The sequence below is a fragment of the Lytechinus variegatus genome, chromosome 1 (assembly GCF_018143015.1).
Source record: "Lytechinus variegatus isolate NC3 chromosome 1, Lvar_3.0, whole genome shotgun sequence".
In the NCBI taxonomy this organism is placed as follows: domain Eukaryota; kingdom Metazoa; phylum Echinodermata; class Echinoidea; order Temnopleuroida; family Toxopneustidae; genus Lytechinus; species Lytechinus variegatus.
In genome coordinates this window covers 77,075,774-77,127,914 of record NC_054740.1, presented here as the reverse complement: position 1 = coordinate 77,127,914, position 52,141 = coordinate 77,075,774, and the positions used below count along the sequence as shown (strand labels likewise).

At 35.5% G+C, this 52,141-nt stretch overlaps 1 protein-coding gene across 1 annotated transcript; it reads left to right on the top strand.

Moving 5' to 3' along the window:
- Positions 1-20,513: 20,513 nt before the first annotated feature.
- On the top strand, positions 20,514-49,048 carry LOC121423676 (PR domain zinc finger protein 14-like). The gene is made up of 9 exons (XM_041619105.1): positions 20,514-21,060; positions 35,509-36,050; positions 42,573-42,704; positions 43,214-43,377; positions 45,011-45,172; positions 45,844-45,961; positions 46,861-47,090; positions 47,798-48,089; positions 48,419-49,048. Exons 1-9 carry the CDS (start codon positions 21,038-21,040, stop codon positions 48,790-48,792), a joined length of 2,037 nt encoding a protein of 678 aa, XP_041475039.1. The 5' UTR covers positions 20,514-21,037; the 3' UTR covers positions 48,793-49,048.
- The last annotated feature ends 3,093 nt before the right edge of the window (positions 49,049-52,141 follow it).

The following is a 52,141-nucleotide window of genomic DNA, read 5'->3' as shown; positions in this document are numbered from 1 at the left end:
TTATGGTTTGTTTGTTTTTTAAGATACATTACCATAGGAATTACCATGGCTCAACTTGCCCCATGCTGTTTGGCTCAACTTACCCCAGTCCAAACTTAGTGCGATAATTTTGTATCCACACATTTATTATGCATCCATCATATAAAAGACTATGACAAGAATGAAGATCCATACCTGGACTAATAATGTTATTATCATGTCTTTATTATATTTAAAGACGTGTGTGTTTATAAAGCACTTATCTATTTCACACTCCTTTTCACTATTTTTGGCTGAAATTCATATTTTTCCCTCTAAAAAGCTACTTTTTGTTTCAAAGTTGGAAACAATGTGGTGGGGTTAGGGGTTATGCTATGGGTCATCAATACATGAAACCACCACAATGTCTGATTCATTCATTATTGGCCTGTGGCTGGTGGCTCAACTTGCCCCTATGCTCAACTTACCCCGCCTTCCCCTACTGATAATTGCGTTCTTCCATTAGAGGATGTATGGGCCGCATAAACGATTTTTGAGTGGGGTGGGAGAACGGGTGACAGCGACAGTACGCATAAGATTGTAATTTTTATGTTTTTGCACTGAAACAATAAGGGAGGAGGGTACATGGTCCCAGCACATTGGTCCCGCTGCCCCTGTAATAAAGTATTGCCTACATTATGGACACGGGATGCACAAAAGTTAGAATGAGCAAAAATAAATGGTTTTAGTGAATTTTTTCGAATCATTTATTTATTTATCAATCAATCAATCAATCAATCAATCTATCTATCTATCTATCTATCTATATTCATTCATTCATTCATTCATTTATTCATTTATTCATTTATTCATTTATTCATTTATTCATTTATTCATTCATTCATTCATCCATTCATCCATTCATCCATTCATTCATTCATTCAGTTATTCATTTATTTATTTATTTATGAGCAAAAATAAATGGTTTTAGTGATTTTTTTTCGAATTATTTATTTATTTATGAGCAAAAATAAATGGTTTTAGTGAATTTTTTCGAATCATTTATTTATTTATCTATTTATTTATTTATTCATTTATTTATTTATTTATTTATTTATTTATTTATTTATTTATTTATTTATTTATTCATTCATTCATTCATTCATTCATTCATTCATTCATTCATTCATTCATTCATTCATTCATTCATTCATTCATTCATTCATTCATTCATTCATTCATTCATTCATTCATTCATTCATTCATTCATTTATTTATTTATTTATTTATTTATTTATTTATTCTTTATTTATTCTTTATTTATTTATTTATTCAATAAATTTATTTATTTATTTATATATTCATCTATTTATTTATTTATTAAGTTATTTATTTATTTATTCATTTATTCATCTATTTATTTTTATTTCAGTATTATTATCATTTCTTTTTTTTTTGGGGGGGCACAGGGAAAAATGTTGATGTGTGATATTACATATCTTGGTCACATAGTCGAGTCGTCCTTGGTATGTACTTGTGTAGTATATACACTCAAAGATATTTTTAAAAAGGGAGAGAGAGAGTGTGTGTGTGAGAGAGGGGGAGAGAGGTGGGGGAGGGGCACTTATAGAAAAAATAGTTTAAGTGTTGTCATCTCTCATGGGGACCATTTTTCCTTATATTTGTTTTCGAAAAGCATAAATAGATAAATAAGTGAAAAATGAATAATCATATAAATGAATGAATGAATAATGAATAAATAAATGAATAAAAAGATAACTAAATAATCGGCCGGGGGGGGGGGGGTAGTTCGGGTCTTCGTAACACAGGTGTCCAGTTAGTTTTGAAGTAAAATATAAAATGTTAGATATAATTATGCATTGGTGCGTATTGAAAAAATAGAAAAATGAACAAATCGAACTTAATGAAAAACATTCCACGACACTTTTACTGAAAGCATCCGCCTTCTTGAGGGATCTGTTCGAACATAGACATAATGAATGATCATTTTACCAGAGTTTCAGTGGCGTAACTACGGGGGGGGGGGCATGGGGGATACGTGCCCCCCAATCGGCTGGCCAAAAAAAAGACGGGGGAAAAGAAAGAGAGGCCTAGTGGAGGAAGAAGAAACTAGCGTATATTCTATTATATTAAGTTATATATAATGTATTATTTTACATTATATATATCATATTACATTAATATTTTTTTTTATAACTTATGAAACATATTTTGCTGAAGGCCTAAGTATTGTGTTCATCATTCCTGGTGCTCGCAATTATTGTTTAATGAAATACATAACCCTGTTCTACTAAAACATCTCGTTTTCAAGTCAATATACACCATATACATTTAATTCCTCGCACTTCGAGTTATTGTTTATGTAGTGACTTGCTTCTTTTTCATGACTACTTAAAGAGATTGCCCACTTTTAAAGTCTGAATAAAAATTATTTCCGGGTAGTTCTTGTGTTTGCATTAGTGGATTGGTGAGATATGTCTGCCCTTCATAAATTCCTGAAGAGAAAACAGTTCTTTTACTGGTCTGAATACTCTATCAGAAATTTTCAGCTCGCGCTTCGCGCTCGCACCATTTAGTAACTGAAATACATATGGTCTTATTGAATTTTTACAAACAAGTCTGAGAATGCCCCTCTTCAGGTCTCATATTAAAAAATTTCGGCTCGCGCTTCGCGCTCGCAGTATTTTATTAGTGAGATAGGGGAAGGCGGGGTAAGTTGAGCATAGGGGCAAGTTGAGCCACCAGCCCCAGGCCAATAATGAATGAGTCAGACATTGTGGTGGTGTCATGTATTGATGACCCACAGCATAACCCCTAACCCCACCACATTGTTTTCAACTTTGAAACAAAAAGTAGTTTTTTAGAGGGAAAAATATGAATTTCAGACAAAAAAGTAAAAAAGAGTGTGAAATAGATAAGTGCTTTATAAACACACACGTCTTTGAATATAATAAAGACATGATAACAACATTATTAGTCCAGGTATGGATCTTCATTCTTGTCATAGTCTTTTATATGATGGATGCATAATAAATGTGTGGATACAAAATTATCGCACTAAGTTCGGACTGGGGTAAGTTGAGCCAAACAGCATGGGGCAAGTTGAGCCATGGTCACTCCTATGGTAATGTATCTTAAAAAAACGAACAAACCATAAAAATTGATTGAAATGCTGGCTGAAAGGAGCAAATTTACATGACTGCTCTTTTCCTTTTAAAGGATGTTAGTATTTATAGTGAATTAGCAAGTGAAAAGACTTTAAACAAAAAATTGACATGCTGGTTCTCCCCTCATACATTTTGTACATAGTTTTTGTGGCTCAACTTACCCCAAAAGGTGGCTCAAACTTACCCATATATGGGGCAAGTTGAGCCATTTGACATCGTTTTTTTCAAAGGTCACGATGACTTTCAGTGTGGGGATAGAAAGTTATATATAGGTGGAAAATATTTCAGAAGAATTAAATTTCAAGGCAAGGTACTTATTTCGACAAGTTTATTAATCATATCAATTCTAACATGCAAAACGCAAAAACTGTCACAACTTACCCCGCCTTCCCCTACATATCATGTTCATGATAAGAGTACAAAAAGTGCTTCTTGTGTTTAAGTGTAACTCTTACAAAATCGGCAAGCGCTTGACGCACGTATTAGATGACTGGTGAGATATGTATGCTCTTCATTAATTCCTAAAAACTATAGTCCTTTTGCCCCTGTTTGGGGTTAATACATAAAAAAAATTTCAGCTTGCGCTTCGCGCTCGCATTGTTAGTTAATGAGACAGGTACATATCACGATTACAAAAAATTGCTTATCTCCCTTTTTTTTTAGGTCTGATCGAATGTCAAAAATTTTCAGCTCGCGCTTCGCGCTCGCATTATCTAATCAGTGAGATACATATCTGTTTAATGACACAGTCCTTAAAATGCTACTATTAGGTCAGTATACTTGGCAATTGAGCGCGCCCAGTAAGTGACTCAAAATTTTTGCTGGTGCCCCCTAATGCCGTGACCCACGGTACGCCACTGCAGAGTTTCATTTATAATTTATATACAGAAAGGGTGTAATTACAGGTTTAGAAGAATCCCACGAGAGAGCGACTGTGGATGTCAGTTGGATTTTTAAAAATATATATATGATAAGATTTGATATATTACGATGGAAAATAAATCTATTCATCTGGACTTACTTTGATTGGAACAGAGAACAGTTTCACATCCGATCCGGGACGCTTCTTCAGCTCTTATGAATTTGATATAGTGGCCCAAGAAACCCAACCACTGTTGCTAAAACCAATCTTGCCCATACTACTACTTCTACTACTATAAAAAGCGCGAAATACATAGACAAACAATAGTACTAGCTAAAAGTCAGAGACATAAATCACTACTACATCTCTTTAGTGTGATGTTGATGTCCCCAGTCAGGGTATTTCAAGCTCTGTTCAAGTCATCCGTCCAAAGATTATAACCATGTAGGTTTTTGCTATTTTAAAATCATTTTTAAAACGAAGATTTTAAGACTAGAGCATTTTATGTCAAATTCTTTTTCATAATATGAATTTGTATGAACCAATGAAAGGAAAAGCTTTAATTTTTATCATTATCAATATTTTTAATTATTATTTTTCCTTACTTCCAAAACCTATGGGTAAACTTTTACTGGTCTGTGTCCCAATGTGAAGGGTAGCAATTCGGGTATAGCGCCATCTTTGACAGGTTCGAGTCGTAGCTAATTCAGCTATATTGTGAATGTAAATGGAGTTTTATCCAATATTCACTAACTTAGATTGAAAGACATTTGTTTATCTTTATAGTGGATTCATTCCCACTGTGATATCGAGGCAACGAGAACATTGAAATATTACGAAATTGTTTCACCAAACACCAGAAGTGAATTATGATCCTTATGATCACGTTTGAAGTATTGGGCAAGCAGATGCTTCAGAAATACTAGTAGTAGGTTTTCTATGCTATTCATGATAAAAGGTTTTTCTCTGAGAGAGGAATTCCTTATTCAACAAATTTGAGTTTTAAGTGATGATTAAAAATCATGTTTCAAGCACTCGTCAGGCTACTGTGAGGTATACAAAGTTGAACATAACTATTGAACATATGTTATTTTGTTTTATAATATTATAAAGAGACAGAAGAACAATGTAAAAAATACCAAGTGGAATTGAATAACCCAAAATGTAAGCAATTGTTAACTAACCCAGACTATTATATTCGTGAATTATTTAATTCATGCAAATAACAGTTTTGCTTAGCTTGCCTTTTCCACCATGACGAGCAGTTATGTTGAGACATACATTTTTTTTTAAATCGAAGCCATAAATAAATTGTGAAAACCTGTAAGACCTTTTTACTAATAGGTTGATGGGTGACTAATCAATGCAAATAAGATTTACCTAATCGTTGCCAAATGGTTTGACGCTACATGTGCCTTTCTTAGCAGAACTTGCCAGAAGCTCTACTTTCGAAAGTGACCGACGTGTATATCAGGAGGGATTGAAGGGCGCCATCATTATGCAAATACTACTACTATTCAGATAGATAGCGCAACGGTGGAGGAATTTTTTTAACGAATTTAAGGCGGTCGAAATTAAAAACTATCATGAGAATGTGAATCATTTGAGATTTAACTTAAAACTTTTAAGAGATATCAAAAAAGAGGGCAATTCATTGATTACATCACCAGAAATCGAGTTGGTCAAAGACAATATAATAACATAAAATAATGAAGCGGAATGATATTCCAGAATGAGCATATATACCAGTACCAAGGGACCAATTGTTGGATGTGACAAGGCTCAATTCCCTCGCCTTTTAAATCATTATTGGCTCATCTATGTATAAATACATTAGAAGGGGTTGACATGGATAGCAGATGTACTATACCCCATTACCTAAAGCTCATATCAGATAGGCCTACTAGTAGTGCAGCAGATAAGTATAGTATCGATTGAAGTTCACTTTGGTCATGTCGATTAACGGGTGGTATTTATTTGCTTCAGAATATATATTATCTTGTATTTTTTAGCATTTCATTCACTCTTTTATGAAACATGAAAGCTTTCACAACTGTCACATGTAACATAAAATTTATACAATTTGTATACCCACTAAGACCTATCCGATTCGAGTTATCTACCGTGAGTTCAAACTCCATGAAATTTTCATAATCCAAAGCATAATCCTTCATGCAGATGTGGTGTTTTTCTTTATTTTATCTCTCAGATCGGCTCAACCACGTATAGAAAGATCCGTGATTTCATCCACAATCACCATGACTATAGTACAAGCAAGACTCTGTCGTCCGGGTGTTTGCTATGTGGTAGGGTTTTCGAACGTTTTATCCGACAAGTCCTGTTTTATCTGGCAGTTACGATAATAACCATGCTTCTCAGACAATCAAAGTCAAAGAAAGTTGTCAGATCTGACAGTTTGTCGGACGAAAATGTTGATGAGACCTCAACAAGAGTGGAAAAAATTAAATCAAGTCAAATAAAAAACGACCTCATCAATGGATGTGAATTGATGACAAGAGGCAACATGGAAAGCACAGATCACTTTCACACACATACATTAAGATCCAGTGATCATATTCCAGAATCCATAGAGAGTGTCGAAACTCAAATAGATACCAACAAAATTGACTATTATGTACGCAGCCTTTAAAGTGCCATCGACTTGGCGAGATACTTTATCTTACCAAGTCGACATATAAAAAGTTATATGTCGACATGGCGAGATACGGTATCTTGCTAAGTCGACTTATAACTTTTCATAAGTCGACTTGGCAAGATAGAATATCTCGCCATGTCGTCATATAACTTTTTATAAGTCGACTTGGCAAGATAGAATATCTCGCCATGTCGTCATATAACTTTTTATAAGTCAACTTGGCAAGATACCGTATCTTGCCATGTCGACATAATTAGCTTTTTATAAGTCGACTTGGTGAGTTAACTTATCTCGCCATGTCGACAAAATAAGGTTATAATGTCGACATGGCAAGATAAAGTATCTCGCCAAGTCGCTAAGTCGATGGCTCTTTAAAGGCTCCGTAATTATGCACATAGAGAAGATTTTGATGTGATTGGAGCTGAGTGCGGAAGTTTGTGCGTGAAAGTTGATGTAGGTGGAAGTGAGTGCATTTGTGAGTGTGGGTTGGGTGCGTGTGTATGGTAGATAATCGAGGGTTTATGTGTGTCAGTCAGCCGGTGTGAGGGTTTGTGAGTATGTATAAGGATGTGTGTGTGTGTGTGTGAGGGGGTGGGAAACTGGTGTGTGCTTATATGTCAAAAGTTTATTGTGCGTATGTGTGTGTGTTTGTTGGAAGGTTTTTGTGCGTATGTGCAAGTTTGTTGTTTGTGTGAGAGGGTTTGTGGGTGGTTGTGAGGGTGTCTGCGTGTGTTCTATGAAGGTTTGTTGTTTGTGGGTGTTGTGAGGGTGTCTGCGTGTGTTCTACGAAGGTTTGTTGTTTGTGTGAGAGGGTTTGTGGGTGTTTGTGAGGGTGTCTGCGTGTGTTCTATGAAGGTTTGTTGTTTGTGGGTGTTGTGAGGGTGTCTGCGTGTGTTCTATGAAGGTTTGTTGTTTGTGTGAGAGGGTTTGTGGGTGTTTGTGAGGGTGTCTGCGTGTGTTCTACGAATGTTTGTTTTCTGTGTGAGATGGTTTGTAGGCGTTTGTGAGGGTGTCTGCGTGTGTTCTACGAAGGTTTGTTGTTTGTGTGAGAGGGTTTGTGGGTGTTTGTGAGGGTGTCTTCGTACAAGGTTTGTTGTTTGTGTGAGATGGTTTGTGGGTGTTTGTGAGGGTGTCTGCGTGTGTTCTATGAAGGTTTGTTGTTTGCGGGTGTTGTGAGGGTGTCTGCGTGTGTTCTACGAAGGTTTGTTGTTTGTGTGAGAGGGTTTGTGGGTGTTTGTGAGGGTGTCTGCGTGTGTTCTACGAAGGTTTGTTGTTTGTGGGTGTTTTTGAGGGTGTCTGCGTGTGTTCTATGAAGGTTTGTTGTTTGTGTGAGAGGGTTTGTGGGTGTTTGTGAGGGTGTCTGCGTGTGTTCTACGAAGGTTTGTTGTTTGTGTGAGAGGGTTTGTGGGTGTTTGTGACGGTATGCCGTATGCGCGTATTATGTTTCAAGAAATTTTGTGCTGACCGTTATTCATGATTTTGATGCAAATACTGAATAGAAACAATCAGAAAATACCTGTACATGGTGTAGACATTGTGTTATCATGATAATTAGAATCGTTTTTTACTTTCCGTTAATCCTTCCTTGAGAATATTGGAGATAGCATCACAGAGAAAGGGAAGATTGTCACCATAAGATGAAAAATTTGTGTTCAAGACACGATAGAATACAATGTAAATTGTAGTGAAATCTCTTAACTCTTTTCATTATTATGACCAGGGAGGTTGGCAGTTTCACCTCCCTGTTGTGAGCGAATCTTTATTTTCAATTAGCATTAATTAGATGTTAACTCGAAGCAGAGGTTGTATTGAAACTCCGTCATCGATGAATGAGCCTTTAAATGTTATAATTAGAAATAAGATTGCTATTTAATTATGGTAGGATGAAGATGCCCTCAATCATGGAAAGTGTTTATAGATGTTAGATGCGTGTCATATGTGATTTACATAGCGGTGGCTCCATCCAATGTATAGACACTCCTTAATTTCACCTAACCATTAACTGTCCTTTCAGACTCGGACACGCAGATTTCCGACTCGGTCGGCGTTTGTGCGACATAAAAGGACTCAGGGCCTCATTTAAGGTAACAAAACAGAGCGTTAATTACGTGCGAATCTTCTTCATAAGTGAAATAAAAGAATATCACAATGGTCTTCTTAGTAGCGAGAGGGACCATGCTGGTGATAATACCCTCGACTATAGTGACCGCCCATAGCACGACTAAGCAAACATCACAAACGCGTGAAAATTTCATTACCGTTTGTGTCATGTGTCCATGGCCCGACGTCGAATGGCTGTTTTTTTTCTGGTGTTCGTGCGTGCCCACCTGAAGAGCGAAACCTCGGCTCTTTGATCTAGTCTTTTGTTAGAAATTGATTTACATGGCCAGGAAAAAGTTGAAAAATTTGCGAAAAATATCCAGCAGAGGAAAAGAGAAAGTGGGTAGCCTAATTAAAATGCTAATAGGCTAGTTGTTGTGAAGGTTTGGTCACTTTGGTGGTATTCACAGGCCTCTAATCATTGCTTTAGAAGCAGACCAAAGAATAGTTACCTGGGCGGTTGCATTGCTATTGATAGGTATCGCAAGGATATGATTTTTTTTAAAGGGGACACAAAGGAAAAGATGCTTAAATGAAAATTGCAAAGGGGATTTGTAATGGTGTCAATGTTTAGAGAGCGGTAAACCTTTACGAGAAGTGAACCATATTCATTGAAAATAAAATCGCTGATCGTGGTAAAACGAAGATTTCTGGTATAAAAACATCTCTAGCTACGATATTGGAATGATTCCACATTGATTTTATTGGGCCCCCAAAGAAATGGCCTCCAGATGGGGATGGGGGCAACAAGCTTCCTCTCCGAAAAAATCTCATGAAAGGCTAAAATATGGAATTATTTAATGGAGATCATATACACTGGATTTTTAATATAATTTTTCCCCATTCGATCTCTTTCTCCCCCTCCCCTCTCTCTCTTTCTATCTCTCTCCACATACACTCACACACCCATAACCTTGCACAACCCCTCACGCATGCACCATCCCCCACACACCCACCCACACACATTCCCCATTTGATCTCTTTCTCCCCCTCCCCTTCTCTCTCTTTCTATCTCTCTCTCTCTCTCTCTCTCACACACACACACCCATACCCTTGCACAATCTCTCACACATACACCATCCCCCCACACACACACCCACCCACACACACACTCTCTCTCTCTTCCGTCCAATTCACATCACGTCTCAAACTAAGCATGAAACCCACCTCTTAACACGCAATCATCATCGTGTACTCTAATAACCATCACATGCATACAAAACCAAAACAAAAAAGGTGCTGGAAAAGCTTTTAAGTGGATTGGTTTGTGGTTGACACGGGATAATATCAATATAACGAGAGAAAAAAAAAGGGTATGGCGGTTTGCGAACATCACGGATCGAGATTACGCGCGCTTTTGTTTTTATTGCAGTATATTTTCAAGCACATGCTCATTACATTCAAATCATATTGTAATTATGCGTCTTATCAGAGCAAGTGATCTGTCATGAGATTGAGCCGGGGGTAAGGCGAGGGATGATACACCGGTAGATGAACACATCCATTCGATGCCTTGATAAATATTTGAAATGGTGGATTGATCAATATATATCTGGTGTAGTGGCATATCATCATGTTTACTGACACAAGATATTGTAGATTGGTAGATGTATCATGTACTTTGACATTCAAATTGGTGAATAAAGCAGAGTATATTTTAATGAGTTGGATGATATCAAACAAATAGTTAAATAGAAACGTACAAAAAAAACGTTGCCTACATTTTGTTTTGCAAAATAGGATTTTAGCAAAATATCATGGCATGGATGTTGCTACAATAACTTTTGTGTAAAAATGAATTTAATTCGACACATCAGGTGTGATTTAGCACACAGTGAGGTAAAAATAACACTTATCAAAATAATGTCACAAAGGTTATATTGGGGGGATTTGTGATCCATAATTGTGATAAAGTATGTACCCCTTTATACCCCTCTTGACAATTTTAAAACGTTTTTTTTTATTGACAGGTCAGTAAGCTAAATTTTCACAAATTGCAAAATCCATTAAATTCATCAGAAATTATTTTCAGACATTTCTCAGAAAAAGATGTACCTTCACATGTTGTACCACATCGAGATACAACAGTGTGACAAAGTACAGCATGTGTACAAAGTGTGACTTAAGGATTAATTAAGTATATCCCTAGAATTATAAACCCATAAAATTATCAACAACCCTGTCTATGTTGATCAAAACCATTTGGTTAAAAAAAATATGTGGTATTTTTTAAAAACATATTTTTTTTTGTAAAATGCGAACCTGATTCTTGTAATAACTGTCTGATATATTCTCCTCTTATTCCATTCACATAATTTGGACAATATCATAGAACACATGCTTACGGTGTGATCATTTTGATGAAGAATGAAAAGTCGCTACAACAGCTTTTTTTTTTTACACTTGTAATCAAACTTTGTAATAAAAATTCAACACGTTGCAGAATCATCCATGTTTTGAAACCTAGACAAGAAGGGGGATGACCTATTGTAGAGCAACACGAGCCATAATTCCATTTCTGATGCTTTTCTTTCTTTTCTCTTCCCTTCCCCATTTTCCACCTTTTCTTCCTCCACTTTTTTTTTCAATACAGAGGCCCTTGTAGCACCGCCCCTGCATCCAGAGTACATCACCCCCCCTGCCCGTGCACGCCGTCCACTAGTCTCTTTAGTGTTTATACCTGTTATCATTTTTGCCGTCAGCCAATGGTTTGTGGCGCCTTCCAGTAAAACTGCGTGCCAGAACGACAGGCAAAGAGCGGCAAAGATCTACTCGATGAGAGTACGCCGGTGATTTCAATACAATTAGGATGATTGAAAAGGTTCAAATGGCGCATAAATGAGGCTTAAAATTGGCTTGCGGTACCAAAAATAACATCATCCCCACACATTTGTAGATTAATATTTTCCTTACTTTTTTGCATCATTTGTTTTACAACATAATTTCCGTATACACAAAATAAAGCAGAAAAAAGAAGAAATGAAAAAGTATGAGAGAGTGGAAAGAGTAAGGTGGAGGGGTAGGGTATGACTAAACAGAATTAAAGAAAGAAAGAAAAAAAGAAGAAAAGAAAGAAAGAAAAGAAGAAGGATAAATAACTGATTATCATGGTTAAGAATGATAAGAATCGAGTTTCAAAAATAATATATCATGACAGAAAGTAGGGAATTAACTAAAACGAAAAAAATAAAATAAAAGGCTAATACGAATTGTCACATATCTTAAAATGTATGGAGGTCTCAAAATAATGAACGATGTCCATGCTGATTAGGTGCTTTGACAATGGAGCTACTAACCATTCTCGGACAGGCAAATGCTCTATTTATACTTTTAATAACAAATGTTAAATTCGAAAATTCAACTTCTGAAGTTAGACGGTGTTCATGAATGCGTTTCAACGAAACACAATTTAAACACTATGATGATAAATAAAAGTTCCTGTGCATACGATGTTAGAAAATTTATCCTTAAAATAAAAGAAGTTCCAGCAGCAGAGTCTCGAGAACACCTGTAATCTTACCAGATTGCGTAATCTTACATCAAAATTGGTATTTGGTGTATGGAATCTTACAAATTTTCTTGAATAAAACATCCTTTTCTCCTTTTTAAACAGACCTGTTCTGTTAAATTGCAGAAAAAAATGTTTTATGAATTTGCAGAATGATTCTTTTAATGCTTTTTGTAATTTTTTCTTCTGTAAAATCACTTGTTTTTAATACAGTGTAGGCTGTGTATAAAAGCCTAAATTCATAAACGCTTAAAAAGCCCAAAACAGTTAAAAAAACTGATTTCCATTGGGCTTGTAGAACATAATATACATTTGACATAATAAACATAAAAAAACTAGTGTTTAACAAACAATATAAATAAAAAAATATATATGTTAACATGAATAGATACATCAATAATCATATAGGAGAGGAGGCGGAGAAGAAGAGGAAGACAAAAAAAATAATCACAAGGCCCCTGTAAAAACGGGTAAAATACGCCAATTTATGTTTGATCAGTCTTATGCCTTAGAAATTACTTCAAAACAATGGAATAAATTATGCTTCTTTTAATCGACAATCTAGGATTCATTCTCATTTAACTTATTATAAGTGAGCCTGAGGATCATTGGGAAGAAGTGCAAACGATCTACGCCTTCTAATGTTAACAAAATGTGTTATACATTACAAATTTTACACTCTTTTATGACAAATGACTTTGTATAATTTATATTGAATAGTGAAATTTTGTGAAAATGAAAGAAATAGATGTTTATTTGAATGAATAAATATTGGGTATGGGAGCAACCGTGAATTTGAGTACTGAGCCATTTAGGTTTTTAGGGGGAGGGGGTGCCTCCACCCCTTGATTCATCACTGTAAAAATTGTGGTGTTAAAACTGACACCAGTCGGTGCTAATAGAGGACCACACACTGAGATGTTAAACTTACACCATAGACATTGAACATAACAACAAACAGTTTAAATGTAACAACCAAATGTGTTTTAATAACACCTATATATAGCGCTTGATACAAATGTTTTTAAGCGATGCGTACTATTACCCGAGCATTCAATGATTTCCTTCCTACCGGGTACCATTTATCACACCTGGATGGAGAGTGGCAAATGTAGATAAACGCCTTGCCAAAGGACTCTAGTGCTGCGGTGGGAATCGAGCCCCGGACCTTGTGGTTCAAAGTCTGGAGACTTATCCACTGAGCCACAACACCTTTAATGTCAGTGTGGGATCATTACAGATACCATGCAAGCGAACCTATCACTGGGAATATAGGCGTATTATAGCAAATAATTCATAACATGAAATCAGGGTCACCTCTTTTCAAACAGAGGTCGACTGTGTTACAAGTGCTCGGCTTATATGCAGTGCTGTGTATCGGTAAACTTATATCTGCTGCTATGTTAGACAATGATAACGAGAAATAACTGTGCATGGTATGTGTTTGGCATGCTTCCACATCCGATATCTTTCATAAAATTATTTCGGTATATCTTTTTTAATAATAACCTCACCGAACTTGCGAAGAGTATGTTGACTTTCTTCTATATTGTTAAGCGGAAAAAAAATTCCCTGGATGATATATATCCAGTTTTGATATTGCATTGCCTATTCATGCAAACAACAACTCCATATGGGTGGGTGCAGGGAAGATAGACTCCATTCTACATCCATTATTATGAGAGGCGTGTCGATCGGGGGGGGGGGGGGGAGGGGGGGGGGGAGGGGGGGGGGGCAGGGATCGATCGGCCCCATGGCAATAATTTTGACAACTTTAAATATTTTAATGATATGCAATGCAAACATAATTTAACAACTTGAAAATAAATAAAGCATTTGAAAACAATATAAAACAATTAAACTTGGCGTTAAATCGCAATTAAACATACAAGATTTTTCAATTTTCGGCGCGCTCTGCGTATAAAATTGTATTATTATTTGGCGTGGGGAGTACACCGATTTTTTGTTGACATTTTTTCTTCACACCCCCCCCATCCAAAACTTGGATTGAGCTGTTCATGTCATTTCTGATTTACTATACATTAAGTACAAATTAATTGACATTCCAAGTCTGCTTCAAAACTGTACACATTTCTACATTTTGAAAGTTTCCGAAAAGTAGAATTAACTAACGATGAGCCCCCATATTGTTAACTAACATGTATATCCTGTTACCTTCTTCTTTTGCCCTTTCCTTTGTATCAATCCTGCGCAGTATTATGACAGTGATAAACGTGATAAAGAATGCCATGATACACTTTTAGCGGAGAGTGTTCTGGCTTTTTTTTTTAACAAAGTCATAAAATGGTAAAATCGTGTCAAATTGAATAAAACTGGGTATAGGTACATCGTATTGTACTCTTTATGGATTAAGTTATTCACGTTAATCTTGGGAAGTGCATGCGTTAGGTTGGAAAGTGAGTTTGATTGATGCATCACGAAGAAAGATGATTGCCAACACGTACTAGAAGGCTGAGATCACAGAAACTTTGAATTGATTCCTGGATATTATTTTCGAAAAAAAAACCCTCTAACATATGGTGCATTATCATACGATAAACCATCTATCACAAGAAGAATAGAAAAAAGGTTCAATCATTTTACACCACTTAATGCAACATTTGTCATGCTGGTATAGCTTCTTAAAAGCGGAACTTTTGAACCAAAAGATTTTTTCACAGCTGCTCTGTGATAGTAAGCAAAGAATTTATAACTTTTGTGTGGTTCCCGCCAATTCGTATCAAAGATATCTTGTGATGTACCGAATTGATAAAATAACTTTAATCTGCTCGTTGTGCATCTTGTGTAACTTGCTACCCCCTTCGAAGCGAGAACCCCTTATTTTTTGCATGTTATGTCTTTAAACCATTGCAATCAGTGTACCGAAGATTACTTTTTATTCTAAGGTTTGTTTTCTTCGTCTTCCATCATATCCATAATATCCTGCAATAGCCACTGTAGTAACATTTTCTTTTTTTTCGTTGCATTTACTCATTCAGTTGACAAAGACGTACTCGCGATTTGATGGGGGAAGTCTGCTGCCCCTAATAGATTTTATTTTTATTATTAAATCAGTATAATTTATTTTCAAAATCATGATTTACATCGGATTTTCTTTAGTGATTATTATTATTATTATGTTATTCTTCTTACACCATCATTATTTAGGTACAATTCATCCCTTTGTATGAATTATCGGCTTACTCGCTTCGCTTGTAATGCACCTTATAAAAAGTCAACCCACTAATATTGCCTTTGTCATCCTGTATCATTATAACGAGTCTGATTTTCTTCTGATTTTGACAATATGATGTTCTTATATATTCCTACTGTTTCCCTAATGTTAGTATTTTTCTGTATCTTCGTTCTTCTCCTTTAACTTTAATCTTCAGCATTGATAAAACTGATCGTTAGTATATATAGTGTTTGTTCATTCATTGTTACTCGTTTAAACTTTACACTCATAATGAATTACCTAGAGTCTATATACAATGTAGAGAGTTGCACCTCTTTTCTCTATCTTTTTGAAGCAAGGTGGAACAAAAGTCGTTAAAACACTGCCAAACCACCTCACTCTCTTTAGGTTCCAAGTAAATTAACGTGATTGGGATCGGTAAAACAGCACGTAAAGATGCATTATAATTCTGAATTAGCTTACGCTTACTCATACCAATTCTGTAAGCATGCCCATTTCGTCGTTTTTATCATGAATTTTACGTTTTTCTAATGCTATTTCGTAAACCATTAAGTATTGGGTATAGTGTCTATCGAGCGATTGTTAGACAAGTTTCTTTGCCAAAACTCACGTGTAATTCCACAGAAAGCACGTTCTTTTTCTCGGCTTCTATGCTCATACCCATATTTTTATGATTGGCTTTTTAATTAATTTTATGAAAGCGAATTTTTTGTCTTATGCATCAATTAATAAGAGAATTTACATTATATCGTAAAATATTGCATCTGATGCGAGATACACTCTTATTCATATAAATGTACTTTATAATTGATTTTTGCGGTAAAGTGGTATTACATGTTATCCTCTTATAAAAAAATGAAAAAGAATGACTCCGTTGAGGCAACATCTTTATGCAATACCTAAAAAGGGACATTATAATCAAATTGTTCTAATCATGATACGTACTGTCTTACTAAGCAATGCGCGCGCGAAGCGCAAACTGAAATTTGTGTATATATTGACCCCAAACAGGGAGATTTTAAAGGTCAAGTCCACCCCAGGAAAACGCTGACTTGAATAAATAGAGAAAAATCAAATTAGCATAGTGCTGAAAATTTCATCAAAATCGGATGTAAAATAAGAAAGTTATAACATTTTAGAATTTCGATTATTTTTCACAAAACAGTGATGCACAACTAGGTGAGTCAGACGATGATGTCCATCGCTCACTATTTCTTTTGCTTTTTTATTGTTTGAATTATACAATATTTAATTTTTATAGATTTGACAATAAGGACCAACTTGACTGAGCCATATAGTATTAAACAATGCTAATTCCACATGTTCAGGGTGGATTTAATCGTTGTTTAACTTGACAATAAGGAGAAAATTAGAATATTTCATAAAATAAAATACAAAAGAAATAGTGAGAGGATGACATCATAGTCTCCTCATTTGCATACCAGCCAGGATGTGCATATAACTGTTTTGTGAAATTAAGCAAAACCGTAAATGTCATAACTTTCTTTTTTTACATCCGATTTTGATGAAAATTTTTAGTGTTATATGCTTGTTGGATTTTTCTCTTTTTATTCAAATCAACTTTCTTGGGGAGTGGACTTTTCCTTTAAGGACTATATTTTATGATTTTATGATATTTTTATTGACTCACCAGTCAATAATCATATGCATATCCCCACGGTAAACATGGTTAGTAATTAATTGATAGTCCTTAATTTCTACATACCAAGCTAATCACTTAAACGCCTTGGAAACTCTAGTATTTAGGTAATTGTTATTAGTATCAATGCACCTATATGCATTACCTAACTTAAACCTACTTGAGTTTATGAAAAACTGGTAATGTCTTATCTACCAAGTTCTGACTTTTTTAAAATCAAGCTTATCACGGAGACCGATATCTATAGTATTTAAATACTGAGAGTAGAAAGGGTGGGAAAAAAAAACTTCTTTTGGGATTGATTTTGACAAAATATTCAGAAAATCACTCTTTCCGCTTTCTTTCGAATGTTTCTTTCCTTTTCTCCTTTTTTTCATTCTTGGATGTTAACTTTTTTTTTTTTTTTGGGGGGGGGGGCATGCAAGCCTTGAAATAAGCACCTGTGAGCCGGGGGCAATTTTTTTTTAAATTGCCCCCGGCTCACGGGCTTTTAACAGGAACCGGGGGCAATTTAAAAAAAATATATATATAACGGTGAACCACACCGCAAATTTGTTTATAGTATAAGCGCAGCTCCTGCAATTTTTTAATTAGTAAATGAATAGCATATGCTAAGTATTAGGCTTATTCAAACATTTAAGAAATCAGATTTAAATGTTTAAGTGTTTTGACACCCTCACTCCACATCCCCTTTACAACCACACACACATGGGCTTATTTATTTTTCGTCTTTAATGAATCATGATCAATGAACCCCCCCCTAAAAAAAAATCTAAATAAATGAATAAAATAAAAATTAAAAAAAAGAGAGAGATGGAGAAAGAGAATTCAGATCAAATAATAAATTTAGAAAAAAAAAATTAAGGTTTTTATGGTTTGAATCATGGGAGTGGGTGAGTGTTTGTGTGTGATTGTGGCTGTGAGGTGCACTTGGATTGCATATAAATTATGTTAAAGAAATTAAGAAACGAAATCAATAAATAACTCAGTCTATTCAAATTCCAGCACATAGCCACAGGCTATGTACATGTATTGTAGGTTCACGTACCTTAAGTTTTTCACAAGTTATTTGAAAACGCAGATCTCCACAGAAAATGCCTTTCATTCTGGGAGAGTCTGAATTCGGTGAAAATGTATTCATTAATAACTAAAATATTCATCACAATGAAGAAATCATAAAGTTTTTGACAGTTTTCAAAAATTAACATGAAATCTAAACTCTATCTCAAACGGAAAATCACCATCACTTAGGCCATTACTGATAGAATTCTCACCCAGAGCTCTGGCAGACATGAGCTCAAAACTGGCTTGCTAACACCACACTCAAGTGCACGCGGCGTCCTCCTATTTTTTTTTAGATGGAGCCTTGTTAGATTATTTATTGTCTGATATTTACCCCTCTCCAGGAAAGAAATTAAAAAGCTACAATTCACAACTATAAGCTAAGTTATTTTGGATTATTAAGGCTCCGTTTTGACAAGCAAGGTCGGCGACTGTGAGGATAAAAGACTTGCACATCGTATGTGCTGTGAACAGGGATTTATCTCCTGTGCAATTCGAATTACTATATCACAGAATTGTGATATCCCGACTGGAAATGTGTGCATTAGAAATTGCACATGGTGAAGTATGGAAAAACCGCTACCGGAAGAACGCGCTCACATGTATTACAGGAAAAAAAAGACGGACGTAGCTCACTTTTTATGGTACAGAAAAAAAGACGCACTTGGCAATTTTAAACTGTGTTTATCATAAATTGAAAGTTATTTGATTTTGGCTTTACAGATATTTAAATTACATGTATGATATGGCTTCATTGCTCACTCACGGCGGGCGCAATTACCTGGAAAATATTTGCGCCCGGTCGTCAAATTTTGATGATTTTGGGGCTTCATGGGCGCAATTGATGGCGTTATGAGCGCGAATTTGCGCTCAGCGCCACTTATTTCAAGGCGTGGGGGCATGGCATCAAGCCCCCCAACAGAACGCCAGTGCTCATCGACCCTTTAAGGGATGATCTCTTTCCATCATCTTATATACTGTTTATAAGATTCAATTAGGCTTTAACTTGTTCTTTCTTTCATTTGAAAACGGGGTATTCGAAAAAGAAACTTGATTTTTCAAAGATTAATTTCGACAACTTGATAATAGAATAGTTTATCTAATACTTGGATGGAAATAAATGAGCTTCTACTATTCAATGTTAATTGTTAGGCGCTGAGCATCATAATGGTACGTCTATCAAGCGGCTGTCACCGTGCTCTTAGGCCGCAAGTACGGGGGCGTCACCTGTAAAGCGACTCGCTACCATGTGCGTGTCCTCGTATATTATATGCCTTTGCTCCAAATATTAATTCGAGGAGGCGTGTTTCTCAATCACGGAGCACTATACACAATCTCGGCGGCGCCCTTTCCGCTACACCCTCCCTCATAGCGGACACCAGTCAACATGCATTCCGTCCGCTAAGCACACGGGGGGCAAAGCATTCACAGCGAGGCGCCAATATTGCGAAAAGAAAGCAGCATTTAATAGATTCCTCCTCACATCTCCGCGGCGCTCCTCGCCCGTCGTCCACTGACGTCCCGCTGCTCAGCTGTGTCAAACGTTTAATTTCATAGCACGCTTTTAATAATCAGTTAAAGAAGAAAGAATAATTATGACTTACGCAGTAACACTGATTCGAGTGGTATTCATACCGTATTTTTGTTAGAAAAAAAAATTCTGAGAAAAGGCTAAGTTACGTTCTTGTCTTTTCCTTGCTCGGAGTTTAGCATGCATGCTGTCAATGGGATAGCTTATTCTTCCTAATTGTCGTAAACACAACTTACGCTTAGGAAAACAAAATTAGTATGATGAGAGAGATGTTTTTTATATGATTTTACTATAGGATTTTATCTAGTATAATGATGCTTTTTTTGTTTCATACATGTACCCTTCTTGGTTCAGTATACAGCTAAGGTGGAAAGACATAAAAATTACACCGATACACGATATCAAAATTAATACATTTAAGTATAATAACTAATAATTATATATATATATATATATATATATATATATATATGTAGTAATTTTCAATTTATCAAACTGCTCTCTAATTTTTGTAAATCCATCTCCTTCGCTCTCTTATTCTCTGACTAAAATTAGGGTTACTAAGGTTATGGTGTTTAATATTATTTTCTGAATTTTGTATCATCTCCCTTTGCTTGAAAATCATACGCTGGTAGATTGTTATCTTTCGCTCTCAACCAGATACCGGAGAGATCAATTACGCATGCGCACAATGCAACAGATTGTCTGAGAGTTATTGAACTAGCCAATCAGGAACAAGATACCTGTTAATCAATGTAATTTACACTGACCCTTTTCATAATGGCCAGTACACGATAGAGCCTCGTCAAAAGTCAGGGTGCTGACTGAGTGCAGCTTTGCGAATCTGACTTTCCCCCTCCTCTCTTTTGCTGTTTCAATTTTGGTTGTTGGTCTATTACAATAGCCAACACGTAAGAAACGGCGTGTGGTTCTATTGTTGTTCGCCGCATTTTAATCACACTGTTGAGTGAGTTTCACGGCGAGTTGTTAGAAAGGGACCGAGATTTCACTTTGGCTGATGACTAGCTCCATTGGATGATCACACTATGACTGGCATCAAGTCTTTCATTGATATTCAGTATTAATTTCATATTAAAAATCAATTTGAATTGCAGGGCAGATTTATTCTGCAGTTGCCATCCACTTGCAACATCGCTCAAAGGTGTAATTATTATTATAGAAATTTAAGAACAAATCTAAGACAATTAAAATAAACTGGAAGAAAATATAGAACAACTTCTGCGGGGAATTTGCTCGAGATCGACGTGCTTCATCTGAGTTTGACTGATTTGGAGGCAAAAACTCGAGACGACCAGATGGCCATATTACCAATGCCTAGGTAAGTCTTACTCCGGAAAATGTTTGGCATTTCTTTTACTCCGAAAGAAATAAATTTAGTCAGATTTGTCTTTAAGTTACTTGACAGGGTCCTTACTGAGGAGACCATCGGCGCTATTTTTCTGTAGATCTTTAACAAAAAAATAAGTGTAGTGGTAAACGACTTTTTTTAACGATTTATTTCAAAGTCATTTCATGCAGTTACGCGTTCTTTCCGGTTTAATAATGATATAAATAATCCTAATGATAATGATGATGATGGTAAGCAATAGGCCTTATAATAACATGGTTCTTTTCAGCTTACCTTCTCAGCTCTGAACCTTGTGAAGTTACATCGGCAGGGCAGTAGACTGCAAATCGCCAGCGTGCTGCTCTCGTGTGGATGAGAGTGCTGCTCTGAAACAGACATTTTAGTCTTTATATTTGAATCTAATAAGTTCCAAGCTCTGATTGTTCTTGGAAAGAATGTATTTTTGTAAGTTTCTGTCCGGGCAAACGGTCCTTCTATGCGGGTACCATTGCTTTTCCTCGTCTCCCTTGTGGAAATCAAGTTCATTTATATCAACAATATTATTCTGGTTCTTAAACATCATTGTCAGTCTGCTCTTTTCCCTTCTACTTACTTCCAGTGTATGGAGTTGGAGATATTTTATCATAGCGAGTGAATGAATGAGAACCATTAACATAATTATTGCATTTTGAAATTATCAAGCTCATTCCATTTCATGTTTATAAACTTAAACTTTTGAGACAATAATAAATGAATAAAAAAATATAAACATTTTTTTCTTAGTAAAAACAATTGTAATACATTATAAAAATATGAAATATTGAGAAAAACAAAAAGAGTGATAATACGAATTTGAATGCAATTAGTTTAAAGCACTTGCGGATCCAGAGGGAAGCACAGCCGGCCCGTGCCCCCCCCCCCTTGAGAAGCAAAATTAAAATTTGTAATGTAAAAATGCCATGATTAAAACAGAAGTGTGTCCCGTCTTTTGAAAGTGAAGACCATTTTTTTTTCTTTTTTGGGTACGGAATATCCTTAATTTGGGTTAAATACCCTTTTCTTTTATATTGCCGTGGTCGTTCCAAAATCAGATACCATTATCATGGTAATAATGTAACGGATATGCCTAAACAATAAACTTGTTTATAAAATATCGGTTAGTAAAAACTTCGAAAGTTACTTTTGAATCGACAGGCAAAGAAATCTGAATTTTTTTAGTCTGAAATATTGAAAATCATAGGGCATAGTCTTTGAGAATATCAACTTGATTTGAGTATAGCTTGCAAAATTGACATCATGATCAAATCAGTGCATTAGTTATTTCAAACTTCACTTCTCTGTTAGGAATTATAATTATGAAATGGATACTTTCAGCAATACCTTTACCAAGCCCGTGACGGAATAGGGGTATCGTAATTGATATGATTCGATAGGCCTGGTAGTCGAAATGACACAGTTAGTGCGTGTATATACTTGTTACATTGGTCGGTCAGACCGTTATTAATTCAGATTTCATGTATATTTTCATCTTTTTATTAATCTTCACGGATAAATATTCATGTCTGTGCGACAAACAATCGTGTAACTATACGAGCGAATTTCATTAAGATTTATAGAAAATGTAAGAATTCGTCTAATTCCAACAATTTCTCTCTTCAAGATCATTTTCATACCAGAAATCGCACATGATCTATTTCCCCAAAGAAAAAATAATGCCACACTGCACTAAATCCCGGCAAAGTATTTTTGAAAGTAATCATTCTTTTCATTTGGATGCCTGTATGATCATGATAATGGAGGTTAAGTAATTTAACGACTAACACTTGATATTGTGTTTAAGCTTTACATGTTCTTATTATTTTTGTGTTCACCAAAGATTTGAAATGTCAAAAGATAAGTTTCTAGTATTTAGTTATATGTATACGCCATGCGTCGATTCCACCCAGTGAATTTGATCCGAGAAACATATGAAGATGACTGTCTTGAATTATTTTAGAATAAGTAGGAAATTTGTTAATGAGAAAAACGGAAAGGTTTTAATATAATTCAAAAGTGACATAACATAATTTGTTTCTGGGTCCTGTCTTACAAAGAATTGTAATTGATCCAATCAAACTATATGAAAATTCACCAATGTCATAAGCAAATTCCTGCTTGAAATTAGCATAATGTCCTTTGTAAATAAAGACCTGTCAAGACAATGATTAATGTATGAGTGTAAGAAAACATTCAGACCAAACATGCATTTTAGAAGTTGACGTTGGCTTTCCATAGTTGTGGTTGATTGGATCAATCGTAACTCTTCCTAAGACATGGCCCATAAACAGGGGCGGATCCAGGATTTTCCAAGGGGGGGCACATTTTTTTCTGAGGAAAAATTGACAAGTAAAAAAAAGTGTTTTTACCAAAAATGAAGGATATGTCGTTCACGAGACAATTGGACAAGCAAAAAAAAAAAGGCTTCACTTTCAAAAGGAGGGGACACACTTCTGTTTTAACGGCATTTTTACATTATGAATTTTAATTGTGCCTCTCAAAGGCGGAGGGGCATGGGCCGGCTTTGCCCCCCCTGGATCCACCAATGCCCATATAGATATATTTTTCCACTAGCAGTATAAATCTGATCTCTTCTATATACGTTCCGCAGTACTAAACTCCATCTACTTGTTGAAGAGAAAACGAGTAAGGGGTAGATTAGACAAGATAATTGAAGAGAATGGTGACAAAAAATAGATAGATGGAAGAAAAATACAATATGATTCCCCTCTGGCAATCAAACCACTATCATTATTTATAACACGGTGATACAAAAGGGGTCCAAACAGGCCATATAATAGCTGGTATTTTATTGCAATCTGTTCTTAGATTAACATATGCCACTGTTATCTTTGCAGTCTGTTCTAAAACTTTGGTTAATATTTAGCTTGTCAAAGCTTTTTGCTTAATAACCTGTTGAATAATACATTCTATTTTGAGGGAGAATATAACACGTCGGTGATTTATGAATTGAGATAAAGGCAGATGTTTATCATTCATTTGATGCAGTCAACTGAAATGACAACAATAGCAATTCAGGGAACACAGCCGGAATTTTTGAGTGAATCTTTACTGAGTACATCCTTAAATAAGACAACAAGACAAATAAAATGGATAAAATTGTTATGAAGGGAGGATATGAATGAGTGGATACATTTGAACAAACAATATAGATAAATTAATCAATTATTTAATGCATGAATAAATTAGTAAATTAATTAATGAAAATGATAATGACCCCAAAGGGTTGACTAAAATCTAGATATAAGCTAATAGTGAAACATAGCAGGAAAATACATTGTTCGTGTTTTTCTTTCCATTTCTATTTTGTATTTGTTTTTTTCTCGTTAATCAACTCGGGACATCTTGCTGCTTGTACTTTACTCATCCCCGATCACCTCTATCTCTCTTTCTACCATTTCCCCCTTTTATCTTCCTGCCCTTTTACTCGCTGTAGACCTTCTTATCCTATTATTCCTGTAAACAACAACAAAAAGGAATGCCTTCAAAACAGTTTATTCGGTTTTGGTACTTTAAACTCTTTGAAAAAATTGATTTGATACGATTCTATTTTAACAGAAAACCAAGCATGAATTCATATGGATGCACAAAATCTTATTCTATGTCATGTATGTGGACAAACAGTCAGACGTGCGTATCAACATAAGGTGCTTGATTTTTATAGATCATTCTTTGGTGTTTACTGGAAGACGGCATTGGAGAGTTTTCACTCTCATGACGCATTCAAAAACACTGAAAATGTATTGCAATTTGCCCTTCATGACAATGAAGAACCGAGAAGTCTTTGTCGACAACGGGTAAATCCAAACAACAGTTTTTGTCCTGGGCTCTGGACAAACGACATGTTTGCTATTTTTCGTCAGCTCTGATATTTAGGACGAAACTAATGTTCCGTTTCGCCACTTTTCGACAAAGCCCTCCCGGCTGTTCATTGTCATCTGACAGGCATTTAGGCATAAATCCGTCATGCCGATGGATTGCGTCGCGGACGCGATTCTTCCCTAATATTACGGTCACAACCGACTCCAGACCGATTAAAGCTAACATAGCAATGTTTAGAAAAGGCATATCTAAATTGGTCTGTTTGGAGATGGTTTCCTTCGTGTAAATGAGCATTTTAGTTTGTTGTCTTCTCAAACTGAATAATTATACTAAACACAGTGAAATGTATTTATCGACGATATGACATTTTTATATCTAAAGGATGAATGGCTAAATATACAGTGGAGAAATATGCAACTTACTGCTACACACATGGCGTAAATATAATCGCAGATAATGATTTATCCATTCAAAAAAGTCCCTTTTCAAATATGGTGTTAAAAATGTACATAGCGACAAAATAAATCAAAATATTATACGCAATACTCCATCAAGGGTAAAATGGACGTTCATGTTAGTAAGTTGAGTAAATATGGTCCGACGATGATTAATGGGAACATTTCTATACAAAATTATGTACATGTAAAACATTTTTTTTAATAACATAACAGAAATAACGGAGAGAGAGAGAAATAGAGTGAAAAAAATCCCCAAAGAAGTAATAGATGAATAAATAATTCAACAAATAAATAAATAAATAAATGTCGTATCATCTCTATTATGTGTGTAAGACTTGTACCCACCTGTCAGAACCAGAAGAATACCACCTCCTAACTCCTCCCGCCCTTCCCTTATTAAAGCGAGCTTTGCACATGGCATTCAACAAGCATCCACTCTTCTGTAGCAAATTATTGTGTCATTATCACAACGTCATTAAAACATAATCAATGTAATTATACATCTTATACTTTATCCGTCCAAGGATCTTTTTATGATATGGGATGCAAAGTTAGATGAGCCGTTTTGCATGTAGTGTCATTATTGTACATTTTAATAATTCCGTGCATAATAATTACTCGAGCTTTTATCATTATTCTTTCAAACTGCAAGCTCGTTATTATGTACTCTTCGTATAGCTTTAAGGTAATGGGGGAGAACAACATCGATTTAGAAACTAGTTCAAATACATCATCGCAGAAAGGTATTAAAAGGGAGTAATCACATTAAAATTGAGATTGCATTATCATAGATGGAATAGGTTGGTTGCTCGCATGGGTACACATGGGTGCTGTTAGACACAAGGGATTACTGTTTCTGAACGGTCGCTGCTTTTCATTAAGGTTAAGTACCTAGTTCATCCCAAAGAGTCGTGAGACAGTAGAGAAAGGGGTGGTGGTGGGCTGGGATGGGGGATGGAACGGGGATGATGTGATGGATTTGTTCTTGCTTGAGGAAGACAGCTCATTATTTTCAGAAGTGTATAAGAGTTTGGAACTCATTTTGCTCTTGTATAGTATCTGAGTACTTCAGTCGTTAAATCACGATCTTGGTTATGCTCGAGGTTATGTCTAGCCGATTAGGCCTATATTCCATAATCTATTCAGTATCTGCTATTTCCCTGGAAATTTTCATTGAACATCAAGTCAACTTTATACCATAATGCTTTTTATTAACTCGAGTACTCACATTGTAAGTATGTCTTAAAATCAAACAATTAAGTTTTCAAAATTCAATCGTCTCATATTATATTTATTCTGGATTTTTCTGAATTAAGTATAATAGGTCGATAAATTGTAGTCTAAAGTTCAGATGCATTCTTTTCTTACTTAAATGACCTTTAAGATGTACAGTTTTCATTACAAATCGAAGAAGATAAATGCGTAGGTGATGCGCAAAAGACTGATGATCCGAAAGCTAATCATTAAAATGTCCCGGTTTACCTCAAACCTAATTTTCCAATCATCTAAAAGGATAGGGTGATTTTCGACGTGATCAGGCATGCTGGTTTTATAACGAGGGACCTCTGATCATTGTTTTGCCCCATTGCTTTACTCTAAGGGATTGAACGAGGTTATGATTCAAGGATGGGACCGAAATCATTACTGATTGATTAGATTTGCATTTGGGAAGATGATTGTTTTGACACTTTAGGTATTTTTTTTTATAAGAACATGAATGGTAAGAACATACGCTGTAGATCAAGCAGCATTCTAACAAATCGCGAAATGAAAAAAAGTTAAATCTTGTCCAATTTAAACAATTGTGTTTGTTTGTGCAGGGCGTGTATTACACTTCTCACCCCTCTCAATATTACGCTGTAATTAATTTTCCTATATACTAATTACTTCGTGTGCTTATGGTCTACTAAAGTTATAAAGTAATACATCTTTCAAAATAAGTAAATAGGATACCGTTCAATTTCAACAGCAAAGTCTCTACCACCTATCCAACCAAGATTCCACATCCCCTTCACATCTGCCTTCTTTCTCGCTTTCTTGCTCTCGTCAAATAATTAGGTCTTCATCATTATGAAGAAAGTCCCTTAGTTCATTAGCATTTATATTTCTCAACTTTCGTCCTGCTCACTCCCTCTCAACAGTTACAACAACCCCTGTCTCCCCCTCTCTCTTCTACCACTCCCTTTTCTCTCACTTTCTTCCTCTTCTCCCTCTCTAGTAGGGGGGGGGGGGGGGGAGGAGAAAGACTATTCCCCTCCGCCATCTTCCCCCATATACATCTTATCCTTTCCTTATACATAAAAAATATCATACGCGTCTTTCTCCCTCGCGCAGCCTCCGTCCTCTGCACTTATGCCCTCCATCACAAACTAAATAGCCACCAACAAAATTATCCTCCTTGCTATCATTGCTCTTGCTAATGTGATTAGCTTGCCTGTAGTCGCTCTCCAGTGAGCGGATAAACGTCATATCCTTACTGGTTCTCATCATTTACATGTATTTAAGTGGCCTTAAACCCCCAATTAATCTCGCCTCCCTGCTTGATTGGCCGAGTGCATGGTTAGCGGGTAAACTCGATGCGCTTCGTCAATCCTCGCCCGAGCACTAGCATTCGAGACTCGCCCTTCGTATATCTTCTCTCTCACGACACGAACCCAACCAACGATGAAAAAGGGGCCTCGGAAATGACAAAAATACAATTTCTGTACATTGCTTTTTCCTCGAATTTCCAATAAAAACATGCTTTTCCTAATTGTGTCTCACTGATGAGGAGGAAGAAGGTACAACCGCATGTCAATTGTTTACATCATATCAGCTTGACTAGTGACGATATGAAATAATAATAATTATTATCGGAAATGACCGACTATTGTTATTCAAGCTATTCATGTATTCTAGTTATATTCCTTAAAATTCCTTATTCCTAAGATTGCAGATATATTTTGTTGTTTTACAACCCGTATTTATCATGATTTACACTTTTCGTGGGACCCGTTGCAAAAGGATCACGAGTTGCGTTTAAACGCAAGCCAAAAAAAAATCAAACGCAAGTCCCATGAAATGCACGCTGTTGGTTGGTTGAATATCAAGTTACGAAAGATTTTTAGAGTTGCGATTGATTGCAACTCTTTCTGCAAGGAGCCCTGATCAGTTATTATCCTGTAGAAATAAGACATGATGAATTAATAAATGAACCAACATAAAATAAACAATTAAATAAACAAATATTTTTTTTACTCTTGTATGACAGGCTATGATTGGCATAGCGAATCTAATTACTGTATTTTGTCAGTTATTTCATTGCATTAGTTATTTCATTGCATTGCTCACTTTTCATTTTTCTTTTTCAGATTTTTTTTTAAGTTGGAAAAAAACCCGATGTGTGATTACATATGATAATTCTTCATATCGAATTAGCATATTGCAAGTTGTATCTACTCGACTATTTTATGATCTCCTATACAAATAGTCTTTAAAGTTGTTTGTACTATTAAAGAGCATACATATTCAACAAGGGTAACTTAACTCCCTATGAATTCACCTCCACGCCCCTCAAGGGTACCAGAGTGTCTAATATCTCCACTCTAGTCTGATCAAGAATCGATCCATTAATAATAACAAACCTTATTTTCTTGTTACCTTACAAATATTTTTTCATCGTAAGTCAGATTTATCCCGTGCGGGTGTAATTGTGTGTGGGTTGGTTCCATTTGATATTTTCTTTACTTTCGTTTTTTTCCATTTTTTTCTTATATATAACTCAGAAACAAGGAAACGTTTAGTTGCACTTCATATTGCAGAATTACATGCAGAATCAGAATAAAATAAACAAATTCTTCACAATTTCTAACTCATTAACACCAGGAAAATGCATTGGTGACTTTCCTTTAATCGATTATAAATATAACAGTCATCATGACTTGTGTCGAATCATTATTTTCTGTATTGTATATTCATCCATATTGTCTTTCATTCACAACACTTTTAGATTGGTTTGTGTTCGTTTAATGTTGTGTGTGGCCCAGTTTCTTTGTAATTTTCTGTTCTAGCTTGTTCATTTTGTTATTAATCATGTATTTGATTTGCTCTCCATATGAAAGGGTTGATCAAACAATGGTTCCTCTGATGGTAATTGCCGTCTTCTGAAAATTGACCGAAATAAAAAAAGATAAATAATATTATTTCATATCTACTGAAGATAAGACTATTATCCATGCAGCTCGAGTCAACTGGGCGTTGTGGCGTTGTGAGGAATTGATGCCGAGGTTCAAGGGTTGAGCCCTGGTCACGTCTTTCGGTTGGTGACGTTAAAGGTCGGTCCCAGACGTAAATCATGTTTGGTTGATACACCTCTGACAAAACTCAAATACACACATCAAGTTTGATTAGGAATGGCTTCGCCTGAGAGGTCCGAGTCAGAGTGTCTAGTTGTCTGAGTTACCATGAGGCGGAATTTAGTGATCTGCAGCAGTGGGGTATATAGTAAGCCAAGAAATTTGAGGGGGTGAGCGAGATATGGCGTATCAGACAAAATTTATAAAACGTTGAAATAATTTGTGGTGGATTTTGAAATAATATTCAGAAAACAAAATCATTTTCACCTTTCTTTCCTAATTCCATTTTTTTTTCAATTTTCTTGGGCATGGGACAGTTTTTTGGGAGGGGGCAAGCGCGCCCACAGCCCCCATCTGTACGCCATTGATTCTTCCTAATTAAGTCGGAATATGAGTCTCTTTTTAATACTCGAGTTGACTCCTAACTGACACAATTCCAGAAAAAAGGGTGTTAGGAGGAATATAAGAATAAGAAGTTAACAAAGAAACAGAAATGGTATAACAGTAAGAAGAAAAAAAAGGAGAAGGGGAAGAAGAGGAGAAAGAGGAAGAAAAAGAAGAAGAAATAGAAATAAGAAGAAGAAATAGAAGAGGAAGAAGAAGACAAAGAAGAAGATGAAGAAGAAAAAGAAGATGAAGAAGAAGATGAAGAAAGAAGAAGAAGAAGAAGGGGAAGAAATAGGAGAGGAAGAGGAGGATAAAAAAAAGAAAAAAGGTGGAAAAAAGACGAAACCGGAGAGCGGAAAATAAAGTTAAAGAAAAATTGAGGAGCGCCAGATGTAACAGAAAAATTAACACTAGCAATCGAACGAATTTTGTAATGCAATCCACATAATGCACTGAAATATTTATGATACTTCTAAGCATGGACTTCCTCAATTTTGCGTTTCTTCAGAAAACAGTTGGGACACTAGATAAACAGAATACCTTATTGAAAGCGGTTCTCACATCTTAAAAGCGGTTTAAATTGATTAAATCGTGGCTGTCTGTTTGAAATGCACATTATTGATACTTTGCGAGATGTTGGTCATAATTATTAAGTCCTATATTTGCTCGATAGCTGACATTACATGTAATTTTTAATGTTGTATATATATTATAAATGTCTTCATGACTTTAAAATAGGTATTATGTTTATCTAGCGTCCCAACTGTTTTCTGAAGAAACGCAAAATATTATACACCCCCTCTATGTGTACTCGTTTAAGATGGATGCCTTTTAAAAAAAAGAGTAGAACACTTCAGGTGAATATTTATTTATAAATGTCTTCATGACTTATCTATCAGCAGATTGTTTTAAAATGTTTTTAAAGAAATTTCTCAAGTACATAATGTAAATACTCGACATATAGTGCCAATCATGATTTAGTTATAGGTAAATACCGTACTGATTATAACTGCTTTATATCATGATGGTTGCGTTCTATATGGAATAGTCTCCCCAAAGTGTTAAAAATGTTAAAACCCTCAATAATTTCAAACTCTCTGTTGTAAGACATTTCCTCAATCTTGCCTAGGCCGATCAACTGGGATGCAATACCATCCCCTTTCTGGGCTGATGCTTTTAACTATCATCTCTTTTTTATGTATTACTTTATCTAATACTGTTGTCACTTTATCATGCTTTATACGTCTGTATTTTAACAAAACCATATGGACTGATGACTGTGTATGTATTATCAACATTGACTGTTTTTAATTGTATATAGTTGTATTGTTTGTTATCCAGGGCCTCATGGAAGATCAACTTTTGTTGAATGAGCTACCCTGGTGAAATATCAATCAATCAATAAATGAATAAATAAATATTAAGAGATGTACTAAAATTACAAGGTTGTTTATTGGAAATCATAACATTCCTCCTTGAATTGCGTTTAATTCAAAATTTGTTATAATATTGTTATACAATAGTATCTTACACTGACACAGACTTTTTAAGGAATTTGGACGACACCCCCAAAATCTTCCTATAAAAAATATTTCAGCTTTAAAAGAAACAGAGTGAGAAAAGTTTACGTAGACGTTCTTTCCGCCAAATTGTTGCGATGTGTGAGCGCCCTTTCCCTTTCACTTTCAAGCAAAAAAAAAAAACAATAAAAATGAAAGTGATATAATCTCGCTGATAAGAAGACGGTGCAAGAAATAGAAAACATCGTTTAATATGATTAAATGTCTTCTCAAGGGACACGGGGTACTAGCTGTGTTTCAACGGTACCATCAGACGATCCCCGCGGGCAGATCAACCGGTGCGCCTAGTGCGACCAATCGCTTCGATGACACGGGAAATATTTTTCGAATGAGTGCTTTACGGTATAATAATTTCTATCTTGACGCGCGCACAGAGGCGGCGAAGTTGAATCAGTCGTTTTAATGTGATGCAATGATATTAAGGGGAAATAGTAAGAAGAAGGCGTTAAGTGGATTAGTGTTACATCCCGGAGGGGAGGGATGTATCCTCGAAGGAAAGTGGGGTCATATGCCTCCAGATAAATGGAATGGAAGAAGAAGAGCAGAGAGAGGAACAACATAATGTAGAAAGAAAGATAAATAGATTGATAAATAAATAGGTGAATTATATATATAAGAGAGATTTGAAGAGATAGATAGAGAGAGAAGACAGAGAGGGAGGGGGGGGGGAGAGGAGGGGAGGGAGTGCATCCACATCAGACAGTCACTAAACCAGTAATATTCAGATTCTCTTTGCAATAATTCATCAACAATTCTTCCTTAGCTTTTTATAAACATTTTTGTAAAGTAAAAAAACATTACAGACAATGATTAATATTTTTTATTCTTAATAGTAATAGTCATTTTCAAACCGAGATAATCGTTATGATTTCCCAAGATACGCATATTAAGATTGGTATTTAGCAAGACAAAACAGCACAAAAGGGAAATGGAAAGAAGATAATGGTTATACTCTCGTGTTGAGAATAAAAATGAATTTATGACAGGTTATTGATATAATATCATTTATCCGCAATGGCTAATCAATTCCCACTTGGAGAAGACGATGTATCAAATTATCTGAACAGCATGATAACGATTTTTGTTACAGATGAGGTAATACATAATGCCATCGGCTGGGCTGATTTACTCCCATGTACAACCTGTTAAAAGCTTCATCCAATTTGAGCATTTAAACGCCCCACTGCGCACCATCACTATTTTATATGAAATGGATGAAGAATGGACGTTTTTTCGGGATAATAGAACCGGCAGGGTTTCTGTTTTGCGCAAGCACCGATTATTTCTCAAGGTCGAAACGAAGTGATTCTTTGGCAAGATATTGTCATTATATTCTGATCGTTTTCTTTTAATACATCAAAGCATTTACACCAAACAAAGAAAGTGGTGGCAACAACTTCTCTCTTTTTATTTCATGTTATCTTTCTTTTTATTCAGCTTTAAAGCTTTCCATGACTAAATGTTGTGGAATTTCCTTTGTTGTAAAGGACAATTTCAAATTAAAACGTTTATTCTGTCATAAATTCTATTAATCTGCTTATATGCTAGATGCTGTATTATCGAGGTTAAGCTGATTTATCTTTGTATTACATCGATAATCTTGGGAAGTGTGAACTCTTTCTTTCTTTATTAGTTGTTCACTAAACAAATTATAATTGTTTCTGATTATGATTCCTGATTAATCTTTCTACTATGTGGAAAAAGCCTGAGTTGTACCTCAATTTACTATATGAAGGTATTGAAATATATAAAATGAAAATTAAGCAGCTGTTACAACATGAGACAATTACAAAATCAAAATATGGTTATAAGATCAATAACATTATAAGCAGATAAATAGGTGAGCAAATGTTAGAACTAGAGCACACTGCAAATAAAACGACTTTATTCCCCAAGTATACCATGGCGACAAAATAATGTTATGAAAAAAAAATGCGATCGTGCTTGTTCCTTTTCATAGGACGATAAAATTAAACAATATGCAGGATTTCTATGTTCTGATTGCAAAGGAATAAGGGCAAATGGAAACATATGTTGGAAATTCTCAATAAAGTTATCGATGTGATGGACGTTGTTATTAAAACCCAGTTCGTAACTTCTTGATTTTGGAAATTGTACCGTTGTTAATTAAAATGAGAGGGAAGGCATTCAAATAACGACTGAATCTCTGTTGGTTTATTGCTTGTCTTCGATCAATAGAAAGCAAACGTATTCGATTTGTTTGCCTACTCGACGTTAATCGTTTCATTTTCAAGCTTTTCAGAAAATAGCTGTTTCTAAAGTGAAATTCGTTTGCCTGAAAATCAGTTTGTTATATAAAATATGACAATTATCATCTCACAAAATGTGTGCTTGATCCTAGTTAAACATCATGAACATGTTGTTTGTATTTGGATTTTTAAATAGAACTTAGAATAAAAGATTAAAGTTAGCGCGATAACATATTTAGCTATATGTAGTGGCGATGATGGCGACGATAATGATAATAACAATTATAACGATGCTAATAATGATGATGATAATCATCATGATATCTTTTTACCGTGATCATGATGATAAGATCATTGATCATCATCATTATTACCACTTTACTGGCGAAGAAGAAAAGAAGGAAAAGATGAAGAAGAACATTAAGAAAAGGGGAGGAAAATTGTTATGAACTGAAAAAAAGGAAAACCGTACGAGCGATAATCATGAGGATATTAAGCCATAGGTGATAATACTGACACCTTCTATCTTGAGTACAACCCCTAAGACTCTTCTACTCATCATTTTGATCAATCTAATAATGGATAGATGATGAAAAATGACATGATGTGAGCTAATAATACAATCAGTATCCCAACTGGTTGCGCCGTTGCCTCTAGCCAACAATCAAAGATTCTATCGCGCGGTAGCAATCTCCTCTATAATATCTCAATAAGACCAATCCTAAATCCAATCAAATTAAGTGTCTCTGATTAGCTCTCCATAGCCATGAGCTAAGTGGCAAACAAATGTGAAGTATATAGAGCTCACCGAATCAACTTTATACCAATAAAGTCCTCATCTTCGTGCATCACCGTTAGCGCGAAGGGTTTAATAAGATCGGACTGTCACAATTTTGACACAGAAAAGAAAAACGAATTATCTCTTTCCTTTATAGTTTTGTACAGTAGACGAATAAAGCATCGTTTCATATCAGATTTAGAACACACTCCTGTCGGGTGCTTATGTCAAAGAAATAAATCAACAAGTTACTAACAAGTCACTTCATGTATTCATCCGCGAGCTGTGTGTCCATTGTGAGAATAAGTTTGTTTCTCCAATTTGATAAGAAGTTACGCCGCAGTATCCTGATTTCATATTTTAGAATTTATATTGTAGCCAAATGAACATTTCAAGGAAAATGGACTGTATTTGACACAAATTTATCTTGTATATAGGACATTTTGAATGGATTGAATGATCCCCTCTTAACTTTACTTTAATCATTTTATAAGTTTTGAGAAATAAGTTTGAAAATGATGAGAAGATATGAATTTCAGTTTAATTACCTACATTGAGTAATATCATCATAGTACATGGTGCAGGTCACAAAATAAAACTTATTAACTATTGATAATTGAGAAATGAGTATTCGATAAATTCTGAATAATCACGATTAACCTTATATGTTTAATAAAACTGATTCATCTATTATTAAAGTCTATTCAAATTTCTACAGAATAACCATTTTAATCTACCAAAGGGTAGGACCACTCGAGAATTATGTAGGCCTATGTTTTAAATTCAAGTATTGTTTGTTTCTCCCTTTTTCAGACTTCCACTGCCGTTATGGCCCCACCCTCCTCCTATGTTAGCAGCGGGCACCTCGCCAAACTCTTCGGAATCTCTTATGACTTTCCGGTCGCCCCTCCCATTCCCGACTCAGGTATTTCCAGCTGGTCAGGCGACTCTTGGTGCCCCCTTTCCCCGAAGCATACCAGGTGCTTTCCCGACATCATCTCAAGGAGGGAGAGGAATTCCTAACGTCTTCCACCATGAGTTCCTCAAAGCACACGGTTCTTACCCGAATCGACGGCCTTTCACCAGACCCCACGGTGAAATACCGGTCTCCTCTCCTCCATCGAGATTATCTGTATCACCCGTTCATCCCTTGCATAATCTGACATCTCCTCTTGGGCGGAACGCACCCGGAGATTCCCGTGGAATCGATGGAAGCGATTCGCTGGAAAAGCGGGAGAAATACAATTTTTCTGCATCGGATCTTGAGTGCGCCTTGTACGGTTATCTTCGGGGTAGTACCGGGGAAGAGAGGTATCCAGGTTGTGCAATGTCGGGGCTCCCATCTCAGCATAAAGGTAAGAACTAATTTCCTTCCTTAAGGAATATTTGAAGAAAAACACAAGACGTTGATAGTGACAACGAATATGCCTTTAAGTCAAGTATCATGATGACCTGGTAATGAAAGAAGAAGAAGAAGGAGAAAGGGCCTAACTGGACGTCACAAAATTCAAGGGGAATGATAGGTAGAAATGGTGATTATTATTGAATGAAAAGTTTATTTACACTCGGTACCTTATACAACATCTAATTATAATTTGGCAAAGCGAAAGAAAATCTACAATGAAATTTTATTTATCCTTTTACCAACTTTACTGATGATCTCTTTTGATCATCTTCTTATTCACCTGTCAATTTATCTTGAATTAGCCCTTCCAATTTTTCTTTTCCATTTGAATCTGATAGTTTATGATAGCATTTCATCTCTTCATTTTATTATGATATTAAAGATGATAATCATCATCATGGGGGTGATAATAATGACGATGAAAGTGTTGTGTATGATAATAATGATGACTCGAATTTTCACAGAAATCCCATTTTCCTTTCTTATTCTCTGTTGCTTTATCCCTATAGTCGTTTTGAAAGATTGAGTGAGAAAAACACACACACACATTTTAATGAATGTTTCTTTCTTAAGATTGGACCTAATTCAATTAACCCTTGTCTCGTTTTTTATCGTAGCTTACGTAGAATCCATTTTAAGACCACTTAAGGCCCAGAAAATATCCTGGATACAGGTTAATTTGAAGACATCATTAACCTGATTTAAGGAGATGGAGTGTGTACTAGGAAAGTGTACTGAGAGTATATACAACAGTGAGAAGATTGGGGCAAACATCACCATTTATATTGAGGTGATGTTCCTCAGAACAAACACTGTAAAAACTGTGGTGTTAAAACTGACACAAATTGGTGTTAATAGAGGACCACACCCTGAGGTGTTATAATAACACCCTAGAGATTGAACATAACACCAAAGAGTGTAAATGTAACAACCATATGTGTTGTAATACCTATAGGTGTAAAACTAACACCACCAATTTAACACCGGTGTAAAATAACTGGTGTGGTCCTCTATGTACACCGGTTAACACCACAGTTTTTGCAGTGCAGTGTTCCACCCTCACTATATAGAAGAGAGTGATGGGCTGAGAGTGGGTTAGAGAGGAGGGAGGTAGGGGAATTAAGAGAGGGAGAGAGAGAGAGAGTGAGCGGAAAATTAAGATAACATAATAAATTGGCAGACAATCCGTTGTTAACACAAACAATGGTCAAAATTCATGAATTATGGCATGTGCATATTCACCCCAAAAATGCAATTGATAACCTATCACTAGACGCATTAGCATATTCTAAATAATAAAGAAGAAAGAAACTTGGATTAAGTTAGCTTGTGTGAAAGTATGAAAAATCACATAATATGATCGTAAACTAAATTTTGAGCAAAAATTGGCAATACATGTAAATAAGTTATAAGAACGTTATAAGCATAGAATGTTGAGATAATTATGGAGATCCTCCTACTGGCAATGCGAGATATGCAATATCACGCATGCTTATTGTCACTATACTATCAATATTATCATCATGTACTACTGATAATATTAACGTAATGTTTCATTGTTAAAATTGCTATAATAATAATAAAATGATAATAATAATGATATTATTAACAATAACAATTATTATAATCATTATTATTAGAATAATAATTGTTATTATTATCATCCCTAATAATATTATTGTTATTATTACGTTTATCACCATTATCATTAAAATACTATACTTTGCACTCTTTTCAAATCAATGTCATGTTGGGATACCTTTGTCATTTCAATCATTTAAAAAGCCTTAGTACAATAGATTGATAATATAGTTTAGTATTTGATATAGAAAAAAAGGCTTTACCAGGCTGGCCATATGCAAAATACGGCTTTTGATGATGAAAATATGAAAAGATTTGCTGAAAAATATAAATCTAAGAATAAATCCCTAAGAGTAATCAAAATCCTTATGAATAAAAGGGAGGAATAACACTTAAAATGAATGTCTGATAAAAAAATGCTTATCTAAAGAATGCAGAAAAAAAATCTTTTCAATGTATACAAATGAGTTGTGAAGGAAGGATAGTCGAAATAATTATCGCACCTTCGGGCCCTATATGCCCTCGTTCAATTTTCTTAGTCAGATTAAACAAAATTGATCCATTTATTATTGGGATCGGTTAACATTCCTGCGTAATAATGACAGAAGCCTGATGATGTACGGTCAAGTCAGGAATATTACCGCTTTGAAATTTTCTGATCAAAAGAGATTTAATCTTGTTTCTATTTCGAAGGTTAGGTGTTTGGAATATTTTCCTTTGTGTAAGAAAATGACTCCTCTTTGCGCTTTATATTGTTGTTTTGACCGCGAGTACTTATAACTGTTTCGATTTTTAAACATAAACGAATCAAAACATGGCGGTGGAATGAATAGTTCTTAACATCCGACACATTTGTCCTTAAATTTAGTCACGCTTTCAGTTCAAAGGTTTCAATAAACCGAAAAAGGCTTTTGTTTTGTTTTTACCATCACGCATGTTGCTAGGCTTTACCAATTTCAAACTTTGATTTTAGAAAACTGTTAGAGGTCTGAAAGGAGTTACGCCAATTTTAATTGACTTGAAAAATCTAGGGCCCGTTGCATTAAACTTTCGTCATAAAAAACTCTGGCAAATATTTTGCACGACTTTTTTAATGTGTGATTTTCATTGGCATTATTTTGTTTGCCAGAGTTTTTATATGACGGATTTTTTTTTATGGCAAAAGTTTTATGCAACGGGTCCCTGAAACTCTCTATTATGTTTTGGTTTCGTCAACTATGTTGTAATTCTTAAAAAAAGATCTTTGAAATACTAGATAGATACGAGACTCCCAGACCTTAATAATAATAATAATAATAAAAAAAGCTATCTTCAGAAACTATTTTATTTCCTACCAGTGTGCGTGACGAGCTATTAATAAACCTATCTCTCACAGCTTTTTGACCAAACGTGTTTTTATGATACAGCTAATAACCGTTCCTTTTGTGCAAAGTTGTTTGTGATCAATTTTTGAACATTCCCCTCTTTGAATAAATAATGGGGGTTCATTTCGTCTTCTGAATGTTATTCTCCATTGCTTGGGGAACTATGTAGCTTTTGCATTACAAAACTCACCTTGTGGCCCCCAGGTCTTTTCACCTCCATTGATGTAATTTCTTCCTTAACTTAACACTTTCCGGCTGTAACTTCGTTTTGTTTGTCGAAGTATTGGTCTTAAACCAACGTCTTTAACGTCAAATTGAATTCGGGGCTCGTCTCTTTCAACTCTTGAACTGGTGGCTATTTTTCTGGGGTTTCGACTTTTTTTTGGAACTGTTGTGCTTTATGTGGCTGAAAAACATCGGCTTTAGGGGCACAAAGCTGCAAGAGGAACACCTAATTTTCTTTGGACAATGGCGCTTTTATGATTGGAGATGATACCTGTAAAGGGCCGATGATGTTTACTCGGCCCGAGCCAAGCCTGAGGCTGCGTGCGAGCAGATGGGTACAAAAGAATACATGGACAGGTATTGGGTAGAAAAGAGTGGATTATAGTCTTTTCACTCTTCAGAAGACCTCTTAAGAGCATGACTTTGGCTGAAAAGAGGCGATTTGCGGCAATTATAAAAGAGGTGCGTGTCTCGCCGTTAGAATAGTGTTACAGGTAGTCGAACTGCCCAGCATTATAATGGGATTGAAAAGCGATGACCCCCTTTGGAAGTAATTGAATGAATACAAAGACCTAATCATGTTTGCCTTTTCTCTGCCTGACCATCGGAGGTATCGAAATACGGGTATCATTCAAAACGGTGAAAACTGAAGAATGTCAAACCTTTTCGCTCTGCTCTTTATAAATGTAATTGGAGCATGTATGACGAAAACAGACGAAGGAAAAACATGATGGTTTAATGAATGACCCTGTTGCGAATCCAAGTAAGGTTACATTGTCTTATTGTGGCGTTGGAGGGACATTTTTATTTCCCTTTAACATGATTTATTTGCAATCAATTTTAGAGGACGCACTGATTGAATAAATCGTTTACATTACTCATCAAATAAACAATTCTCATCTCATTTAGTAGTAAATTACGAATTACAATTACGGAAATAAAGATAACAAACTCTTGCGGTCTTCCCTTTTCGAAGTAATAACCCAATGTATTATTCATGGTTGTGCAGATTGGTGTATCACCTATAACATACCCCTATTCCATGTGCTATTTGTTTGTCTTCCTATTCTTAAAGTCAATTTATTTTATACATTCACACTTATTTTCTGACATGAGTTGTTTTCTGTTTGAAATTAATTCATTTTCGATAGCGATTTGCGTGGAGTTTCTTATTTCTCTTTCTATCTGTCTAACGTTCATTTCCTGTCAGTATGAAACGTTCCACAACACAAACTATGCAACCATAGATATGTTTTTAGCAAGCAATACAACCATCCAACATGACCGTATATAATGAGTATCGATTGCTTCGGTTTCTCAACCACACCTTCAACAATTGGATGATTATAGAAAGAAAATGCCCTTCTAAATGACACAATCGAGACCGCCAATCCCTTTTTACTTTAACTCTTCCCTGAAACGACGACTTATACTACTAAACACAGGTGCTCCTTATTACCCTAAACAAACTGAGATTTAAACTCTATTGTATAAGTGAAAGTTAAGCCACGGTATTACTTCCCTTTTTAATTCTTAGAGATCATTACCTCCTTCAATTATGAAAAGGGAGGCGTTCTTGAACGGATTACATAGGTTTCCTATATAGGTATAACCAAGTATCTGCAGAGTTTGAAGTATTAATTGCCCCATAAATCCACACTTGTTAATAATAGTATCCATGGTAAACCACACGTAACGCAACACTATAGCGGTAATTCGGTGTAATCTCTTGGACCGGTACTGCAATTTTCCGGTTTTCCCCCATCGATATCATATCATTTGTCTTTACATAAACATGAAGATACACCCTGATAAAATCAGATTTTTTTCACGTTTATATTCATGGTTTAGTTAAATAAAAAATCAGGCCAATCAATCGAAAGCCTTTGCCGGTAAAGGACTTTAGATAAGTAGTGTAGAGTAAATAAAAGTTAATTGTGAAGAATAATTATTAATTTGTTGATTTAGACACAAGTTGGAAATTCTAATCTATATTAGCTCTCGAGTACTGTAACGATATCGGCAATGATGGAATGGTAGTATAACAATAATAAAAAAAGTTTCATTTAATTGAAATGGCATTCACATTGTATCCACATTTCAAGCTCTTATATACTCCTGACAATTTCCTCTCATTTGTTTAGTAAAATTCATTCAACTCTGGTGATTTAAATTGACTGAAATTTATCTTCTTCATCCTTCTTTTCAATCGTACTTTAAATCGCAGGAAACATTCCAATTATAGGATTCACAAAGGAAATGTTAGATCTAGCTTAAATATATCACAGGTAAATTACATACGGTATAACTACAAAGAGATTGATAAATGACAAACTATTGGACGCCTTCACTCTCTAAGCCTTATCTCGATAAATCACCATGTCCTTGCAGGAAAGCGTCTTTAACGTGCCGTTCTTAAATAATCTTGTCTTTATCCAACCCTTGCCGAGTATTTCAGTGGTTAAGCCTCATAGAAGAAACCCACAAACTCCATGAGCAAATAGAGAGAAGATCTATATAATTTGAGTATGCCTTAACTAAAATAGTTGTATCTTCTTTCAGACTGATGTAAGGAAATCGAAATTAGCTAGACTAACTTGAAGCCGTTTCATGCAGGCTTCGTTAGAAGTAATAACTTTAAGTTAGGATTCATGGGCAATCTTGGTGGGATAAGTCATGTCTGCCAGTTGATTGGACGAGTTTTTCATTTGGCTTACCAAATTTCTTATTTTACATTTCGTTTTCACTGTTCTTCGTTTTCTCAAACACACACACACCCTCAAAATGGATAGTGTAAGTCAAGTGCTGTTATCTACTAAAACTTAGTCAATTTCTTCGATTGCCTAGTGTTTAAAAAGAGTAACGAAAAAATGTTGGTAACCCATATTCCCATAGTTAATCGAACAATTCTATGAAAAAACTTTATGTTTATGTAAGCAACATTTAGATTATTGCGTGAGGAAAATGTTATGATTCCATACTCTTAGAATTTGACTGTTTGAAATATAAACGTACCAATTGTTTTTTAAACTTGTTTTTAAAGCAAATAATTTTTTTTATATTTCTATAACAATTGGAGTTTCATTTCAACCAATCTTATGATTTTTGACCACGCTTTTTTTTTAAGTGAATATCAATTGAAATAGTCATTATGAAATGTACCTCAATATCTGTGAAATGTCATAATACAGTCGCAGAATATAAATCTAGTAACAGAATGAATATGAAAAGTATGCATTACAATATGCCAACTATAGCTCAATGATTTCATGGATCTTATCTTCTCTCAATTCCCTTTCTAGATGACAAACTTTCGACGTCACCATCGACATCAAAGACGATCTCGAAAGTGGAAACAATTCCAGACGAACAAAAGAAATCTCAGGTTCTCTCTCAGAAGTTAGGTGATATCAATGCAGGAGATCTCCCAGAGGGTAGGTATAGAAAGTTGAATAGTGTCATTCATCAGTGCTAATATTGAAAGTCCTATTGATCTACTAGCAATATATAGCGAAACTAAATTGAGAACATACACTAACAATCATTTAAAGTGTGAAATTGTCTCGGAAAACAAACGAATGAATGTGGCAACTGACATAGACATGAGGTGGCGCTTTCTGTAAGCATCTTACAGCAGCATGCATCTTATAGCAGCCATTAACCATGTTAGTATCATACGGAATTTCCCTTAAACTTTGCATTTGGACTACTTAGTGTTCCGGGTGACGATACGAAATGCATTAGGAAAGAATTGATTTCTACATCTAAAAAATGAAGAGAACAACATTCTTGAAAAGATGCACAATTCTATTTCTCTGTCATAATTAATCGCTGCCATTATTTTTACCAATTATGTACAGTAAAGGTATTCCTGCAGTACATGACAAACTCAAAAACTTAGTTTTTGAAAATGTCCATATTTTTTTTTATTTTTTACTGACAGGACTGTCTATTTTGAGATCGAGTTTCGGATCCATATCGCCTCATTACAGTGCTTTTTGTCAGCAGACAGTGATCTTGAAAGGAACTCGGTTCGGACCGTTTACTGGACGAGTAGTACACCCCAGTGAGATCAAATCACATGATGATACCAGTCTTATGTGGGAGGTAAGATACTATTAAAAACACTTCGAACCCTACGTCAGCATGGTCTTGTATGGGAGGTTATACATGATTAAAACAAACTTAGATCAAAGCATGATGATTATACTAGTCTTATGTCGGAGGTAAGATGCCATGAAAGAACAAAGACTAAAAAAAAAGATCAACTTAGTCAGATCAGTCAGATGATACTAGTCCTATGTGAAAGGTAAGGTATTATCACATTCAACATGTTCAAACTCAGATCAATGATATTATACCAGTCGATGGCATTAGCTATCATGGCTATAGGACATCGATGAAACACCGAAGTTGGATCGAATCGGATGACAATATCTGCAATACGCGTGCAGGAGGTTCGATGCTTAAATCATGTGAGATTAAAACTGGTCATGATGCAATTGATATATGAGGGGTAAGTCATCAAGTAAGATCGAAACACAGATTATCTTACTTCCGATGTAAAACATCTGCATAGATCGGTAGCAGAAATAAATGCAATCTTGTGATTTATCACGAGACAACGTTGCCATCTATATAGCCAACCAAATGACATGCATGATGGGTCATTTGTTGTACATAGATTTTAATAGTTACAGAAATATTGATGATTTGTTTTTATATCTGTGAGAGTTTGAGGAGTTACTAAACACCTACGTTGTTGAGAAACGGCAATTCTACTGAAACCTTAGTGTGTATTATTTGGTATTGATGATGATAGTAGTGATAATATAATAATTTTATCTACTCTACTTCTCCTACAATCTTTCTTTTTCTGTTACAATTTCTAGTACGTTTAACCACCAGCCCCCTTCCACCCCCATCTCCCTCTCTTCATTTTCTCTTCTGTACACATCAGATTTATTTCATATCAATTTCCAATCCAATTTCATCCCTCTTATTACCTTTTTATCTCCAAAATCGATATCCCTGAGCATGCATGACGGAGAATTGACACATGTTATACACACGTTAATTTCGACATGAATTCTTATTCGCTCTATATTTGTACTCTACACGTGCACTTATAGCTTGCTCCTAGTCAACACGTGAGGGTTTCACATCATATCAATATTTACATTTTATTCTTTTTCATAATTCCTTGGCAATCTGATTTGAAGAGCTTTTAGCGAGAATTTAATCAGAAATTTCGGAGCCGACGACATTCGAGTCAATATTCCGATTGACGATAAATGCGTGTAAGTCACGTACTAAACTCCACAATTTGCGTCTGAATCTGAGAGCTTTATCCACCATTAATACGATCGGGACTCGCACCTGATTACATGTTTGTTCAGATATTGAAGGGTAGTCTAAACTTCAAATTTGCAGCAATTTTAGAGGTCGAAATTGTCAAAGTTTCTTGATTATCGATTAGTATGCACTCGGCTACGAATTAGCTTGCCATTTCAAGAGACTTGCCCTTCATATTAATTTGTCATTTTAGCAGACAGGACTGCTCTAATCGACCTGAAACATATCCCGTTGGTCTTTTTTCTCCACCCCTCCCCCTTCTCCCTCCTTGCGGGGTTACTCGTCAACCCAACTCCACCATCCTTCATCCATTCTCCATGTCGGGTGTTTTTTTTTCAACTTTGGCTTTATGAGAACTGTTATATTTATTTTATTTACTATATAGATTTTCAAAGATGGAAAGCTGAGTCATTTCATTGACGGTCGTCAAGGGGCCTTTTCGTGGATGAGTTTGATTAAATGCGCCCGCTACGCCCAAGAACAAAATCTCATCGCGATTCAAGTTGACGACAAAATATACTACGAAGCCTGCAAAGATATTCCACGGGTGAGACACGAACGATGGTGCATTATTAAAAAGATTTGAAAGTAAATGAGTGTGTTTGTATTGGTTAGGATAATTCTATCAATTTTGACACAAATTGGACCTTCGTAAATCTAATTCAAATTCAACTAGTAGGCCTGGAAGCTTTGATTTTCCCCGAAACGTGTTGATATGTTATTTTTAGGGGGGGGGGTATATAAATATAATCATACCAAGAAGAAAGAGCGTGATTTTACCCTCAAAAGATATTCCGAATGTTGAATAATTCTCCAAATTATGGATGAAATAGAGAGGAGAAATAATAATGAATGCATTAAAATATTATCTTTTAATGGGAATCCTACCTAAACCCAATATTAGTAGGCTTATATCACGTATGCAGAAATAGAGATGGAAAATCATGACTAACCTTAATTTGATGTAACCTACTGAAGTTTGAAAATGACGATGGCGATTCATATTATCTTAGACAAATTAAAACAAAACAATATTTGACTATTAATTTACTCCGTGATCATGCAGATTCTAAAATAAGATTTCTTAAAAGAAATACTACAGCATACACAATGAGACCATACTGCTTACACTTTCTCCATTATAGATTCCAATTTGCATCGTTGAAGACGTTGATTTTTTTTTAATTTAGTGATTATTATTTTCCGTTTTCATGACAGGGTACAGAACTTCTTGTCTGGTATGGCGATTCATACCTTCAATTCATGGGCATACCTATTGCTCTGAAGGACGCCAGCCGCGGTCAAACAAGTTTAGGCAACGACGAGAACATCGACGGTTGGTGTAAATTCTTATCATGTTTCCACTTTTAATTTTATATTCACCTTTCCTAACCATGTCTCCTTCTCTATCTCTTTCTTCTCCTCCCTTTAAATAATTGTCTATTTCTATATCATTCCATTATAGTATTCCATCCCATTTTAGTAGTTTGTTACGCCCATGGACGGAACAAGATTATAATAGTCTTTATTATCAAGCCCACCTTTCTAAGTTTCAGTCATATCACCATTTTCTTCAGTTTTTAAAACCAATTATTGTTCATTCAAATTAATTCTATCAGGATATAATACGCTTAATTTGTGTTAAAATATAATACCGACATGTTCGTTGTCGTTATCGCCTTACATGATGATCAATTATATTATGATCATTCAAAATAAAAGCATAAAGGCATACAACTCTTTCGGTTTTGATCGTCATCATCAGTCAGTGGTTTATGAGACCTTAAAAGTCATCAATAAAACACCCAAACACGACCTTCCCCATGGGAAAGTTTCGCTTATCATTGATTAGTCTGACACGTTGTTTGCTAAATTATGTCAATGTCTTTATTTTGAGTCTCGATAATACGGATCATCGTTATTGACGAGGTTTATATACAAAAGTGAAAGTTATTAAAATAAACTCTTCAGACTAAAACAATGGTTTAACACGAACAATGCATGTATATGAAACTATAAGTTTAATCCTAATCGATATGAAGTTTTTTAAAAACAACTTTAAAAAGCCATGATGTAAATCCTTGTTTTGAAAATCATAATGTATACGACGTGCAGAACCCACTCTCTTGAATCATATTTCTTTAAACGCAACTGTTTTATTTTCACATTGAAGTGATTGCATTTTTAAAGATTGTTTTCAAATATATTTGTATTATCTACACCCCACTCCTGCAGATTCTGCTGGATACCACTGTGATCGTTGTGGAAAGGTGTTCGCCTACAAGGATTACCGTGATAAACATCTCAAGTACACTCGGTGTGTGGATCAGGGGGATAGAAAGTTCCCTTGTCACCTCTGCAAACGATCGTTTGAAAAGCGAGATAGGCTTCGAATCCACATCCTGCACGTACATCAGAAACATCGACCACACAAGTGCACTGTGTGCGGAAAGAGCTTTTCACAGGTATGACTGAGTAAATATTCCCCCACATACACGGCATGATTAATTTGATCTATTATTGGGCTTTCATCATGTTCATGTCCTTTTGTTGTTGGTGATATTAGGGCGCTTCCGCATCTTCATCACAGTAAATGTATCGAAAAATGCCTGTCAAATGAAAATAGCTGAAAGGTCTATGTCAAAAATTGGTGAACTTATAGAACAACAATTTTGACCTAATTTTCGGGGCTGACGAAAAATTTCAAATACTTCGTTCGTCCAGAGTCCAGAACGAAGTCGCTATTTTGATTTACCAATTTTCGACAAAGACTCTTGGTTGTTCATTATCACGAAGGGCATATGACATGATATTTTCTATGTTCTTGAATGCGTCGTGAAAGTGAAAACTACATATCAAAGGATGATGCCAGACATAATGATATATATATATAAAACAAACACACAAACACACACCCGCTCAACCTCTCCCACACACACACACAAGCCCAACCACACATTCATGCACACACATTTTTAAGTTAAAAATCAAAATCTCTTTCCATAAAGTTGGATTATTTCTTTCCTTTGAAAATCATTTTTATTGGCGAATTTACACTAAAAGTATGACGGTCTGCACTGCAAAGGATATTCCAAATTCGTTGATTTATTTGGTTTAAGGTTATGCCAAGTATCCACATTTATGATATTTTCTTTCGTTTCGTCACCCACAGTCATCAAGCCTCAACAAGCATCTCCGTGTGCATTCCGGTGAGCGTCCTTACAAGTGCGTGTACTGTGGCAAAGCTTTCACAGCTTCCAGCATCCTCAGAACCCATCTCAGACAACACTCGGGTGAAAAGCCTTTCAAATGTCGTCACTGTGGCAAGGCATTCGCTTCACATGCAGCCCATGACAGTCATGTCCGCCGAACCCATGCCAAAGAAAGACCATGTGTGTGTCAGTTCTGTGGGAAAGCCTTCACTCAGTCCTATGAACTCAAGTTCCATCTCAGCATACATGAGGGTAAGAAATCGTGCACCTCAGTTGAAACTAATATTCTAAGTTCTTTCTGAATAGGAATCATTTTCTTCATCATGCTCGAACCAAAATGGTTTCATGGACTTGAAGATAGCACATATTTTTTTTTCTTTCAAATGAAAAAGACGATTTGGTGGATTCACGTTTTTGCATTCGAAATGGCACTTTCATATTCACCCCCACCAAGTTAGCCTACTAAAGACGTAGAGGGAAACCCTATTTTTCACTTTTGACCAATCACAGGCCACTAGCATCTCAGTATGACATAACTTTACGTTCTCTCTCTGTTTTTTCTCTATCACCCTCTTTCTTAGGCGAAGCAAAGCCATATTCGTGTGAAGGATGCAACCAGACTTTCCCTACCTCAACAGCAAGAGACACCCATCGGTCAAGTCTTGAATGTCCTCGATTCAACCCGCAACACGTAGCTTATCTCGGAATCGACTCGCTTCCTTCAGCGCCCTCCACACCAGGGGCAGCATCCGTAGCCTCGACCTCAAGCAACGGCAGCGGAAGCAGCTTTGGGACATCGTCGCGCGGATCAAGCATGGATGTCAATGCCGCGGACAGCCATGGTCACGTGGGTGTTGCGTCGTCATTTGTGGACGAAAACGATAATATCCCAAACAGCGGTGTTCTGTTATCTACCACACCTGTGACATTCAACAGAGCTATGAATGTGAAATGATTAAAATAAAAAGAACACTTCATGAAGTTAAAAGAAAAATGTGTTTATTTATGACTCGTACATAGCTTTCTTGACACCCTGAGGCGTGATAGTTGATAGTGAAGCTGTCTAGGATTCCGAGATTGAAATGCAGGTGATGCGCTACTCCGCTTTCGTGAGGAAGACTTATTTAAGTGATGAATGAACTTTGCCAAAAGTGTAGAAGATGTGATTCTAAGGGAACAAGATGTGTATTGTTCAATGAACAATACCTGAACTTTTAAAACAAAACGGAATAAAAATCATTAACTTGATAGTAATTGCCACTCATGCCTGAGAGTACCCAGCGGGTAGATCGTAGGTGGCACAGCGCAGTTCAGATATCCCAATTCTTTCATAGAGCGTGTCTGCAAGCGCTATATATGATCACAATAACGGTGATCACTGTCTTGTTTGGCGAACATGGATTGACTTCTGTTTGCCAATATTTGCTAATGCTTCATAATGATAACCCCCCTTACTGTTATAATTTTACTTTACAAACATAATGATTCGCATCTACTTATTTAGTTAAGTCTAGCAAGGTTATAGAGAATTTCCTTGCCCCAAATCGACAAAACTTAATTTGTCTCTTTTATTATTTATCCTTACCCAAACCTCTTGATTTTAACGCCATTCTTTGATTCAGAATATTATCCAGGCACCTGGATGTTTTATTCATTATGATAATATCGGAAAAACCGACTGCAGGGAACGTTTCTTCAAAATTTGTGTCTGCAGGTCTGAAAATCTGTCAGATCTGACAACCTTCATTGGTTCTGATCGACTGAGCAGTACTCTTTCTATGGTAACTTTGGGATGAAACGAGACTTGCCACAAAAAAACGTCCGACAATTCATTTCATGAAACGCTCCTCAGTTCTGAAAAAAGGCTATTTCAAATGTCAAACCACCGGTCGGTTTGGTCTGACTGTCGCATTGTTAATCACATTTTGAGAGATAACCTCACTATTTCTCAGACAAGAAATTCATTAAACTTACATATCCCCGACATAAATTATGATTATGAAATGAATGATGTTAGTGTTTTGAACAACATCAGTCACATCTATATGTACAAGTAGAACGATAGATGTGGTACATAATTGCGGTGCTTTTTTCTGACTTGTTTATGTATGATATAAAGGAGATGTATCAATATACGGATAATATTTAAAATCTTTACATTTGAGTGTAATAAAGTTTGATTGTGGTTGTCAAATATGTATGCAAAGCTGCACGATCATGAAGACTTAAAGAACTTTGTAAAAGTATCATCTTGAACAAGTTATAATAACATTCTGAATATTCATATCACATGAATTTGGTTCTTCTCTATTTTAAGTTAATTAGGTGGCTTAATGCCATATATACTACTTAAACTTTCATTAACTAATGGCAATGTCTTTCCGTTTACGGTAATAATTAGACTCACTTGTTAGTATTGAACATGTTGACTTGGGTTGTTTAGTTGTTTTCCTGTCTTTTCGACATAATAACCATGCAAATCAATGGTTTTAACTAGACAATCATGCTCAGTTATGTATCCCTTTTCCTAGAAAAATTTGTACAAAATTTGTTAATCAAATGTGATTCTCCCTCAATATCCGAAATGGTTGACCTAATACCGTAAATAAATTTTTGGCAAAAACACTCATCCTGTGTTGGAAGAGAGTAATGTACTCAGTTCCGTTCGCATCTGGTATTTCCTGTGCGAGAATGGTTTCAGCCTGGTTACAGTAGGGTCTCTTATGTTAGCATTGGTATATCTCAAAGTGATCTTTTATCACTTAACTTTTAAAGATGCCTTTGTTTTTCAGGGTATTTCAAACATATAGATATATGATGAACCGTGTAATTGTACACTGTAAAAATGAAGTGCTAATTTAGCACTTAAAGTGCTTGTATAGTGACTGCACTACGAGTGCTGATTTTCTAATTTAAATTTGAACTAGAAACTCAGCACTCGTAGTGCAGTCACTATACAAGCACTGTAAGTGCTAAATTAGCACTTCATTTTTTACAGTGTATGCATATCTCTGTAACACGCTCTAATGTGTTTTATTGTCACATACATGAGAACACAGAAACATTGCTTAAAAGTTAAAGCCTTTAGTTTTCGAAATGTTACATTTTCGTAGGATAATTTATTCTGAATATGTGTGAATGAAGAAAATCTATTTCTTTTTAAATCAATGAATTTGCATGTCATTTGTATACAATTTTAGAGAAAAAAATATCATAAAGGAACCGAGAAGTGTTTTGAGAAATGACGAAAGAAAAGAGAGTGGAGTGAAAAAAAAGATTATGATCATGACAGTTACAGGATTATATTTTATGTAGGAAATGGAGAAGAAGAAGATCGAAAAGGGGAGAAGGATGATAAAGCCTTTTTAGTATCCTAAAAATGAGAAAAATTCCACCCCTCCCGAAATACAAGTGCAATCCCCACTTTCATTGTGCCAAATCCTTCATTCAATATTATTATTGAGGCAAAATATTACAATCAAATTCAGGCTGAAGATGCATCTATACTTGTTTTACATATTTGTTTTAGACTCTCATGTACAAAAATATGGTGAAACCCCCCATTGATTCAAGGTGTATTTGTAATCGATGAAAAGTACTATGTTCTGAAGAAGTGTAATGTTGTGTATTTATATTATGCCATGTACATTGTAGATATATGTATCAAAATATATACAGAAATAGACAGGAAAATAAATGTTATGTTCAACAGTATATCGTGTTTTTAGATTGTCTTTGTGAGCAATGGAAATGGAGGGGATAATAGGGTAGCCAGACCAACATACTTTCATGTGTCTCGCCAGACGCCTTAGACCACTCGGCCACGGCACCTCCACACACACACCCCCACATAAGCTACACATATTATCTTTACACACACACTAACCATACTTTCTATATGAAAATACAATCAAACTTCAAATAGGTTAGCTAACTAGCTATTAAAGTTTGTTTAATGTCTACTGCACGAAATTACAGTGAATTTGAAGTTTCACAATTAGTTTTGAAAATTAGAGTAAAACTGAGATCAAAGTCAGGAAATTGTTACACACTTGCTTTCCGAAAACAATTATGCGATAATAAATTACACATAATTTATTGAGGTGAGAGGAAACCCACGACTCTTTAACCCAAATCGAATGTGAACCCACCTGACCATGTCCGGATATGTCGATGTCGATTTCGGATATCCGGTTACGTTTATCTAGCTGTGTTACTTAGCATACATAAATATAGCCGTGTGTGTTCGTTCTCGTGTATATTATTACAGATGCTTTTAATGGTCTGTGGCTGTCCCTATATAC

Coding starts and splice junctions, on each gene's coding strand:
- LOC121423676 (XM_041619105.1), top strand. CDS start 21,038: ATGGCCATATTACCAATGCCTAG. Junction 45,962..46,860: donor CAACGACGAGAACATCGACG/GTTGGTGTAAAT, acceptor CCACTCCTGCAG/ATTCTGCTGGATACCACTGT. Junction 47,091..47,797: donor GCGGAAAGAGCTTTTCACAG/GTATGACTGAGT, acceptor CGTCACCCACAG/TCATCAAGCCTCAACAAGCA.